Here is a 72,089-nt window from a genome sequence, read left to right as displayed (position 1 = left end):
GGTGATGCCATGCCATATTGTGAGTGTAAAAGCATGAAGGGTGATGCCGTGCCATATTGTGAGTGTTAATACACGAAGGGTGATGCCGTGCCATGATATGAGAGTTAATGCATGAAGGGTGATGCCGTGTCGTTTCTATTGATTTTATGGTGAGATTGAGAGTAAAAGCACGAAGGGTGATGCCGTGCATTTTTCCTTTACTGTATTCACTATTCCTATTGAGTCATGGTATGTTGACTGCTCCGGTTATCATTTTGCTGTATTTCTGTATCTCGTATTCCCCTCAGCATGTTCCTCTCCCGACATTTCCTGTTTAGTTCTTCATTTCTGTTATTTGTATATACACTATTAAATTGTACAGGTTAATTTGTAGGTGCCTTGCCTTAGCCTCGCCACTACTTCGTCGAGGTTAGGCTCGACACTTACCAGTATATGGGGTCGGTTATACTGATACTGCACTATGCAATTTCTGTGCAGATTTTTGATACCAGCTCGGGTTGATCGAGATTGTTTCTATTGGTTCGCTGTCCGGAGACTCAAAGTAGATCCGTCGGCGTTCACAGACCTTGAAGTCCCCGTCTATCTTTTCTGTCCTACCGTTTCTTTCATTCAGACAGTTGTATTTCTTTCAGACTATTATTTGTAGAAAATTCTAGAATGCTCGTGAATTATGACTCCAGATCGAGGTGGTAGTAATTAATGCAGTTTTATAATATTCCGCACTTATCATATATCATCTTAGTTAATTATTGTTATTTACTGAATGTAAATAAGGAATTGGTTTAATGATTTTCTAACGTTGGCTTGCCTAGCAAGTGAAATGTTAGGCACCATCACGGTCCCGTCGGTGAAAGATTCCGGGTCGTGACAATTGTGCTTCAACATACACTTATATGGCAGTTTGATTTTCAATACTATAATAACATTTTTTACTTTGTCTTCTAATTTTTTTCAATCTCTAACGCTCTTTTTATGGAATAAATTGATGTACCCTAAGATTTTTCTTAACTTGAAAAATAATTTAACTCATATGATAAATTTAAAAAATATTTAAATTGGATTCTCTTGCTAAATAATTAATTGAAAGATTTAATTATTTGATCTTAACACAAAAGATAATTTATTTTATGTTGATTCAGATTCTTAATATTAGTTCATCTCTTATTTTGAAGATTTAATCTTAATTATAATTTTATCCACCACAAATTTTCTTTTCAAAGAGTAAAAAGATCGATATGACATTCCACTTTTAGATCTTTATGTTTGCAGAATCATTAGTGGTATTGACTCTTACCAACTATTTTTATTTCTATTTCTCACACATTTATATTTTTAAATATATTCTTAGTTTTTATTTAATAATTGGGTATATTTTTCAATATTACACAAAAATTTGATTAAAAAATATATTATTTAAGTAGGAAAATAGTTCAAATATTAATATAAAAATATATTATGGGGATATTTTTTCTCAATTTCAACGCTTTATGCAATCCATTGAATATTACTTTTATTTTCTCTTAGTATTGAATATTATGGAGTGGTAATATACTGTCAATATGGAGGATTCTTATGAAATTAATTTTATTAAACCTTCTTACATATTTTTAATAACAATTTAATAGATAAATTTTACTAATTTTAAAATATTAAATATTAAAAAATTAACATAGAAGGTCTTGTAGTCCAAAAGATTATTTTATTTTAGTTATGTTCTTTCCTATGAGTTCTTCTCTTTAATATTTAGGACTATTTTGGACTATCAATATTGTATTCGTGCTTTTATAATAACTAGTCCTTGAGCACGCGTGTTGCGGATCTATCCCATATAATTAGTACATAACTGGAAAAAATTGTATCGTTTTGTACATGGATGGTAAAATACTTTGTATCATGATTGCATTTATAAGAAAAGAATTGCACTTAGAAATCATAAAAATTGGAATATTTAAGCTAAAAAAAATAGAAGGAGAAGATAAAATGTAGAACCGTAAATGTTAGCTTAAAAAGATTATTATACACATATGAAGTTAAAGAGCTTATCTTTGTAAAGTGAAGAATTTAGATAAATGTACCTTAATAAATTCTTTGATAATACCAAGTCAAATTTAATGTTACAAAATTAACTTTTATTATTAATATTGAAGGTATTATTAATATAACTTTTAAGGGCATAAAAGTCTAATAATATTGTAGGGTCATTTTGGTCTTTCAAATTCAACTTTTATTCTTCATGCTTATAATATAGTATGATATATGCTCTCCTTTTTCTAAATGAATTTGGACAATATAATACATTCTCGAATTAAATTAGTAATAGCACATTATAATACGTTTTCAAATTAAATTAGTAATAAAATTTTTTAAGAAGTATATCCTAAAAGTATTAGGATTACATGACTAAAAAAATGTCTCTATCCCAAAAGTAATTATACTAATAGGAAACCTAACGTGTTTCTAAAGGTATTAGGTTTACATGCTAATATGTAGTATTATATGTCTATGTTCTAAATTAATTATACTAATAGGATTCCTAAAGGTAATCATGTAGGATTCCTAACTTGTAGTATTATGTCCTAAAACTAATAGGATTACAAATGTTTAGAATTTCAGTTATGTCCTTTTATTATGAGTTATTATGCTTAATATTATAAGGTTATTTTTGTAAACTAACATTATATTCATGCTTTTATAATAATACTAGTTTCTATGAACATGTGTTGCACGATAACAATTTCACGTTGATTTTTGAGCGCTAAAATTTTTACATTCATACTTTTCATGTAAATTCTCAATTAATTATTTATATATATTAAGGAACCAAAAATTAAATTTACCTTATATATATATATATATATAAGGTAAATGTAACAACTTCAAATGTTATTACACTTACATTATACTTGAATTTAAAATAATTCGACATCACGTCTAAACCTGCAAATGATATATGTATTAATAGTATAGACATAAAAAATATAATCATATCTTACCTTATACTTCTTTATATACGATATTTTTGGGTTTGTTCCCTTATGATACTTTGGCTGCTTGTTATGATTGGAACTCTTATTGTCGATATTGATATTCCATTAACATATAATAGTCAATGTAATAAAATATGTTGCATCAAATATAGTCCAACACTTGAAAATATTTGACTATGTATTATTTTCGGACAAATTTAAGAGGATATCATTCATTTTCTGTGGTAAAAGTTGAATTTTATATAAGGTTCCCCGTAAGTATTTCATCCCAAATAACTAATTCTGCTTCCTAATATTTAGCACCACCACTCTATTGTATTGTTGGCATCTTTTTTGTCCTTTTGATATAAAAAAGAGTTGTTACAAATAGTATTATAGAAAGAATAAAATGAACATAATCTGCTCATAATAGTCTAGAAGTAATATTCCTACATAACATATAAAAAGATCAATTTCAGAACGTGTGCATGCGATATACATTGAAAGAAACCAACGAATCTTTGAACAAAAGAGCAGAAGCTGGATAGTATTGCCCGAGAAATTGCCTATATTTATAATCTTAGAGCTCCACATGGAGTTAGGAACATAGTACAACAACTTATGTTTTAGCAATAGTTTTCTTTTAGGGATGCTATTTGAGTAGCTGAGATGTATTTGGATAAAAGTTGTGATCGCTTAGCTACGGTTATGTATTTCTTCATGGTGATTAATAAAATAAATTTAATTACCAAAAACAAGTCAATTTTCTTTTTTTAATGCAAAAAGACTATTATAAGACAAAATTAAAGCAATATGAAAATAGAGCAATTGAATTTCTAAAATATTTATTTCATATTTTCTCAGAAATAGTTCACAAAGTTTTAAATGACGTCCTAAAGCTGTACAATCAAATTTTGATTTGTAAAATATATTTCTTACATCAAAATTTGGTTTTGAATCATTTGCAATGTATTATAACTGTTTGATTCTTTTGACTTTCTTTCACCCCAATATTAATTTTATATATTATCATTCATTTGTTCACAACACTAATCGCAATAAATGAACAATAATGCCAAAAATTGAATTAAACATAGTTATATTCCTGCGGTATTTGATCTCAGTTTTCATAATTTAATTTTATTGAAGTAAAATATTGTCATTTTAAATTTTAAAAATAAATAAACAAATAACGATTAAGTCAAGCGTATTAGGTTTTGTGCTTATTATGGTTAGATTATAAATTGAGTAATAAGTATAGTTTGGAGAAATTTTTTGTCTTATTTTATTTTGGTTTGAACGGGTTGATTTCTTAGAATTCAAAGGTAATTGGTATTTGGTAGTAGAAATCAAATTCTGATTAGGATAGGTATAAAGCAGTCTCTTATCCAATTATGGAATTGTTTCTTTGAAGGAAAATTTTATATTTTAGAATAGATTGAGTCCCAACCGAAAAAGGTGACTTAGTCCTAACCCAAAATTATATTTATACCCATCATTAAATTGCTACAAAACGGAAATATTAACTTTAAAGGGCAAAAAGGTCGATCAATTTGTCGGGGATATTTTCATCTCTCAACATTTAGCTTCCTAACATTCGTGCTTTTATAATAATATAGATAGATATATATATATAAATGTATAGTTAATGTATAATCTATGTGCGGTTACGAAAAGTAAACATTGAATCTAGTCGGCTATTCTAATATTTGAGGATAACAAATTTTAATTTCTTTCCCTTCAGGTTTAGTCTAAAGAAAAAAAATTATGACATGATCACATATTCACATTACAAGCCAAAGTTTTCCAAATAAAAGGGCTCACAGGAAGTTTTTGTTGATTACACTGGATATATAAGATACATTTATTAGTATATTATTTGATAGTTTGTTATTGTTTGAGAATGGTATAGACCATATATAACATAATCTAAAGTTTCCTGAACTTTTCCTGTAAGAGGAAATGACTAGTATATTATCACATTCCTAGTGAAAAGATAGCATGTACAGTAAGTTCATGAAATGACTAGGAATTGGATTACTATTTTTTTTGTTTATTAAATGACTTGGTAACTTTTTGCATAGTACTAATGATATGCCGTCGTAGAAGAAAGGTAAAAAAGAAAGAAAGAAAGAAAGAAAATCATTAAAAGCATATGTAGTCATCGATTCTACTACAAGAGTCAATACGTCACATTTTCTGGTTCTTTAATCCAAAGAAGACATCCGTGCCTAAATATTTTTCTATAACTGCACTTTAATTGTGAAAATAGCCAAATATGGTAAATATGTTTCTCTTCCTCCAAGAGATAAGGAAATCAAATATGGTAAGAAAATCAGGACAAACACCTAACAATATATATATAAAAGAGAAATTTCTAATATTATATATACATTATAATTTTCCGACAAAAAAAGTGCCCCCACATGCGACCCTGGTCACTAGACGCTCTCATCTTTTATCCTCCCCTCGCTCAATATTCATGGATTCCCCCCCTCCCCCAACCAAGAAGTTTAATTTGAACCACGTTATAGTACTCTTACATATTTTCTCTTAGATTACGATTTTGGTAAATAAATAACACAAAGTTAGAGTTTCTTATTATTGTTGTAAGAAGTTAGGTTGGTTAATTAGTTAGTGGAGCTGTATAATTACATCATGTACATCATTTTCAGTTAATGCAATAGTGAAATTCCCAAATCTGCTCTTCTGCTTCACTCTTCTTCTCCATTTCCATGGCTAATTCTAACATGGTATCAGAGCCATGAGAGAGTGGATTGCTTGAGCTTCGGTTGATTTCACTTGCTCAGCTAGAAAATTCGTAAGTATCTATCTCTCGATTAATCTCTATATTTCTCTATTTTTTTTCTGAGCTTATTCGATTGATCTTCAATGGAGGAAGAAAAAAATGATCACATTCATCCCTTGTATTTGCAACCTTCTGACACATCGGGTCTGGTGTTGATTCCAATTCAACTCACCGATTCTAAGAATTATGGTCTATGGAGCAGATCGATGTGAATCGCACTGAGAAAGTTAGGGTTTGTAATAAGAACTTGCATGAAGGCATCGTTCAAGGAGGCACTTCATGAGGAGTGGAAAACGTGCAATGCAATTGTTCATTCCTAGATTATGAACTCATTTTCGAAGGAATTGATCAGTGGAATCGTTTATGCATCTGATGCTCGTGCTGTATGGGGGGATCTTAAGGAGCGATTTGACAAAGTAAATTGAATGAGGATTTTTCAATCATATCGTAAAATTTTAAAATTATCACAAGGAGGTGATTATGTTGCTGTGTATTTTACCAAACTGATAGAATTGTGGGCAAAGTATGATGTTTTGGTTTTTCCAAATTGTGGTTGTCCTAAGTCAAAGGAGCATGTCGTGCAACTTCAGCAGTAGAGGATGATGCGGTTTTTGAATGGACTTAATGACACTTATGATCAAGTACGCATGCATATCCTGATGAAGACAAATGAGCGAATACTTAATCATGCCTATGCCATGATCACACAGGATGAAAGCCAACAAGCCATCAACAACAATAACACTGGGATGAACAAAGTTGATCCTTTGGCATTACAAATTGGGAGAGGTCAACCATATCGTTGGAAGAAACAACCTATGTAGTATGAGCATTGCCACATGAGAGGACACACTAAGGAGAATTGTTATGAGTTAATTGGTTATCCAGATGACTACAAGAACAAAAGAGGTGGATACCAAACAACAAACAATCAGTCAAGAGGTATTCTTACATAAACTAACAATGTTGCAGGACCTACTAATATGAACAGCATACCAGGAACCTCACAAACCAGGAATATAGACTATTCTTTTTTTACAGAAGCACAATGTTAACAGATTCTGAATTTGCTCAGTAAAGATTAACCTAACGAGACACTAACTCAAGCACATATGATAGGTATCAATGTCTCCCTTTCATCAAATTCGACCATACACGTAAGTCATAATACATAACGTGAATTCATTCAAGACCCTGAATAACTGAATGGATTGCTAAAGCTCAAAACGATCGATCATGTTATTACAGAGTGTGTGCAAGCTGCAGTTTACATAATGAACAGATTGCCTTCTAGAATTCTGAATGGGAAAAGCCCTTTTGAATTGATGTATGATAGGAAACCATCACTGGCTCACTTGAAGGTATTTGGTTGTTTATGCTATGCCACAAATGTGTTGAAGGATGATACATTTGCTGCTAGAGCAAGACATGCAGTGCTTATTGGTTACTCTACAATTCAGAAAGGCTCATGTTATATGATTTATCTACTAACACCTTTTTTTGTTAGCAGGGATGTTGTATTTAGGGAATATGACTTACCCTTTGCCAAGCCACATCAGACATAGTGGATTATTCTATGAATTTTCTGTACCTTCATCATAACTTTCCATATTCAGTAACAATAGAAAGAGTGGAAAGATCAGTTACTTCATCCGTTGATGAGATTGCTGATCAGATGAAAGATCCTATAGCAGACTCCTCTGCTGATCCAGTAGCTGCATCAGTTGATCCCTGTACTGATCCAGAGGAAGTGGGATCTTCATGTCCTCATACGCCTAACAACCATTCCAACAACCTTCCACTATAAGAGTTCAATTTTACTATAGCAACTAGACAGTCTATTAGAACCAAACATCCCCCATATGGTTGCAAGATTATGTGACCAATGGTCCAAAATCTTCACATTGTGTCTATCCTATCTCTCACTTCCTATCATATGATCAGGTGTCACCGAAATGCAAGAACTATATCTTAACACTTTCAGCCCTAAGAGAGCCTCACACCTTCAAAGAGGCGGTGAAAGACCCCAATTGGATTTAGGCCATGAAGCAGGAGATTCTTGCTCTGGAAGAAAATAAAACATGGGAGGTTGTTGACTTGCCTCTAAGAAAGAACTGTATAAGCTCTGAGTGGGTATACAAGATCAAATATAAGGCTAATGGTGAGATATAGAGGTTTAATTCTAGATTGGTAGCTAAGGGGTACAACCAACAATAAGGATTGGAATATAATGAAACATTTTTACCAGTTGCTAAAATAGAAACAATCAGGTAAGCTATTGCACTTGTAGCCTCTAAGGACTAGGAATTGCACCAGATGGATGTCTTTAATGCATTCTTGCAGGGTGATTTCTCAGAAGAGGTATACATGGATTTGCCACAGGGATTTATGAGACAGGGGGAGCAGAGGAAGGTCTGCAGGCTGTTGAAATCTTTGTATGGACTCAAGCAGGGCTCTAGGTAGTGGAACTTAAAACTTACTCAAGCCTTGCTAAATGGAGGCTTCAATCAGAGTAGGTTTGATTATTCCTTGTTTACTAAGAAGGTTAGACATGACATTGTTGTGATACTGATATGTGTAGGTGATTTGCTACTTACTGCAGTAACATAGAGTTAATCAATGAGGCCAAATATTCATTGCATTAACAGTTTAAAGTCAAGGATTTGGGTGAGTTAAGATACTTCCTTGGCATTGAGATGTTGAGGTCTAAACATGAGATCTTACTCAATCAAAGGAAATACACTCTAGAACTTATCTCAGAACTAGGCCTCAGTGGAGCCAAACCACCAATAACTCCTCTAGAAATCAATCAAAAATTGACCATAGTTGAGTTTGATAAGGTGACAGGTTATTCACCTACTGTAGACCCTTTGGTGGACATTACCGGCTATCAAAAGCTCATTGGCAAGTTTTAGTACCTAATAGTTACTAGGACTGACATATGTTATGTTGTTCAGAGCCTGTCACGACCCAATTTCCCCTCCGTGTGACGTCGTGACGGCACCTAGTCTCTACAACTAGGTAAGCCTAACATTTCTGCGAAATAGTGAAATAAAAATATAAATTTAACCAACTATTCAAAAATACACAACAAATCCCAAAACCCGGAACATCGTGAATCAAAAACTACAGAAGAAAAAATTTAGTGTCTCTATACATTAGAATCTAACAAGAAAAATATAGAAGATAATGGACATAAGAAAAAGTAGAAGGGGACTCTGAGGTCTGCGTACGCGGCAGATATACCTTGAAGTCTCCAAAGTTATCCCGGCTCACTGATAGTGCGGCTGATAAGGTGCTCCTAGATCTGCACACGAAAAACATGTGCAGAGAGTAGCATGAGTATACTACAATCGGTACCCAGTAAGTGCCAAGCCTAACCTCGGTCGAGTAGTGACGAGGTCAGGTCAGGGTTCTACTGGTAAATATATAATAAAAATAATATAGAGTGTAATACCGCACTAAAATAAAGGCTGAAATTTAACAACAATGAAATCATAGAAGGTAACAACTCAGTACACAGAAACACAACAGGGGATCTCCTGAGATACCGTCTCATAGTCCCAAATATAAATGTGTAGGGGGATCTCCCGGAATACCGTTCTGTAGTCCCAAAGTAAATATACAAGACAGGAGGATCTCCCGGAATACAGTTCTGTAGTCCCAAAGTAAATATGCAGTACAGGGGGATCTCCCGAAATACCGTTCTGTAGTGCCAAAGTAAATATGCAGTACATGGGGATCTCCCGGAATACCGTTTCGTAGTCCCAAAATAAATATGCAGTACAAGGGGATCTTCTAGAATACCATTCCGTAGTCCCAAAGTAAATATGCAGCGCGAACGATAGAAATACAACTACATCACGAAATTCTTACGATTTAGACTAAGTACCAGTCAGGGAAGAAGCAGGAAATTCACTAAGCATGCTGCACAGAATTTACATAAATAATTAAGACACGTAGACATGTTGTATTAGACTAAACATGATAGCTACACATATTAGAATAACTCAATTAAGAATGAAAATAGATTAGTACTCATTAAAATGGTATAACTCAAAATAACAGGAAAACATGTTGCTGCTCAGTAAGAAAATCGGGTTTTATCACAACTAGCCCGTGTACGTACTCGTCACCTCACGTACACGGCGCTCACATATCACAATAGTTCCAAATCTTAAGGGGATTTCCCCCACACAAAGTTAGGCAAGCCACTTACTTCGAACCAAGCTCAATCAATCGGTCACAATGCCTTTCCCACGAATATTCGGCTCCGAATGACCCAAATCTAGTCAAAAGCAATTACATATCATAAATACAACAACATATGCTCATTTAATTAACGAAATCAACAATTTAACGAAAATTCCGAAATTAACTCAAAAATCGCCAGTGGGGCCCACGTCTCGGAATCAGGTAAAAGTTATAAAATACGAAAGTTCGTTCACTCACGAGTCTAACCATATCAAATTTACAAAAATCCGATACCAAATGGTCCTCCAAATCCACAAATCAAACTTCTAAATCCCTAACCTCCAATTCCCAATTTCCACCTTAAATACATACTAACTAGGTGGAAAAATAAATGGAGAAGCAAGATTATTGATCAAAAATAAGTATACGGGACTTACCTCAAGAAACCCCTAAAAAATGCTCTCAAGAAATCGCCAAACCCGAGCTCAAAATATTGAAAATGAGCAAAAATCGTGAACACTTGCATTTAAGTGTTCTGTCCAGAAATCTCGCACCTGCGGTCCATAGTCGCACCTACGGATTTTCCATTGCAGGTGCGGAAATGACTTAAGGAGATTGGGTCCGCATATGCGAGTAATGGGCCGCACCTGCGCGCCCGCTCCTGCGGAATTTTTCTGCTTCTGCAATCCCTCACGCCCTGGGCCCTTCTGCTTCTGCTCTCAATCTTCCACATTTGCGGATGCGCAAATGCGGTTATACCCCCGTACCTGCGTCCTATGGACTCTTCCTTCCAAACCGCACCTGCGTCCCTTGGCTTGCTTCTGTGGGCTCGCACATGCGATCAGTGTTGCGCAGGTGCGATTACACCAGGTGCAGCAGCTTCAGCTATTCTTCCAAAACCAAATTTGATCCGTTAACCATCCGAAACACACCCGAGACCCCCGGGACCTCAACCCAACACACCAACAAGTCCTAAAACTCCATAAAAACTTAGTTGAGTCCTCAAATCACATCAAATAATGCTAAAATTACGAATCACTCTCCAATTCAAACTTAAAAAATTTGAAACTTTAAAATTCTACAACCGATGCCTAAACTTATCAAACCACATCCGATTGACCCCAAATTTTGCACACAAGTCATATTCAACATTACGGACCTACTCCAACTTCCGGAATCAAAATCCGACCCTGATATCAAAAATTTCACAACCGGTCCAAAACTCCAAAACACAATCCGGACATGCCCCTAAGTCCAAAATAACCTAACGGAGCTAACAAAACCGACGGAACTCCATTTCGGAGTCGTTTTCATACAGTTCTGACTACGGTTAAAATTCTAAGACTTAAGCTCCCGTTTTAGGGACTAAGTGTCCCAAAAACACTCTAAAAACTAAAACGAACCCTCCCGGCAAGTCATAATAGCAAAAAATAGATATGGGAGAAGCAGTAAATAGGGGATTGGGGCTATTACTCTCAAAACGACCGGCCGGGTCGTTACATCCTTCCCCTCTAAAAATAATCGTTCATCCTCGAACGAGCTTAAAAACATACCTGAAGTGGTGAAAAGGTGAGGGTAACGGCTGCGTATAATATGCTCGGTCTCCCAAGTCGCCTCCTCGACCGGTTGTCCCATCCAATGAACCTTCACGGAAGCAATGTTCTTTGATCTTAGCTTTCTGACATGCCTATCTAAAATAACCACTGGCTCCTCAACATAAGATAGATCCTTGTCCAACTGGACTAAGCTGAAATCCAACACATGAGACGGATCGCCGTGTTACTTCCGGAGCATAAAAATGTGGAATACCGGATGAACTCCTGCTAGACTGGGAGGCAAGGCAAGCTCATAAGCAACCTCCCCAACTCAACGCAACACCTCAAATAGACCAATGAACCTTGGGCTCAGCTTGCCCTTTTTTCCAAACCTCATAACGCCCTTCATAGGCGAAAACCGGAGCAAGACTCTCTCTCCAACCATGAATGCCACATCACGAACCTTCCGGTCCGCATAACTATTCTGTCTGGACTGGGATGTGCGAAGTCTATCCTGAATCACCTTTACTTTTTCCAAGGCATCCTAAACCAAGTCCGTACCTAGTAATCTGGCCTCGCCAGGCTCGAACAAACCCACTGGGGACCGACACCGCCTACCATGCAGAGCCTCATACGGTGCCATCTGAATGCTGGACTGATAACTGTTGTTGTAAGCAAACTCCGCAAGTGGAAAGAACTGGTCCCAAGCACCCCCAAAATCTACCACACACGCATGGAGCATATCCTCTAATATCTGAATATTGCGCTCGAACTGCCCGTCCGTTTGAGGGTGAAATATTGTGCTCAACTCAACCCGAGTACCCAACTCATGCTGTACATCTCTCCAGAACCGTGATGTAAACTGCGTACCCCGGTCAGAGATAATAGATACCGATACACCATGAAGCCTGACGATCTCATGAATGTAGGTTTGAGCTAGCTGCTCGGAAGAATAGGTAGTCATCACAGGAATGAAATGAGTCGACTTGGTCAGCCTATCCACAATCACCCAAACTGCATGAGCCATATACTCTACTATATTCTTCTTCATTCTTCTCTACCAGTAATGTTATTTCAAGTCTTGATACATCTTTGCGACACCCGGATGAATAGAGTACCGCGAACTATGAACCTCATGGAGAATCAACTCATGCAAACCATCTACATTGGGCACACATAGCCTGTCCTGCATCCTCAATGCACCATCATCTCCAGTAGTGACCTCCTTAGCATCATTGTGTTGGACCGTGTCCTTAAGGACAAGCAGATGGAGGTCATCATCTGACACTCCCTGATACGATCATAAAGAGAAGACCAAGAGATCACACAAGCCAATACTCGACTCGGCTCAGAAATATCCAATCTCACAAACTGGCTGGCTAAGGCCTGAACATCCAATGCCAATGGCCTCTCTGTTGTTGGTAGATATGCTAAACTCCCCAAACTCTCTGCCCGGCGGCTCAAAGCATCGGCCACCACATTGGCCTTCCTAAGGTAGTATAAAATAGTGATACCATAATCATTAAGCAGCTCCAACCACCTTCGCTGACGTAAGTTAAGATCTTTCTGCTTAAACAGATGATGCAAACTCTGATGATCGGTGTAAATCTCACAAGGAACACCGTACAAATAATGCCGCCATATCTTCAAGGCATGAACAATATCTGCTAACTCAAGGTCATGGACAGGATAGTTCTTTTCGTGCACCTTCAGCTATCTGGATGCGTAGGCAATCACCCTACCGTTCTGCATCAACACCGCGCCGAGACCAATCCGCGATGCATCACAATATACTGTATAAGACCCAAACTTGTAGGTAATACCAATACTAGAGTTGTAGTTAAAGCTGTCTTGAGCTTCTGAAAGCTCTCCTCACATTCCTCTGTCCACCTGAACGGAGCACCCTTCTGGGTCATCTTGGTCATAGGTGCTGCAATAGACGAGAAACCCTCTACAAATCGACGGTAATACCCCGCCAAACCAAGAAAACTCTGGATCTATGTAGTTGAGGACGTTTTGGGCAAATTCTGCACTGCTTCAATCTTCCTCGAATCCATATGGATCCTTTCACTCGATACTATATGACCCAAGAATGCCACTGAGTCTAGCCAAAACTCACACTTTGAAAATTTTGCATATAACTTCTTTTCTCTCAGGGTCTGAAGTGCAGTCCTCAGGTGCTTCTCATGATCCTCCCCGGGAGTATACCAGAATGCCGTCAATAAACACAATGACGAATGAGTCAAGATAGGTCCGGAACACACTGTGCATAAAGTGCATAAAAGCTATCGGGGCATTGGTCAGCCCAAAAGACATCATAAGAAACTCGTAGTGACTATATCTGGTCCTGAAAGCAGTCTTCGGGATATCTGGCTCCCGAATATTCAACTGATGATAACCTGAACGTAAGTCAATCTTGGAAAACACTCTGGCACCTTGTAATTGATCAAATAAGTCATCAATATGAGGCAATGGATACCTGTTCTTCACTGTGACTTTGTTCAACTGGCGGTAATCAATACACATCCGCATAGAACCATCCTTCTTCTTCACAAATAAGACAGAATCACCCCAAGGTGACACACTGGGCCGAATGAAGCCCTTATTAGGCAATTTTTGTTATTGCTCCTTCAACTCTTTTCACTCAGGAGGAGCCATACGATATGGAGGAATAAAGATGGGATGAGTGTACGGCAACAAGTCAATGCCAAAATCAATATCTTTGTCGGGCGGCATGCCCAGGAGATCAGCTAGAAACACATCTGGAAAGTCCCTCACTACTCGAACTAACTCAACTGTAGGGGTATCAATACTGACATCTCTCACATAAGCTAGATACGCATCATACCCCTTCTCAAACATTTGTTGAGCTTTAAGAAAAGAAACAACTCTACTGGGAGTATATTCTAAGGTACCTCTCCACTCTAATTGCGGTAAACCTGGCATAGCCAGCATCACGGTCTTAGCATGACAATCAAGAATAGCATAATGGGACGACAATTAGTCCATGCCCAAAATAATATCAAAGTCCATCATGCTGAGCAATAATAAATTGTCTCTAGTCTCAAAACCACTAAGAGAAATCAAACACGACCGATACACGCGGTCCACAACAAGAGAATCTCCCAAAAGAATAGACACATAAATAGGGGAACTCAAAGAATCCCAAGATACGCCCAAATACGGGGCAAAATAAGAGGACACATAAGAATATGTAGAGCTCATGTCAAATAATACCGGCGCATCTCTATGACAGACCGGAACAATACCTGTAATGATAGAATCAAAAGCAACTGCCTCTGTACAAGCAGGAAGTGCATAATATCTGGCCTGGCCTCCCCCTCTAGGGCGACCTCTAACTCTCCGACCTCCACCTCGAGCTAGCTAAGCAGGTGGGGTGGCAGCTGGTGCTGTAATCATAGCTTGAGGACCCGGTGGAGCACGCTGTGGCTGAGAAGTCTGTGGAGGTGCACCCCTCCTAATCCTGGGGCAATCCCTCACCACATGGCGAGTGTCGCCACACCCAAAACAAGCTCTGGGAGGGCGTGGCTGCTGTGACTGGATCGGGCTAGGTCTGCTGGACTGGCCGCTAGGAACACCCCGTGCAGGAGGCACATTAGATACTGGCAGTGCATAATAAAGCTCCTGGGATCTAGAAGGAGTTGGAACACCGCTGGCGGCTGGTAGAGCTAAATAAATGGGGCGGCTCACATAACCCCTACCATGGCTGAGCTGCTGGGGCACGAGCTCCAGAATAACAACTAGACTCTCGAGACCTCTTGGCCTCCCTCTCCTCTCTATCCCGGGCAAATATGCCCTCAAATCTCCTGACAATACTCACAACCTGCTGATAAGAAATATCCATCTCCAATTCCCTGGCCATACTACTCCGGATGCTGGGATGGAGTCCCTTAATAAATCGTCGAACCCTCTCTCGAACTGTGGTAACTAAGGCCGGTACATGTCGGGCCAAATCATTGAAGCGGACTGCATACTCTGACATAGTCATAGCACCCTGGCGCAACTACTCAAACTTTGTGCGCCATGAGTCCCTGAGGCTCTGAGGGACATATTCTCTCAAAAATATGTTCGAGAACTGAGTCCATATAGGTGAAGCTGCCTCAACCAGATTACTCAACTCATAAGCACGCTACCACTGATAGGCTACTCCTCTAAGCTGGAATGTAGTAAAAGAAACCCCGCACGTCTCCGCTACGCCCATAGTACAGAGAATACGATGGCACTCCTCCAGAAAACCCTGAGCATCATCTGTAGCCAATCCGCTGAAGGTAGGTGGGTGGTACTTCTTGTACCTCTCAAGTCTAAGCTGCTCCACCTTAGAAGTTGCTGCCCTAACCTCGGGCTGAGCTGGAGCTACCGGCTACATTGGTACAACCTCTAAAACCTGGTCGACATGAACCTGCTGCTCTGGAGTACCGGCGACGGGAGTCCGTGCTCCTCCCCTAGCCTGAGATGTGGCAGGAGAGTGTGGAATCAATCCAGCCTGAGCTAAGGTGCTGAACATGCTCAGAAACTAGGCTAGAGTCTCCTAGAGGGCTGGTGCAGAAACAGGTACCTCAGGTGTCTTCCCTCCAGCTGGAGCTACTGGGGGATCCTCTGTAGCAGCTTGTGCGGGTGCTCTCGCTGCACCACGTAGACGTCCTCGGCCTCTACCCTGGCCCCGGCCTCTCGTGGCTCTAGCAGGGGGCGCGAGTGCCTGGTCATCAGATCCGCTTGTACGTGTCCTTACCATCTGCTAGAGAATAGAATACAGAAGTTTAGAATCTTTAAAGTCAACAATTTTCGCACGACAAAGAATCAAAGTAGTGAAAATTTTCTAACAGTTCCATAGCCTCCCGAAGATAAGTACAGACGTTTACGTACCGATCCGCGAGACTCTACTAAATCGATTTGTGACTCACGACACCTATGAACATAGAGCTCGGATACCAACTTGTCACGACCTAATTTTCCCTCCGTGTGACGTTGTGACAACACCTAGTCTCTACAACTAGGTAAGCCTAACATTTTTGCAGAATAGTAAAATAAAAATATAAATTTAACCAACTATTCAAAAATACACAACAAATCCCAAAATTCGGAACATCGTGAATCACAAACTACAGAAGGAAATATCTAGTGCCTCTATACATCAAAATCTAACAAGGAAAATACAAAAGATAATGGACATGAGAAAGAGTAGAAGGGGACTCTGAGGTCTGCGGACGTGGCAGATATACCTTGAAGTCTCCAAAGTTGTCCCGGCTCACTGATAGTGCGGCAGATAAGGTACACCTGGATCTGCACATGAAAAATATATGGAGAGAGTAGCATGAGTACACAATAATCGGTACCCAGTAAGTGCCAATCCTAACCTCGGTCGAGTAGTGACGAGGTTAGGTCAGGGTCCTACTGGTAAATATATAATAAAAACAATATAGAGTGTAATATCGCACTAAAAAAAGGTTGAAATTTAACAACAATGAAATCATAGAAGGTGATAGCTCAGTACACAGAAACACAACAAGGGATCTCCCGAGATACCGTCTCGTAGTCCCAAACGTAAATGTGCAGGGTGATCTCCCGGAATACCGTTCTGTAGTCCCAAAGTAAATATGCAAGACAGGGGGATCTCCCGAAATGCCGTTCTGTAGTCCCAAAGTAAATATGCAGTACAGGAGGATCTCCCGAAATACCGTTCCGTAGTCCCAAAGTAAATATGCAGTACATGGGGATCTCCCGGAATACCGTTTTGTAGTCCCAAAGTAAATATGCAGCGCGAACGATAGAAATACAACTACATCACGAAATTCTTACGATTTAGACTAAGTACCAGTCATGGAAGAAGTAGGAAACTCACTAAGCATGCTGCACAGAATTCACACAAACAATTAAGACACGTAGACATGTTGTATTAGACTAAACATGATAGCTACACATATTGGAATAACTCAATTAAGAATGAAAATAGATTAGTACTCATTAAAATGGTATAACTCAAAATAACAGGAAAACATGTTGCTGCTCAGTAAGAAAATCGGGTTTTACCACAACTAGCCCGTGTTCGTACTCGTCACCTCACGTACACGACGCTCATATATCACAATAGTTCCAAATCTTAAGGGGATTTCCCCCACACAAAGTTAGGCAAGCCACTTACCTCGAACCAAGCTCAATCAATCGGTTACAATGCCTTTCCCACGAATATCCGGCTCTGAATGACCCAAATCTAGACAAAAGCAATTACATATCATAAATACAACAACATAGGCTCATCTAATTAACGAAATCAACACTTTAACAAAAATTCCGAAATAAACTCAAAAATTACCCGTGGGACTCGCATCTCAGAATCGGGTAAAATTCATAAAATACGAAAGCCCGTTCACTCACGAGTCTAACCATATCAAATTTACTAAAATTCGACACCAAATGGTCCTCCAAATCCATAAATCAAACTTCTAAATCCCTAACCTCCAATTCTCAATTTCAACCTTAAATACACACTAACTAGGTGGGAAAATTCATGGGGAAGCAAGATTATTGATAAAAAATAAGCACAAGGGACTTACCTCAAGAAATCTCTCAAAAAATCTCTCACGAAATTGCCAAACCCGAGCTCAAAATGTTGGAAATGAGCAAAAATCACGAACACTTGCAATTAAGTGTTCTGTCCAGAAATCTCGCACCTGCGGTCCATAGTCGCACCTGCGACGCCGCACTTGCGGAATTTCTATTGCAGGTGCGAAAATGACTTAAGGGGATTGGGTCCGCATCTGCGAGCAATGGGTCGCACCTGCGCGCCCGCTCCTGCGGAACTTTTCTGCTTCTGCGATCCCTCACGCCCTAGGTCCTTTCGCTTCTGCGCTCAATCTTCTACATCTGCGGATGCGCAGATGAGGTTATAACCCCCGCACTTGTGATCTCTGGCCTCTTCCTTCCAAACCGCACCTGCGTCCCTTGGCTCGCTTCTGTGGGTTCGGACCTGCGGTTAGTGTTGCGCAAGTGCGATTACACCAGGTACAGCATCTTCAGCTATTCTTCCAAAACCAAATTTGATATGTTAACCATCCGAAACACACCCGAGACCCCCGGGACCTCAACCCAATACACCAACAAGTCCTAAAACGCTGTACATACTTAGTTGAGCCATCAAATCACATCAAACAAAGCTAAAATCATGAATCACCCTCCAATTCAAACTTAAAGAATTTAAAACTTCAAAATTCTACAACCGATGCCGAAACCTATCAAACTACGTCCGATTGATTCCAAAATTTGCACACAAGTCATATTCAATATTATGGACCTACTCCAACTTTCGGAATCGTAATCCGACCCCGATATCAAAAATTCCACTACCGGTCCAAAACTCTAAAAATTTGATTTTTGCCAATTCATGCCTAAATAAGCTACGGACCTCCAAAATACAATTCGGACACGCCCCTAAGTCCAAAATCACCTAACGGAGCTAACAGAACCGACGTAACTCCATTCTGGAGTCGTCTTCATACAGTTCTGACTACGGTCAAAATCCTAAGACTTAAGCTCCCATTTTAGGGACTAAGTGTCCCAAAACACTCTAAAAGCTAAAACGAACCCTTCCGGCAAGTCACAATAGCAGAAAATAGATATGGGAGAAGAAGTACATAGGGTATTGGGGCTATTACTCTCAAAACGACCAGATGAATTGTTACAGAGTCTTAGCCAATTCATACAAGCACCAAAAAGGTCCCATATGGATGCAACGATTAGGGTGGTGAGATATCTCAAGAATGCACCAGGTCTTGGTATTCTCCTGAAGAGGTCTCCTGTGCATTCTCTAGTTGCATTTTGTGACTGAGACTGGGGAGGTTGTCTTAAAACTAGAAGGTCTGTTAGCAGTTATTTGGTCAAGCTTGGAGACTCCTTAATTTCTTACAAGTCTAAGAAGTAGCACACAATCTCCAGAAGCAGTGCAGAAGCTGAGTATAGGAGTATGGCAACTGCTGTTGCTGAGATAACTTGGTTCCCGGGCTTATTTGCAAAACTAGGTGTGTATGTTCTTCAACCTGTCACTCTCTACTGTGATAACAAAGCTATCATGCAAACTGCTGCCAATCCTATCTTCTATGAATGCACCAAACATATTGAAATTGACTACCATTATATTCGAGAAAAGATCACCCAAGGAATTTTGGAAACTAAGTATATGTATACAAAGGACCAGTTGGCTGACTTGCTTACCAAGGGCTTAACTTCTGGGCAACATCATCTTTTATTAGGTAAGCTGGGTGTGCTGAATATACTTCACCCTCCAGCTTGAGGGAGAGTATTAAAGTATAGTATGTTAGTTAGTTGTTAGTATTAGGGGTCAATTTGTAGATAACACAAAGTTAGAGTCTCTTATTATTATTGTACAAAGTTAGGTCGGTTAATTAATTAGTAAAGCTGTATAATTACAGTCTGCACATCATTTTCAATTAATGCAATAGTGAAATTCCAAAATCTTATTCTTCTGCTTCAATCTTCTTCTCCATTTTCATGGCTAATTCTAATTATATGATACGAGTTCAATTAGAATCCACTTAGTAATTTCCTATTTTGATTGCAGATTCTATACCATTGTAATTAGCTTATAGATAGTTGTTAGTTAAGTGTCATGTGCAACACACGTGACCATTAGTGGGACTATAAGGCCGTTAGTAGTCTGTTAGCAAAGCTGTTAAGAAGTTAGTTATAACTAGCTTCTTGAATCTTCCCTTCCCCTCAACTGCTCGATATATAGCAGAAATCCAACTGTATGAGGTCATTGAGAATCATAGCAATAAGAATCAAATATCTCATTCTTCTCTGCTCTTACTTTTTTTTTTCTCGAGCTCAATTGTTCAGGAACAATTCTCCATTTTTTTGTTCCTTAGGTTAAGCTTAGTTTCTTTCTAATTCTGTGTATTTGTATCATTGGTATCAGAGCAGTGTTCCTCTGACCTGCTACCATGGGTGATCACAACACTCGTATGCAAGAATTACGGAGAGAGGTTGACTCATTGAAGAGATCTATGGAAGGTGTGGTTGGTTCCGTCACTGATCTGCAGCAAACAGTGGATGCAAAAGTGGCACAAGCAATCGAAGAAATTAAGAGGTTGATGACAGGGAGTTTGAACCCTCATATGGTTCAAAATCTTCCTATTAATGGCGTAGATCATGAGGGTAACAATGCTGCTCCAATGGAGAATGGCTACAGGGCTAATGGCTTAGCTGGTCACTGCCAAGTGACCACTCAAAATTACCAGGTGAATTTCCAAAGTTTGATGGGTATGGGTTGATGGATTGGCTTTACAACTGTGAGCAATTCTTTGACGTGTATGAAACACCTGAAGATGCCAAGGTAAAGTTGGCTTCCTACAAGCTGGAAGGAAGGGCTTTACAATGGCACCAATCTTACATGAAGCACAGAATCACAAGGGAATGCCCAAGATGGGGGAGTATGTCAGGTGCTTGTACGCAAGGTTTGGGTCAGAATTATTTGATGATCCGATGGGATACTTCAAAGAACTACATCAGGTAACTTCTGTTCAGGATTATGTAGATGCCTTTGATAAATTTCTTACGAGGGTTGAACTCTCTGAATATTATGTTGTGAGCTATTTTGTAAAGGGGCTTAAACTAGAAATTGGATTAACTGTGAAAATGATAGGTCCTAGATCACTAGCTAAGGCTGTAAGTTTAGCAAGGATTCAGGAACAAACCCACTCAAAATTTCCTAAGACCCCAGAACACCACCCATAATAACCCAATTACCAAACCAAACAGTAACCCAAATACTAAACCAAACTTTAAACATGCTAAACTCCTAACACCTGCTGAAATGGATGAAATGAGAAAACAAGGATTATGCTTCAACTGTGATGAGAAATTCACTTATGGTCATGTTTGTAAAAATAGAAGGCAGTTATTTTATATGAAAATAGAAGGAGGATGTGAAGAAATAAAGGAACTAAAGGATGAGGATGTAATGCTAGAGCCTGCTGAGTTCCTAACAATGATTGGTCAATGATTTGAGACTGATGATGAGGGCTCCATCTTGCCCCATGTGTCAATACATGCTATGAATGGTTTGAATGATTTTAGGTGCATGAGGGTCACTGTATCTGTGAAGGGAAGGGCAATTCATGTGCTGATTGACACTGACAGCACCCACAATTTTCTAGATCTTAATACTGCTAAAAGATTAGGGTATTTTCTGACTGCTATAGCACCCTTTGATGTGTCTGTAGCTAATGGGAAGAAGGTGCAGAGTAACTATGTGTGTAAGAAGTTGAATTGGAAAATGCAGGGGGTGACATTTGACTCTGACATGCTGGTATTGCCTATTGGAGGTTGCAACATAGTCTTAGGGATCCAAAGGTTGATCACCTTAGGTGACATCATGTGGAACTTTAAGAAACTTAAGATGGAGTTTAGTGTCTTGGGTCATAAGGTGTCACTGAGAGGAATGCAACCTGCAGCTGTCAAGATTATCCAACAACACAGCATGGAGAAACTTCTAGCTAAGCCAGCTGAACCCTGTATGATATCTGTTGGAGTCTTCAAAAAAGAGCAACAAGGTAGTGTTGAAGCTAGTTTACTGTCAATGGATGGCAACACTAAACAACTAGGAGAGGCACAGGAACAACAGGATATCATGCAACAATATGAAGACTTGTTTGAAGTACCTAAGGAATTACCCCCACCCAGGGAACATGATCACAAAATCATCTTAAAGGAAGGCACTTCACCTATCAATATCAGGCCTTATAGGTACCCTGCAGTACAGAAGGATGAGATAGAAAGAATGGTTGATGAAATGCTGGAATCTGATGTGATAAGATCCAGCACCAGTCCTTATTCTTCACCAATTGTTTTGGTAAAGAAGAAGGATAGATCTTGGAGAATGTGTGTGGACTATAGGGAGCTGAATAACCATACTGTAAAGGATAAGTTTCCTATCCATGTGATTGAGGAGTTATTAGATGAGCTGCATGGTGCCAAATACTTTTCTAAACTGGATCTCAGATCTGGCTACCATCAGATTAGGATGTTTGAACCAAACATTCCAAAAACAGCATTTAGAACTCACCATGGTCACTATGAGTTCACTATCATGCCTTTTGGTTTAATCAATACTCCCTCAACCTTTGATGGACAAGATCTTTCACTCTCATCTAAGAAAGTTCATCTTAGTCTTCTTTGATGATATCCTTGTCTACAGCCCAAACTGGCAGGACCACATCTCTCACCTAAAAGAAACCTTCAGTATCTTGAGATCCCATACCTTATATGTAAAGAAAAGAAAATGTACCTTTGGAGTTAAACAAATTGACTATCTAGGCCATATCATCTCTTAGGAAGGGGTTTCCATGGACACACAAAAGGTAGAATCTGTGGTCAACTGGCCTCAACCAACCACTCCTAAGAGCTTGAGAGGATTCCTAGGACTGGCTGGGTACTATATGAGGTTTATCAGGGGTTTGGTATCATTGCAAGACCATTGAATGACCTGCTAAGGAAAGACAATTTTCAATGGAATGAAACAACTTTACATGCTTTTGAACACCTGAAGAGAGCAATCGCTACAATACCTGTCCTAGCTCTTCCAGACTTTTCTTAAAAATTTGTGGTGGAGACAAATGCTTCAGGTGGAGGAATTGGAGCTGTGTTAGCCCAGTATAACAGACCTATAGCATTCTTTAGCCAAGGCTTATCTGAAAGGAACAAAGCTCTTTCAGTCTATAAAAGAGAATTATTAGCACTGGTTACTGCTTTACAAAAATGGAGGCCATACTTGTTGGGAAGGCAATTCACTATTAAAACTGACCACCATAATTTTAAATATCAGTTGGAACAAAGGATAACTACTCCTAGCCAGAAAAAATGGCTGGTGAAGTTATTGGGGTATGACTATACTATTTCTTACGAGAGAGGTAAGGACAATATAGCCGCAGATGCACTCTCCACAAAAGATGAGCATGTCCAACTTTTCAGCATCTCAAGAATGCAATCTCAATTGTTGAATGCTGTCAGAGAGTGGCCTTACTGGTTGGCACTAGCAAAGTGGTGGTACAACACCACTTTTCATTCTGCCATCAATATGACCCCTTATGAAGCTGTCTATGGTCAAAAGCCACCTCCACTACTGCCCCATATGGCTTTTGATTCTCAGTTGGATTTGGTGGATAGAAGCTTGCAAGCCAGAGAATCAACTCTCAGAAGTCTCAAATTTTACCTTCTAAGAGCTCAAAACATAATGAAAGTTCAAGCTGACAAAGGAAGAACTGACAAGTCTTTTTCTGTAGGAGATTGGGTATACATCAAGTTGCAACCCTACAGACAGTTATCACTCAAGCCCCATAACGTGCAAAAATTATTTGCCAAGTTTTTTTGGTCCTTTCCAGATCATTGCAAGAGTAGGATATGTGGCTTACACTTTGAATCTACCCCCGGATGCTAAAATTCATCCAACTTTCCATGTCTCACAACTCAAGAAAAAATTGGGATCTCACACAGCTTCTGTGACACTGCCAGTGGTGCACTCTGAAGCTGGTCCTACCCTCCTAATGCTTGAATCAATTGTTGACAGAAGATTGGTCAAAAAGAATGGCAAGCCTACAACTCAAGTGTTGATTAAGTGGCTTAATGTTGCTGAGGAAGATTGGACATGGGAAGACTATGAGACCTTTTGCCACCAATTCCCTCAATTCAATCCTTGAGGACAAGGATTGTCTAAAGGGGAGAGTATTGATACGAGTTCAATTAGAATTCACTTAGTGATTTTCTATTTTGATTGCAGATTCTATACCATTATAATTAGCTAATAGATAGTTGTTAGTTAAGTGGCATGTGCAGCACACGTGACCATTAGTGGGACTGTTAGGCCATTAATTATCTGTTAGCAAAGCTGTTAAGAAGTTAGTTATAACTAGCTTCTTGAATCTTCCCTTCCCCTCAACTGCTCGATATACAGCAGAAATCCAACTGTATGAGGTCATTGAGAATCATAGCAATAAGAATCATATCTCTCATTCTTCTCTGCTCTTACTCTTCCTCTTCCTCGAGCTCAACTGTTCAGGAACAATTCTTCATTTTTTTGTTCCTTAGGTTAAGCTTAGTTTCTTTCTAATTCTGTGTGTTTGTATCATTATACATACATACATATATATATATATATATATATATATATATATATATATATATTGTTTGAGATAGAGGAAAGCGAAGTCAAGTATCAACTTACTTGATAACGCAACTCATAACCTAGTTTTCCTTAACGAGCATATTTCGAAGCACGTTTTGAGACAATTAATAAGTCACATGAGTTTGAAGAACTTCTTGTAACATTCTGTTAAAGGTGTGGATACGTTCATAGTGTGATTGTACTTAAATGCGTTTGATGAAATGTCTATGTATGCTTTCAGGTACTCACGACAGGATTCTTATGGAACTTTTAAATTGGTATGAAAAAGTAAGATGGCTCTATTTCAATGTGCATGTTTTAAATTTCTACTTGCATCTTTGACTTATGATATATGTATGAGTTGAAAACGATACTTTTGTAAAAGTGAGAGTAATAAAGGACTTGGTAGCATACATATTTTATAGCCCACTAGAACATTAATGTTTCTGTGTCAAAGATTAGAGTCAGCTCTTTGTTATGCACTTATGCTATGGTTACAATTCTTGGGATTTGATTGAGTTTTTAGACGTTAATTAGTTTAGTTGTATTCCTTGTGTTAGGTTATTTGCTTCCTTAATCTATCTTGAACCTTTGAGCATGTTTCATGAAAATAGAAAGAGTTGAATGATGATTAGTTATTGCGAACAAATTAAGCATAATATAACGCTCGCTAAATGTCAATCACGGCTTCTACTTGGATAGTGACATATATGTTTGTTAACGTAAAGAAAAAGAGAAGAATTCTTTAGCTATCTCTAAATTAAAGAACATTTTGAAAATAAAATTTAAACAGTTGAATCCAAAACAGGACATAAAGATAATGCCCATATTAACATGCTCGAGGGAAACAATCCTGTCCAAGTCTTTGTTCGTCTGCGTATATTGACCTTGTTTTTATAGCGTATAAATTTTTATCTCTTTAATACTATTATTATAGCATAATATATTTTTAAGAGCTTGTAATGAGAAACTTAATTACTACTAACATTTTGATGATATCGCCTAATCTCTGATGAGATGAAAATCAATTCTTGACAAAATATAATTGACTCTTGGCATAATCAAACGTATCAAATATGAAAATATTGAATGGAATTAGTGACTCACAAATTATTTTCATTTCTATATAGCTACAGATGATAAATTTGCTGAAAATATAACTACAAATAATAAATACAATATAAATATTTGATGTGTTGCGTAATTTTTCCTATACCTAATGAATCGGTTGTCAATTAGCTTGTAAATGTTACTTATCACGGTTTCATTGGAAACTTATTCTTTTGTTTTACGTATCTTTATTGCAACGACTCGTTTCAATACTACAGCCATCCTATCTTTGTTCTTGGTTGCTTCTCCAACCTAGTCACTCTGTAAATTGATGCTTGATATCTTATTGCCTGTACTTTTCAATTTCCCATCATTTTATTCAAACTCATCTCCAGTTTAACCTTTTAAGTTTAAAATATGTACTTTTATTATCTCCTGCGTTTTCTTGTTTGGTCACCCTCTAGCTAGGCAGGAGGCATTCATGGTGAAATAATTTTTTAGAAAGAAAATCTCATCTATAAAGAAGTAAAAATAGAAAGTGCATGAAGATATTTTACTTTGTCACTTAGGTAAGATTTCCTCCAATTTACTTTCTTTTGGTAAGTTTTTATATTTGTCAGGTTGATTCTTTAGGTCATTCTAACTCGTTGCTTTTTGCAAGTAATGTGCCATAATAATCCATATTGTCTTTCTCAAGATGACTGACGTATAAATATAAAATGATAATTGAATATGTGAAGTGTAGGACAAAGTGACAGACTATATTAGTCTTGCTGGATTGTATTGTTCTGCTTTGGTGATTAATAAAATTTGATAGTTCGGAAAAAAAGGGTGTAAAATCGAATAGACAAAGACATATATTAGTACTATCTAGGATTAAGATAATTTTGCAAAGCACAAATTTATTTTTATTGAATATTGACTAGTCTACATTTTGAATTTAATTCTCTCACGAAAACTATGGTTCGGTTCTGTTTGGATCGATTTTTCCCTAAAAAGAAACCAAACCAAATAAGTCGGTTTTTCAAATATTGGAACCAAACCAAACCAATTAAGTCGGTTTTTTATCGATTCGATTTTTGTCGGTTTTTTAGTTTTTTCGGTTTTTTGATCGATTTTTTTCTTAATATGATACATACACTACCAAACACATTCCGACGACTACATTTTCAACGTAACACTATCAAACCAATTGCTTAGTGAGAAATCTATCATTTACCAAGATGTGATGAATAATTTAAGTACTCAATTAAAAATCGATTATTTTTAACATGAAATAAATTCTTGTACTTAGCAAAAGAAAACTACCAATCAAACTAGAATGTAAATGCAAAGAATTAGAATATTAAAATAGTAAAAAACTAGATTAAAAATACAAATGATTAATATGTACCATAATATTATAAACTTTATAATATATATATATATATATATATATATATATGTGTGTGTGTGTGTGTCGGTTTGGTTCGATTTTTCGGATTTTTATGAACACCCCTGACTACAAGTACTTCATCTTGAATTTAGCAAGACCACGGTGGCCCTAAAGGCAAATAGCCAAAAGACAAGGGGTTCCTCTCAAAATAAAAAGGAGGGGGGGGGGGGTGTTCCTTGGCATTAACCCCTCACATGTATACAACATATGATTAATACGTCTAGTTGGAAAAAAAAAAAAAGGTTTTAAAAGCCAATATTAGAGCTGTTTGGTTTAAAATTACTCTGATTCATGAAGATCAAATCAAAATAGTTCAAAAATCAACCATCCAATTTGGCATCGAAAATTTCCCAAAAAACTAAAGCTCAGGTCCTTTTTGATTTATAAAACAAAAATTGGATTCCGAAAATTGCATCTCCATGGTTTTTAATGCAAATTAAAGACAACATGAGAAGTTCAAAATAAAATATCCAATTTTTTTCCTTTCAAAAGCACATATTACTACTATTAAACAATTTATCAAACGCATAAGTTTCTCAAAACTAGTTTTTAGAAAAGTAAACTAAAATTAAATCCAAAACGCCATTAGATTTTTACAAAAAGTAAAGAATATTCTTCAAAAAATATTTCAAACGTAAAGCTTTTCCTAAAATTATTTTCAAAAATGAATTTTCTAAAAAACTAAACACCAAAGTACAAAACAACAAATCCAAAAGAAATGTAGCAAAAGAAAAAGACAAAAGCACGGCTTAAAGAAAAGCCTCCCCTCAAATAATGAAGTAGCAAATGTGTGGAGAGCCATTGGATTTTGCAGGCTTAGCATTTTACAAAAGCCATTGGAGAATCCCAATGCTCCACCCCCCCCCCCCCCGCCCCCAAAACCACCATTACATAGTCACATAAGAGTACTTCGCTCTTTTCACTTCATCTCCACCCCACCCACCCACCAAAACCCCCCTCTGTTCTAAAAATCCTGGTTACCATCACTAACCAAAAACAAAAGAAAAACCCTTTCTTATTCATCTTCCTCAACCATTCCTGGATCTGAAAAATATACTATTTTATTACTTCAAGGGTGGGGGTTTATTATTTTCTTTTTGTGTATAAATAAATTATTATTCATTCAGATTTCAGAAGAAACACTTCCCATAAATCTAACCCCTCAAAACCCACCCACCCCTCGCATGAGTAGTAGTGAAGAGATGTCTGAAGATGAGGAGCGTCCACCTTGTCCTTCAGATCTCTCCGGCGGCGCAGCAAAATCCCGCAACTGTTGCGCCGTCACCGGTGGTTCCGTCGCCGGCGGAGGAGGTGGAGGGATTTTTCACTTTTCACCACACCCAGATCAAGTTCTTGAAAATGTGCTAGAAAACGTTCTCTGTTTCCTCACTGATCGCCGAGACCGTAACGCAGCATCCCTCGTCAGCAAATCTTGGTATCGGGCCGAGGCCCTAACCAGATCCGAAGTCTATATCGGCAACTGTTATGCCGTTTCTCCGGGCCGAGTTACGGCCCGTTTCAAAAGGGTGACCTCTGTGGCCATTAAAGGGAAACCTAGGTTTGCTGATTTCAGTTTGCTTCCTCCAGATTGGGGGGCCCACTTTGCTCCTTGGGCTTCTGTTTTGGGTGAAGCTTATCGTGGGCTTGAGAAGTTGTACCTGAAACGCATGTCCATAACTGATGATGATCTGTCTTTGTTGGCCCGTTGTTTCCCCTATTTCAAAGAGCTTGTTCTTGTCTGTTGTGAAGGTTTTGGGACTAGTGGTCTTGCTATTATAGCCCGTGATTGCAGGTTAGTATACTTTTATTGGGATTAGATCTGTTTCTCCGCAAACCCCTTATTTTGGTAAAGTTTAGATTTTTTGTGTAATTGGAAGTTTGCAGTTTACTTAGTGTAGATATATTAATTTTACTTGGAGTTGTGCTTCATGTGAGCTGGTGTTTGAATTAATGATGTTATTGGGTTATTGTTAACTGTTTAGTTTCTGCATTTGGAAGTTAAGGGTATTTCTTGAGGAGACTAGCATTAAAGTTGTGATTTTTGAGTTTGACACTAGTGTTTGTTGTATTTGATTTGTGAGTTTGCAGTTTGTGAAATATAGTGCTAGTAGTATGATTGATTTTGTTATGGATGATAAAAGGTTTTTTACTAACTGCAGGCAAATTAGAGTTCTTGATCTGATAGAGTCTGAGGTGTCGGACGATGAAGTGGACTGGATTTCCTTCTTCCCTGAGAACAAGACGGGTTTGGAGTCTTTGACCTTTGATTGTGTTGAATGCCCTATTGATTTTGAGGCATTGGAGAGGCTAGTAATCAGGTCGCCTAGTTTGAAGAGGCTGAGGTTGAATCGGTTTGTTTCTATTACGCAGCTGTATCGGTTGATGATTCGAGCTCCACAGCTTACCAATTTGGGAACAGGTTCATTTGGCCCCTCGATACTCATTGATGACCAGGACCCTGATTATGCTTCTGCTTTTTCAGCCTGCAAATCCATTGTCTGCCTCTCGGGTTTCAGGGAAATTGCTCCTGAATATCTGCCTGCAATTTATCCAGTTTGTTGCAATCTGACCTCTCTTAATTTCAGCTATGCTGCCAACCTTAATACTGAACAATTCAAATCCGTCATTAGCCGCTGCCATAAGCTCCAAGTATTGTGGGTATGTGGTTTTATTTTTCTATGGTATATGTTCTTCTGACTATTTGTTATATTAAGCTCAATTTTGATCTTTCAGGTATTTGATTCTGTATGTGATGAAGGACTCCAGGCAGTTGCTGCGACATGTAAGGATCTGCGGGAGATTCGGGTTTTCCCTATCGAAGCTCGGGAAGATGCAGACGCCCCTGTTTCTGAAGTAGGTCTCCTTGCAATTTCTGAGGGTTGCAGGAAACTTCAGTCCATCTTATATTTCTGCCAACGAATGACAAATGCAGCTGTTATAGCTATGTCAAAGAACTGCCCGGACCTTGTTGTATTCCGACTATGCATTATGGGTCGACACTTACCTGACCATGTTACTGGCGAACCAATGGATGAAGGCTTTGGTGCTATTGTCAAGAACTGTAAGAAGCTTACGAGACTCGCCGTATCTGGTCTATTGACTGACAAGGCTTTTAGTTATATTGGACAATATGGAAAATTGGTCCGAACCTTGTCCGTTGCTTTTGCTGGGAACAGCGACTTGGCTCTGAAGTATGTGCTTGAGGGCTGCCCTAAGTTGCAGAAGCTAGAGATCAGGGATTGCCCATTTGGAGATTTAGCTTTGCGTTCTGGTTTACACCATTATCACAACATGAGGTTTCTTTGGTTGTCATCTTGTAGAGTAACTCTACAAGGTTGTCAGGAGATTGCTCGCCAAATGCCCCGTCTAGCAGTGGAAGTGATTGGTTGGGAAGATGAGGAAGAGAGTGAGAATGGTGAGTACGTCAATACATTGTACATGTACCGGTCTCTTGATGGACCAAGGGCTGATGCACCACCATTTGTGCAAATACTGTGACGTTTTTAGAAGGAAGATCGGAATTTTATGCAGTTAATTGATTGGGGCCTTTAAGAAATGATTTAACTATTTTCTTGGGAAGAGATGCTCTCCGGAAGTCTGCTGCGACCCACAAGAAGGTGCAAGTCTCCTTCTTGAGCAAACAAATGGTGCACCACTTGCAAAGGAGGTGAGCAATCTATACTATATTCACTGCTGGTCTACATGGATGTCAATGTATATGGTTCAGTACAAAGATTGGTTTTTCCAGCGCAAGAAGACAAATGTTGTATCAGTAATCTTTCTTTTCATTTCCTTTTACTTCATATTCATGGGGCCTTTCAATTTAGCAAGTGGAGTGGTCGCAGAGGCCACAGTAAGGATAGATGTTCCAAATTGCGTGCTGGCGGGATCATATTGCAGCTCAATTAGACTTCTAAATAGCTTTTTGGAGAACGGAGGTGCTTTGGAGAATCGACACACATGGAATACACCTGCATGCTCTGAGTTATTGGATCGTCAAGTAGTATCTTTTCATACAATTGGGCCTCCTTTATTTTTGTTTCATTGTTAGTTTAGACTTCTTGAAGCTTTTTTAGTTGGTGATTAGCCTAATGCTCAGAAGGATACGGCAGTTGGATCTATCCATCTCGCTTTCTAGAAATATTTGTTCTTTCCAGATTGTGTTGTTCTTAGCACCTGACTGTTGAATTTATTATTGTTATTGTTAGAAGAAATGGTGAGAGATGGGTAATAAATGCCAAATATGCATGGACCAGATGCTAGTGTGAGCTTTGTCTTTGCCTTTTCTTTATGTGGAATGATCAGCTTTGATAGTGAGACCCATAAATGATGTATGGAAAGCATTGTGCAAGTACAAAATGCAGGACCCCTCTCCCCCTTCTCCTTCACACACTCACTCTCCCCCCTCATAGTTTGTCACTGTATGTGTGTGTGGGATCCATGTATCAGTCTTATCCTTTCTATCTTTCCAGCTTTTGAATGGCCCTTATTTTTCTCATCTGTTTTCTCTGTAGGAGTCTCTGTAGTGGGAAAGGATAGTACAGCACACACATCCCATATATTCACCTTTTATGATAATTCATTGAACAAAATCTGATTCTTTTGGATAAGAGTCTTGAGGAGCCTGCTATATTATCTGTTTACTGTTGTATGCTGCATTCTTGATTTGTATTGAGTAGAATTCAAAGTGGGACCAAATCACCTATGGATTGGTTTGATGATTTGTCACAACTCCTTTATTTGATTTTCAAGTAGCAACAACTCAAAGGGTTCTATCTGTGTATGTATATATATTTTCCTCTGTATGACTGGTATGTAATAATGAGGAGAAAAATCTGCCTTCTGTGTTGATATTCTGTCAGGTATATGGTAAAAAAGCAAAACCCTATTTTATCAAAGTGGGATCTGAGTATGCAAATTGAATGAGTGATGGTAAGCAAGACTTCCCTTTTCTTTTTTGTCTACTAAACATTTGTAGGATAAGTGGACCTGACCCCATTTTGCTTTTCCTACTTCCCTCTCCTCCCCATTAGCAGTTAGCCACCTCATTCTATCTATCATATATACCTCTACTCTTCACAAAGTCACTTCTTCATATTCTTGATCTTTCACTAAGCAAGATATTTGATAAATAAAAGTACTATAGCTTATTTGCCAATTTGACTGTCAAAATCTTTTTTAAATGAGTAACAGACTATTCACTTTCAACACAAAAAAAAATTCTGTGCCCTTGGGAGGAAAAAAAGTGACACTACAGTGCAAGAAAAATACATGGAAAGTGACCTAACAATAAGGACAGGCTCAAGCATCTTTCAATCTTGGCCACCCTATGCGTTTGAAGACCACTTCTGATGGACACATCTGACATAATTAATGAGTATGGACAACGGACTAAACAAACAAAATACGGAAAAATGACACTGTATAGTCACTATCAAAATAATAATCGAAAAATTATATATTTTTTGTATATATATACATTTTGTATGTTATATAAAAATTATATACTTTTTCGCCTACGAATGTAAATAGTTTATGACGCGAGCTAAAAGTGAAAAAAATTATTTAAACACACATATATGTTTTTAAAAAATTAGAATTTAAAAAAAGAAGAAATAGAAGGCAATCAATCATAAGTTCACCTAGACACTGACTGAGCAAATTAAGTAGACACCTATGTTTTAAAAGGCGTTTTTGGGGCGAGGCGTACCAAAAACTCTCGGGGCGATGGTGTGTGGCGAAAGTCTCAAGAGGCGTACGCCCCCTCGCATACGCAATTCGGGGCGTACGCCCGGGAGTTCGGGGCGCGTTATTTTAGTAAGGAGTAAGCCCCAGAGACTTATTCAAATTAAAACAAAATTTGTTGAATTACTCCTTCATATAATACCCTAATTCTCAAAAGTCAGTTTGGTAATTACTCAAAAGGTTTAAAAAGGAACTCAAAAGTATTATATTTAAAAGTAAAGACCCTTTTTATTGATTTAAGCCATAATTTATGATTTTTTCAATTTTTTATCTTGTCCGCTAGTCTGCTAATATCTCCCAAAAGCAACGAATATTTAATTTTTTTTTACAATTACAAAGAGAACTACATTTTTCTTCATAACAGCAAATTCAAAGTTTAAATTGCAGGTTAATCATCCTTTTTGTTCATCCATATAGAAAACTTTATTCTTTTAAACTCAAATTACTTGTGTTTGTAAGTAACATCTAATAGATTGTTTTGATTAGTTTTTTGTGGGGATGAAGCACATATATATATATAGTTTTCTTCAATTTTTATGCAATTTTACATGTTTATAAATATTAACTGTCATTATATTATTTTATAAAATATTAAAAATTAAATACCTATAAAACTTACGCCCTACTAAGACAAATGTAAAATGCCCCGTCTCACGCCCAAGCGTTTTAAAACACTTAGACACATACATCAAAGTGCTTAAGCTACAAAGTTGAGCTCCTTTAGCAATTTTTGTAGAGAATGGCCAAAATCATCTAAAAAAAGTGGACCCCTACTAAACTGATCATTGAGTTTGGTGGGCCACGTGTACGGTATGGGAGGTGGAATACATTAATGCACCCCCTTTTTCTTATGCATAATGAAGTATTAAATTCAGAAATCATCTTTAATTACTTAATTAATACTTCTAAGCATCACTCATAAGTCACAATCACAAATGAACACTGTTTCATGTTCCAGTTGGCCAATGATCTCGTCAGAACCATAAACGCTTCTTTAAATTGTACTATCCGCTTAGCGGCTTGTACTCCCTCCGTTTCAAATTAGAAGAAATATTTTCCTTTTTAATTTGTTCCAAAATAAATGACACATTTCTAAATTTAAAAATAATTTAAATTTAAACTCTTCATTTTACCTATTTTACCTTTTGATAAGAGTGAATTGCTCTAGTGGTGATCATTCTCCACTTCCAACCAAGAGGTTGTGTGTTCGAGTCACTCCAAGAGGAAGGTGAGGAGTTCTTGGAGGGAGAGAACCGAGGGTTTATCGGAAACAGCCTCTCTACCCCAGGGTAGGGGTAAGGTTTGCATATACACTATCTTTCCCATACCCCACTAGTGGGATTATACTGGATTGTTATTGTTGTTGTTGTACATTTAATTAGAAGCTTTTATAACCACACAAATATCATGGCTTAATAAAGCTTTTACCCTAAGTTTTTAAGACCACTCGTTTTAAAAGTTTTTTTTTTCTTAAACTCTGTGCCGAATCAAAAGCTCATCTAAATTGAAACGTATGGAGTAGTTGAAAGAACTTAGATGCCAACATACAAATATTGAAAACTAACTTATCTTTATACAAATAGCATATCAATTTTATTGTTTACTTTTTCGATTTTATGCGCACGAACATGGATTGAGGGGGTGGGTGGCAGAGGCGGATGCAAGATTTTCGCTAAGGGGGTTCAAAAAAGAAAAAAGTAAAAAAAAATACAGCTAGTGGAATTGAACCAATAATCTTATAAAGGTTTTGAACCCCCTTCACCATAAGCTATGATTCTGGGCTATGTCAAGGGGATTCAGAACATAACACATAGAGATAAAAAAACAGATTTTGCCTTGTATATATAATGTAATTTTTCGACCAAAGAGGTTCGAGTCAACCCCTTCCGTACCCTGTGGGTGGGGTTGGAAAAGTCGGTGAATCCAAAAGAAAGGGTTAGGGGATTATGCACAAGTTTTGTCTGTTAAGCACATTCATGGCTGAACTAAGCACGAGGTCAACCACTAAAGTATATGCTCTTTCCTCTCTTCGTGCTACTCCACTTTCTTACATTTATTTTCCCACTTCAATTTTTCTAATTAATGCATACGTGTGTTCTTCTGTTTGTTTTCCCTTTCTTAAAAATATCCTATCCCATTTTTAACACCCCCCCCCCCTCCCCTTCCAACTGTTGTTGACCACTATTTCAAAATCGATCATTCTTGATTAACTTGGTTGGGTTCCATCAATAACCAACGAAAACAACGTAATTTTCGCGACAAAATTGAAGAGAAATGGAAACTTTTTAAGTATTTTTAACATATACAGATGTCCAGCTTAAAAATGATATGATGAGTATTATTATTCGGACATTTGAATGAAGTTGAAATAATAAAATATAATATAACTAATAGGAAATTAAGGCATATAATTGATTGATTTGATAAAGGCACATGTGGAAGAACAATAGCTTTGTTAGATGCTGTTCAATTGGTAAATGACGTTAAAATCTTGAGTTTGAATTGAGAGACACTAGTGATATATACTACTAATATTTAGGAAAATAATTTTAAAAGTCGAGTTGTGGGTAGTTTTTTTAAAATATTTTGGAGACACTGAGACTTTGTACTTGTTACTTCGGCCTGCCTTCTGATCGGATCATATAATTTTAAAATAATCAGATCAGATTGATGGACAATTCATTTTTTAAAAAAGTTTGTGTCTGCAATAAATATTTTCTTTTTTTTCTTTTTCCTCTTTCTAAAAATAAATTTCTTTGTCCACTATTGAAGACATGAATTATTATTTACTTAGATTTCTTGTCATACTTGCGTGTGATTGTCTGGTGATGGATCATGTGAACGAGTAAGATGTTGTTCTTTTGTTTTAAGAAAAAGAAATATAACAAACACTTTCTTGGAAAATGTTGGCATCAGCTTGAAATTTTGCTATACAAACAAAAGCAGAAACCTAATTTTTGACTTAAGTGATATACTTATTTGAATACCTCTACCCCCTCCACCCCTGGTGAGAGGAGGGGGTGGGGTTATTCTCTCATATTCTAGTCACTTGAATTGGTTTGACAAGCAAAAGGCTCTAACCAAGATGTTACCAAACATCACATGATAAAGAAAAGACTCAGAAGACAAAAGGCCAACTCATAAGTTAAGCATCACTATTGTGTGTATCTGTGTGTGTTTTTGTTTCTTTATACATGTTTTTATTTATCTATTTAAGTATTTATTTAGTTTCCCCTAATGATTTCCTGTGACTTTAGAAAACATGTTTACTTCCGAATACATGAGTCCCTTTGGTGTCTTAAAATGATTAGTTGTGCAAAGAAAGTGGCCTATTATGTCAACAAGTTATTGCTCTAGAAGGCCTATTAGTATGCTCGACCTAACACTTTTTAAGTTTACTACTTTTTTTTAACTTGGGAGATAAGCTTTGGCGTAACCGGTAAAGTTGTTGTCATGTGATCAGAAGGTCACGGGTTTAAGCCGTAGAAATAATCTCTTGCAGAAATGCGGAGTAAGACTACGTACCATAGACAGAGGCGGATGTAGCTTACTAGCTACGGGTTCAACTGAACCCATAATTTTCGACGCAGAGTAAAAATTTGTATGTAAAAATTCATTAAAATTACAAAAATAGTAGATATGAACTCATAACTTTAAAAATATAATGGGTTCAATGTTAAAAATCTTAAAATTGAACCCATAATATTTAAATCCTAGATCCGCCTCTGACCATAGACCCTTACGATTCTATCCTTTCGAACTCGCGCATAACGGGAGCTTAGTGCATACCAGGCTGACCTTTTATTTTTTTTAACTTGACTTGTGACTGGGACATTGTTAACGTAATATCTGTACTTAATCTAGAGCCAGTTCCAGCCGCAGGAATTAGGAAGAGTAATTTGTTTAGCCAAAATTCTAAAATTAGCTTTTTTTGAAAAAAAATATTTTATTTTCAAAAATACTTTTAAAAAAAAAGTATATTTAAGCAACAATTACTTAAAAGAACCAAAATACTATTTTGGTAAGAAACAGCTTTTGATTGCTTTCAAAAATTATTTTGAAATCACTTTTGAGCAACAATTGAAGGGGGTCTTGGCATAACCGGTAAAGTTGCTTTCATGTGACCAAAAGTTCACGGGTTCAAGTCGTGAAAACAGTCTTTTGCAGAAATGCAGGGTAAGGCTACGTACTATAGACCCTTGTGGTCCGGCCCTTCCCCGGACCCTGCATATAGCGGGAGCGTAGTGCACCGGGCTGCCCTTTTACTTTTGAGCAATAATTAATGTTTGGCTAAACTTTTAAAAAGTATTTTTAAGTGTATTGTTCTCAAAAATACTTTTGGGATAATTTTTTTTCTTTCTATTTTTTAGAAACTACTTTTGCTTTTCCTCGAAAATACTTTTTTCCCTTCAAAAAATCTGGACAAACATCTCAACTTTGGAAAAACACTGTTGATAAAAAAAAGACTTTTGGCAAAAAAAAACTTGGTCAAATAGGCTCTTCTCAATTTGTAATTCCATTTGCATTGGACATAGGAGAGACGACCGATTTCCCTTTTTATTTTGACAGCAAATATTTGAGAGGGGAATTATACCACACTTTCCAAGGTCTGAAAGTAAGGAACTTTGAGATGACAAGTCTCAAATAGAACCTGAAAATTTGGCTAGTAGATAATTACCAAAGTTAAATCAACTGAATTGACACAGAACGGTACCATGTTATGTATAGTATAATCAGTCCATAAAGATAAGTGCCACTGGTTGTTCAAAGAAAAAACCTCATGTCACACTACACTTAGTTCATATTATGTTGATTCATGACTACTTAGCTAACTCATTGCAGGTCCAATCAAGTAGTAGTATTTTATTCTGGTCTAGCTATATTCTTAGGTATCAACTATACCACCAAATTCATGTAAGGGCCAGAATTTCATGCTCCTCCTTTATGACAACTGTGAAAGAAATCATGAATTCCTCTAGTTAATGGGTTGCAATTTGTAACTTTTGGTGGGGTAGCTAAGAGGAGCTCGGGTAGACAGAGACAGATCCAGAATTTTAAGAGGATAATTACACTACTGTAAAGAGGTGAATTTAGAATTTATATTTAACGGGTTTAACTTTAGTCTCTTACCATAAATTTACTATACTTCTGAAATTATAGGTTTAAAATTATACTATTCTATTTTAAATTTTAGCAATTTTCACATATATATATGTATTCCGTGCCGAAAACAAGACCGTTTAAAGTGGAATTTGAACTGCCAATTTCACTTGTAGATGTGTACCCAATAATAATAATTGCACTGTAAGAGTCTTTAAGCATGGGTTCACGCACATATATTTAAGTAATTTTGAAGAAATATAACATTGTTTACATGATTTAGGGAGATGAGTATGAGTCGAGTCCAGAACCCATTTGTGGTTTTTTTGGACAAGTGTGACGAAAATGTGTGTTTAAAAAAAGAGTAACATTTTTATATATAGCGCTCTTTTAAAGAGCGCTATGCTTTAATGGAGTTTTGGCCGTTAAAGTATAGCGCTCTTTAAAAGAGCGCTATATATATATATATAGAACGCTCTTTTATATATATATAACGCTCTTTTAAACCGCGCTATACAGGGCTGATAAGACAGCTATACATAGATAAATACCGTGCTGACTTATGTATAGCGCAGTTATATACCGCGCTATACATAGATAAATAAACGGTCCCTTCCTTCTTCCCCACACTCGAACCAGACGCCCCCTCCCCAAATTCAAAAATTTTAACCCCTCCCCCCCCCCCCCTCCCCCCCAAATTTCCTTCTAAAAATATTGTAGTGAACCCCACCCGTCACACAAAAAGATAAGATTGTAGGTCCCACATCCTAGCCAAGCTTTCTATTGTTGTGGTTTCCTCATTTCGGGCTCAAATTTTCAATTCATCGACTTTCCGAAAAACATAAATCGAGGTATTCCGATTTAGTTTATGTCGAAACTCGTATAATAATGCATATTAGTTGTTTTGAATATGTTTCCATGTTGTTTTGTATTTTTTTTGCGATTAAACTAGTATGTTATTTTTATCCGGACTAAGATATTAGTGTTTTGTGTTTGTTTTGTGATTAAAATGTATTTGTTGTTTTTATCTAGTTTAGATTATTTATTTGCTTAAAGACTAGTGCCCTTTTAGCGTAGTAAAATGTAGGGCTTTTTAGCGTATAATCCCTATAGTTTAAGTATCTTTTATACTGATAGATCATACACAAACTCTGTCCAATTAAATATGATAAAAATTAATTATTTAATTTACAAAACAAGCATATAAAATTATAAAAATATTAAAATTAACATACACAAGAATTCAGGATAGCTTGGTGCTACTAGGCCTCAAATATCGAGCCTGGAACCCATAGGTATATACTCTGTCTAATTAAATATGCTAAAAATTAATTATTTAATTTACAAAACAAACATACAAAATTATAAAAATATTAAAATTGACACACATAAGAATTCAAGATAGCTTGCTGCTACTGGGCCTCAAATATCGAGCCTGGAACCCATAGGTATATACTCTGTCCAATTAAATATGATAAAATTAATTATTTAATTTACAAAACAAACATACAAAATTATAAAAATATTAAAATTGACACACATAAGAATTCAGGATAGCTTGGTGCTATTGGGCCTCAAATATCGAGCCTGGAACCCATAGGTATATACTCTGTCCAATTAAATATGATAAAATTTAATTATTTAATTTACAAAACAAACATACAAAATTATGAAAATATTAAAATTGACACATACAAAAATTCAGGATAGCTTGGTGCTACTGGGCCTCAAATATCGAGCCTGAAACCCATAGGTATATACTCTGTCCAATTAAATATAATAAAAATTAATTATTTAATTTACAAAACAAACATACAAAATTACGAAAATAATAAAATTGACACATACAAGAACTCAACATAGCTTGGTCCTACTAGGCATCAAATATCGAGCCTGGAACCTATAGATATATACTCTGTCCAATTAAATATTGTATAATTATAAAAAATAATTATTTAATTTACAGATCAAACATACAATTAATGTTGTTTAATTTACAGTAGACGCCATGGACGTGCCACCTATGCATCTCGGACCTGTCTCCAATGAGCTATTAGTGTTACAGGGCGATCATAGGTCCGCCTACGTATGGGAGGGAGAGTTACTGGCCCATACTCTCCGCGCCAGGAGAGTGGACGACATGTGAAATTTTATGAAGGACAGAGATCTCCATCCCCGTGTAGTCTAGCGCCTACGGGATACGGGCTTCTACATGATTTTGGAGATCGGGCGGCTGCAGCTCAACTGATTTTTGATCACGGCCCTGATAAAGCGATGACGACCGGAGACGCACACTTTTCACCTGCCCATTGGCGAGGACACCATCACGCTACAGGACGTGGAGGTTTTATATGGGATGCTTGTTGATGGACTGCCTGTTGCACTGCCTCAGGCCATGAGAGAGATGACGTGTGGGCAATATTTGGACATGCTGCAGTAGCTCACTGGTTTCAGGCCACAGGATGAGACTTCACACTCAGGGGCCAGTCGTATGAGTTTGACAGCTATTCGACAGCATTTGGAGATATTGCACCCGGACATCACCGGGGAGACAGATGATCTACATATTCACCGGTATACGAGGGTGCTGCTGCTCCTTCTATTTGGGGGGGTCTTGTTCCCGAACACTTCGGGGAACCTAGTCAGCTTGAGATTTCTTTATCATCTTCAGCTGCTAGATGATTTACCCTAGTACAACTGGGGTGCTGCTGTTCTCGCCTACTTGTAAAGGCATCTGTGCCGGGCGAGAATGGGCACCCAACATGACGTATGTGGATTTTTGCCACTTCTACAGGTGACAACATATTCGAATACTCTGTTCATTCCTTCCAATTCTATCTAGTCAAACAATTTCTTAAACTTTACGTCAACTTTGTATGTTAGGTTTGGGCCTGGGAGCGGTTCCTGCAGTTGCAGCCACCTCTACCACCATTACCTCCGGATGTACCACCTCTGTTTCTCCCTCTAGATAAGAGGTGGGTTCTCCGGCGTGGATATGTACGAGATTACGAGGCTTGGCATAATCTCCCCCTTTGCAGGGATGTGTTGGATATGCTGGAGGGCGCACAGATAAATATGTACCTAAACTTACTTGGTATACTTTATATTTTATACGTTATGCAGGCTATTGGCCTACATATAGTCTCCCAAATGGGACTGCAGATGCAGCAGCATGCCGGCGAGGGAGCGGCCGCTTTGCATGATTACGGACGGCGGGTTACAGAGGTGGTTGCCCGGATACTGCAGCGAGCTCGAGAGGATCAGCACTTGGGACACGACCCTGCTTATGTGGCGCCAGAGCAGTACCAGCGAGGTAGGGGTGTCGCACGAGGGAGGCGTGCCCCATGAGGCAGGGGTTTCCCTCGAGGTAGGGGTGCCCCACCAGGCAGGGCTGCCCCACGAGGCAAGGCTGCCCCACGAGGTAGGGCTGCCGCACGGGGTCGTGGTGGGCGGCGAAGAGGTGGTCCCCAGCAAGGGGGCGTTGACGCCCCTATTGATGATGTTGGTGCTAATCTGCCGGGTGACCTACATGAGCCGGACGAGTATCCCACCAGCATGCCGTCATACAGCCTTGGGATGCAGCTCACTCCAGGGATTTCGCAGGTGACCCCGTCAGGTCCGTTATTGATCACGGGCACAGACCTTACCGGAGAGGATTGTGAAGCATACTTCCCAGGTTCATCGACCGCTGCTAAGGATCGACCCGAGATTTGGATAGTGAGTGCCGGTTGAGTTATGGCTCATCATCACTGGCGCAGGTATGTTTTTATTAGTATTAAATTTAAATTTGTTTTTTCTTTTCTCATTTATTTTCCATAACTTTATTAATTTTCTTATTAAGGTTTCATCCCCGCCCATCACGGAGGCCCATTTGTGCGATGCTGACATGGCTGCGACGGAAGATTATATTCAGGATCCCGACAAGATTATGGTAAGATAATTTAAATTGTTGTGACTTAATATATACTTTCCTATACTGAGCTGACTTATTCTTCTGTAGGTTTCTACTGGACCGACGACCTCTTCTACCGATCCTGCCAGCACCACTGATGATCATAGTGCAGCGCATCCTGCTATAAAGAGGCGCCGTGATGAGGATGATCCTGATAGCAAAGCTGGGCGGGATGGGATGCGCCTCAGGCCAACGGCTGCATTGAAGCACACAGGTTGTGGGACAAATTGATTTTTTTTTTTGTATTTTATGTAAATAATAACAACAATTTTTTTATGTTTACATAATATGCGCATTATGTTTTTATTTTCCCGTTCCTTCTTTATTTTAATACTACAACACAAACACAAAACATAACAACTTAACATAATTTAAATTCAGTACAACTAATGAAAACACATGACACGAAAAACATAAAGATAGAGTAGTACACTCAATACATACATGTCATTGTTTAGTCATTGCCGCCCATTATTCTCTGCTCCAACCACTTAAATTTCTCTTCCATCTTATTTTTTTCTAATTCTACCTCTTTCAGTTTCTCCTTCAACTCCGCAATTTCTCGTTTATATTTTTTTTTCTTCATATTTACATTGTTTTAAGGTCAAATCATGAAGATACTGCAAAGATCATTTGTAGCATTCCTGCTTATAGGGTTCATCAATCCATACCTCAAAATTGTAAAAAGGTTTATCGGGAACCCTATAAAACTTGTCCACACACATCCAGTAGTAGCGTCCAACTTCACCATCATCCCAACAGTCATTCACCAAATATTTTTTGCCGCACTGGCACCTTGGTACATAAAGGCGTTCAGACATTTGTTAAAGCGTTAAAAAAAATCTTGCTTTTATGGAAAATTTTGCTATTGGTTATTGTTAAGCGCAGAAAATAACTAGAATGCTCCCGTTATTTATAGGCAAGGCAACACACATAACATAGTATTTAACCGCGCTATATATATTCACATAACGTAGCATTTAGCTGCGCTATACTTTGCGTGTTAAAGATGATTACGGATACAAAATAGTTTTTTCTCAGACGGGCAGCTTTTCAATTCGACAAGACAATACACATAACGTAGTATTTAATCGCGATATATATATTCACATAATGTAGTATTTAACTGCGCTATAAATATTTACATAATATAGTATTTAACCGCGCTATGCTTTGCGTTTTAAAGCTGATTACGGATACAAAACAACATTTTCTCAGACGGGTAGCTTTTCAGTTCAACAAGACAATACACATAATAGTATTTAACCGCGCTATATATATTCACTTAACGTAGTATTTAACCGCGCTATGTGTATTTACATATTTATCAGAAATCTACCTTTAATTCAACTATTTTTGAACTATATTTATCAACTATATTTATCAAATATATTCACATATTTTTCCGTTTTTTAATCCTATACTATTTTTGACTACATGAATGGGAGGGAGAAATGTATTAATTTACTCAACTGAAAAATATTAAATATTAATAAGATTTAACAACAATGGAAACATAATTTTATTTGATACATCTTGCAACATAAACAAAATATCTACTTATTACAACATAAACTCATTGAAAGTTACAAACATTAGAAGAACACCCACCACGAGCTTGATTACCACCGCCACTCAAACCAGCCGAAGGACATTTTCGACGGTTGTGTCCTGTTTGCGAGCATATACCATATTTGCGCGCATAAACGGTATCGCTAACATCCATTTCGTTCCGTATACGCGTTCTCTTCTGCACATGTATTCGACGCAAATAGTCCTTGTTACACACTATTTTAAATGGTTCCGGCGGCCAATAATGCTCAGCACCCACTGGTTGCAACTGCCCACTATAGGTGTTTAAGTAAGCAACAACACTATATTGTTTATCAGCGTAGTTGGTTGGCCCTAAACCTGTATGTTGAAAGCACCTGATAGCATGTGAGCACGACATGTGGTAGATGGACCATTTTTCATAAGAGCATAACCTTCTAGATTCATTTATGGTATGTACATTATTCCCTCGATTTTGATGGATAGCGGTGCAAACTTCAAAAATATTTCTGTCGTGATCATACTGCAAAAATGAATGCCAATGTGCTCGCCGCCTGTATTTCTCAAATCTCTTCATCGGTAATGGCATAAATTCAATACCCCTTTCCATTAATGACATTGCAGTTGTAGTCCTTTCAACAAACCTCTCCGCCATCTGCTTGAACGACATCCGTACCATGGCAGTAACATGCAATCCTCTTGCCGACTTCAATAACCCGTTGAAAGACTCTGACACATTTGTAGTCAGAATTCCCCATCTTCTTCCACCATCCGCATGCAAAATCCACTTCTGAAGCTCATGTCGCATCAACCAATGATAGGCTCTCTCGTCTTCTTGCCTGATAGATTCCATGTGCCTCCGGAATTTATGCTCTTGGTGGTCTGTTGCTGCCATCCACATCAAATCATGCAGATCCTTTTTGGGATGTGCCTTCTGGAAATTGGCCTTAAAGTGCCCCACACAGTAACAGTGGTAGGCATAAGGTTCTTGCCATGCAGGCAAGTTCTCTACATAACTTAAGATACCACCATGCCGATCAGATATTAGACAAATGCCAGAACACTGTTTGACAACGTGCTCTTTCAAATGGTTCAAAAACAGCGTCCACGTCTCTTGGCTTTCATTGGCACAAATAGCAAACGCTAGAGGAAATATTTGTCCATTAGCATCTACTGCAACGCCTATCAACAACTTGATATCATACTTTCCATAGACATGAGTGTCGTTTATGGATATTACCGGCCGGCAATGCGAAAAACCATCAATTGCTGGTTTAAATGCCCAGAACACGTAATTGAATATATATTCTGATTTTCCTGGACTACGCTTAAGCTTTCATTCAACAACCGTCCTGGGGCTAAAGTGTTGCAGTGCGGCCATGTACTTGGGTAGAGCTGCAAATGACTTATCCCAGTTACCATAAACAATTTCAAACGCACATTTGCGTCCGAGAAATGCCTTTCTTTTGGTAATGGTATGACCATATTCCTGGTGGACTGATGTAATGGACTCTTTGATTTTATACCTTATGGATGTTTCAAGGTGTGGAATAAGGACAAGAGAAATCAAGTAAATATTCAAGTTGTAGTGATTCCCATTAAATGTGTCCATTTCACATCTGTGAGTGAGAATATATTTACCCACTTTTCACAGACCTGTGTTCTTCTTGCTCGCACACAGCATCCAATGACAACCCGTAAACTATCTACGAAAAATAACCTTGTATACATTCTGACTTGACTCCCATACCGTCATCTCATGACACTCTTTTACACTGTATATTTTTGCCGCCCTGCTTAGGCGCATTTTATCAGAAAAAGCATGCCCTTTGCCAGCACCGTTGGTCTAGAATCATCCCACATTGCTGTCCAAATTTCATCAAAATCCCTTGTGAGAGCATCCATATCCGGCATACTTGGCAAGTTATCAAGGTAGGGAATCTTCCTTGAATGAAACGACACTTGGGACTCGTACACTCTTGGTCTAACGGGGGGTGGAGCATACTCCATCGTCAAATCAGGTCCTTCATTCTCTTCCTCCTCGTCACCATCCTCACGAGGGAAGGGTGTGTCGTCTCCGGAATCATCGGCATTGTTGTCATAATCACTGTTCTCTTCCTCACTCTATGCATCTGCCAGATCCCGATTTAATATATCGTCTTCGGGCAATTGAGTGAGGACAGGTGGTTCAACTTGCTCGTTTTCACTGCACAAACAACAAAATAATAAGCTACTAAAATTAATAAATACTTTCCATATAACTGTATCACTTCACTTACAAGTCGTAACGTGTTGACATTCCTTGATAGACATTATCATGTTGGTGATGACTCCCGGATGGACCACCATGATCCAACTAGAACTACACATATTCCAACTGGGCGTGGGTTCATAACTTGTAAAAGTCATATCTGGCTGGTACCCCCTGTGAAATATATGAGTGTTAATACAAATTCAATACAACAAAAATATACATCGTAACACTAAGAAAATTTGAAGTTTACCACTCGTCTTGTAGATTATGTAAAGTAGGAGAGAAATTATTTCCTCGCTCCTCATTCGCCCGTGGTGATAAGTTTAAATCAGGGCAAACTCTTTCATCCGGAACCTGTCCGGCAAAAACTGCTCCAGAATAACCACCCGATGACTGAGGGTTATCCCTACTATGCGCAACCTCATTATTGCGAACGTCTTCGACCTTAACGTACATTTCTAACATTTTTATCACATGAAATTCCCGATATTCATCCGGAGTCCTCAAAAAATCCCTCAAAGTTTCATCATCGTCGATGTTAAACTCAGCGTAACAAGCAACCCCTTGCGGAGTGACGGAATACGGATATCTTTCGGTTACTTTAAGGTTCACCGAACATTTCCTCACACTCATTTTATTACATAACAATGATACCAATCTATCGTACTCCATTGTAAGTGGCAACTTAACATGACACTGTGGAGATAAACTATAGCTCACAGAGTTATTCACCACCACAATCTCACCCCCCCCCAATATAATGAAACCCTTACTTTTCACTCTTTAGACATTATGAAAAAATGCTTGAGAATTTAACAAGAAGAAAAATTTGAACAAGAGTTAGGAATATTTTTGAATGAATTTTTGTAAAATCCTAATGCCTTTAAATAAGGCAATGCCGCTGAATATTTTTAGGTATAGCGCTCTTTAGTTAAACGCATGAGACTTATTGGTGGGCCCAAAAAATAGGTATAGCGCGGTTATATACCACGCTATGTATATAGTGCGGTTTAAAAGAGCGTTATATATATATATATATATATATATATATATATATATATATATATATATATAGCGCTCTTTAAAGAGCGCTATACTTTAACGGCCAAAACTCCGTTAAAGCATAGCGCTCTTTAAAAGAGCGCTATATATAAAAATGTTACTCTTTTTTTTAAACACATATTTGTCACACTTGTCCAAAAGAATCACAAATAGGTTCTGGACTCGTATGAGTCCATGTGAACTCATATCCCTCAACTTGAATACGCCTCTGGGTGTAGGCTTCCTCAAATGCAGTTTTGTGGGTTCAACTGATAATTAATTGCTTTCCGCTCAAACTGTATTTATTTAAACAAAAAAGAGATTAAAATATATACACATATAATAAAACCATACTCATTTTACACTCATTCGACTCGTGGATTTACCTTTCGGTTTCCTCATACATGGAACTCCTAATTTACTCCCTGGTGACAATGTGTAGATAGGTTGGATTAGATCGATCTGCATTAAAAGTTGGTATTTTCTAATGTTTGTTTTTAATCTTTATGGAGTCGTCTTTTTCATTCAGCTTGTTCACTACTCTACGAATGGTTCAAGATTCAGTGATGTTGAAATAACGTTGGTCAATGCAAGGGATGGTGTCCTAGAACATCAGTCCAATTCTCTTTCCTATAAAGAAAAAGATGAAAAAAGAAGAAAAAGTTTAATCCAACAGCTTCACCCACTACTCAAATGATAAACACAAAGCACAGCCTCTAAAAATTCATTGATGATATAAAGCTTTGAGCAAGATGATGCATTGATTTTGAGTGAGAACAGGAGGGAATCTGCTAATCATTTCAACTTTAGAACTCAAAAAGAAAGTAAAGAGAAACTCCTCCCTCCCCCCCAACCTTCCTTTTATCACTTGTCATTTTCTGATGGATAATGTATGGTGCAGAGTCAGAGGCGCTAGCAGAATTTAAGGTCTATGGGCTCGGGAGTTTAGTCCGTTTAAGTTACTGGATTCTAAATTAATAATTTATACATATTCAATGAAGTTTTTAGAACACAAGATTTAGACAAAGGTTATTGGATTCGACTGAACCCTTACCCCGCATGCTAGCTCTGACCCTGGGTGCAATAGCTTTGACTTTCAAGTCCAATACAAGAAAATACCCTGAAAAATCTTCAGATATCTCTTTTTTCTTTTTTACTTTAAAAGTTTAAATACTTCTTGTGATTGAAAATGAAAAACCTATTCTCTAGAAAGAAAGTGGTCTGGCCACTCTCCATCAGGATGGCCTTTCAGAGAAAGGAAAGAAAAGCATCAAAGTTTTGAGCTTCAAGTGGTCAAAAAAGCATTGAAAAGAAATTCCTCAAGTATTTTCATTGTGGTCCCAGTTTGGCCAGGATCAGCCTCAAAAACTTTTAAGTTTCAACTGACTGCAATTTGTACAAATATATAACAGTAATCAACAAGAATCTATAAAAGAAACACACCCAGAATTCTTAGGCTAGGTTCTACCTAGTTGAAATGATGTTTAGCATAGCCAGAATCTTGATCAAAATATATGCAAGGCTTTGCTTTCAAGTTTTCTATGTGTACCATATTCTTGAATAAAAATGTCTAATCATCAAGTCAAACTTTAGTTAGTGCACATCTCTAGAAACTAGAATATAGAGTCATTACTTAGAAATGGAACAAACTTGTCATATCCCTCCTTAGCCATTCATCCGCTCAAACCAACCAAAGAAGAAATGATTCAAGTACAACACAAGCAAACATAATAGCAAGTTTATAGCATCCACATGGGGCAATAACTAAAAGAATTGAATCAAGAAAGAATGAGAAAATTCATCATATTCCAACCCCCTAACCATGTCCAAGCAACATTATTCAAATCTTCATTTTGCTTTTCGACTTAGTCTATAAAAACATGATAGTATGAGAACTATCATTCAGGTTGGTTAAACTAAGCATCAGAGTTAATGACAACAGGCTGATGTTGGAGACTCCAAAGCATACTACATAATCAGGTTACTTACAAGGAGAAATAGTCGTGAAGCATTTGAATATTTTCTTGACAAATGGTCTGCATATTCAGATACTTACATGACTTGAATTTCAAACAGCGAAAAAAGGACTTATCTAACTCAAATTATGAAGTGAATAGAACAAAATATTTACCCTACGAATTCCAGGTCGTCTTCTCTCCGCTGAGATGTCTAGTGTCTTCCACATACAGGATGATGAGATACTATGTAACCTGAGGAAAGATTGCCTGCAACTCCCCCCTTCAAATACATCAGACAACATAAATCTTGAGCGCCACTCTGCTGAATTTAGCATCTATATTCTTGTTCTTTTGTTGTACACGAGATTTAACTCATAAAATGGAGATGCAAGTAAAACATTAGGATGACTGTGTTGTTTCAATCACCATACACAAATTAACAAATAGATAAATAAATAAAAGATTTAAAAATCACCATTCTTTGAGCATGCACTATTTCAGGAACATCGATTTTAGTTAACAGGTGACATATATTCACAAAGGTTGTCGCCGTCTTTTGAGAATTTAGGACCAGATGCTCTGCTACAATCAGTATTAATGAACTTCTGTCCTTAAGTACATACGCCAATGTAGACACATAATTATATCAATGTATGTTCAATAAGCACAAATGAGATTTTGAAAAACAACACAACTTTACCAATCACAATAATGTACATGTCTTTACAAATAGTAGAAGTCCAAGTCATAAAAGAAAAGGATAGTCGACATTACATATTCATTACCGAATGCCGACAATACCAGTCAGGAAGTTAATTGATTCATTCTCCCACTTACAATGTGGCAGTCTCCTCAAGAAATGACATAATCTATAAAACGTGTAGAATTTAATAGGACAGGCACCCATCAGTAGGCACACATAGAAACCAAATCTTCAACAAGGCTGAGAGTTCCACCTTGTGGGGATTCTCAACTATAGCAATTATTTCAAAATTTCATGACGCTTTTTTAGAAAGAAAGAACTGTATAAAGCCAGCGGTAGATGTTCATAAAATAAATAAAACTAGTTTCCAAAGCTGAGATGTTAAAGTGGATGTTCATACATAGAACATAAATAAATAAAACTAGTTTCCAAAGCTGAGATGTCAATGAGATGACCTGAAATAATCCAACAATGAATGGATCATCTTAGCAACCAACTTAATTTGGATCCTCTCCTAAATAAATTTAACATAAAAGAATTTAATGAAGATGTTAATTTTAAGCATGTATATAGTGTAGTATTGTCCCACATTGGTAGAGGAGTAGTATGTCCTTGTATAGTATAGCTATAAATAAGGACCTCTTGTGTAGTATTATTCATTCATTCAATATATCAATAACATATTTTCTCCCGTGCCTTCTCACATGGTATCACAGCAATTGTGAGAGACTTATCGCTGTGCATAAATTCCAGCGATTCCGGGAAAGAGAAATCAGTATTTTTTAAGGTTGTTTTCTATCTGCTTCATTTCTGTCAGTGTTGTGCAAAATCCAACACTACCACAAGAGTCGTCACTGTCCGGCGACCAAACTCCAGTGAACAACTCCGGCAGAAGCAGCCTCACGCGCCTCCACGCGCCACCAGAAGCTCACGCGCGTGAGCTCACGCGCCGGCGCGTACGACCACTTCCGGCCATTTTTTGAAAATCTTCCTTCAGAACAGTTGGGTCGCCTGGTAATTCCGATCCTACCCCTACTGTTTTCATTTCATTCCGACAACTTTGAGTTTTTTCCGGTAGCTACAGTACTATTCCGGCAGCTACAGTATTTCAGTATTCTGTTTCTGTGTTTCCGTACACTGTTTCAGTGGATTATAGTTGATTCTTTCTCCTATTTGGTAATAATTTACAACAATGTCTTTGGGATTTGATGCTTTTGGGTCTAGAAACATGAGTTCTGGAAACTCTAGTGCTATTATTACCTCGGAACCTTTAATGGGAAGTTCAAACTACTTAGCTTGGGCTTCATCTGTCGAGTTATGGTGTAGAGGTCAAGGTGTTCAAGATCATCTAATCAAACAGTCTAGCGATGGAGATGAAAAGGCAATAGCACTTTGGGCAAAAATCGATGCTCAGTTATGTAGCATCTTGTGGCGATCTATTGATTCCAAGTTGATGCCCTTGTTTCGTCCATTCCAGACATGTTATTTGGTTTGGGCAAAGGCACGCACCTTATACACTAATGACATATCTCGCTTCTATGATGTGATATCACGGATGACAAACTTAAAGAAGCAGGAATTGGATATGTCTACTTACTTGGGTCAAGTACAGGCAGTCATGGAGGAATTTGAGAAGTTGATGCCAGTTTCGGCTAGTGTGGAAAAACAACAAGAGCAGCGACAGAAGATGTTTCTCGTTCTTACCCTCGCTGGACTTCCTAATGATCTTGATTCAGTACGCGACCAGATTTTGGCTAGTCCGTCTGTCCCGACAGTTGATGAATTATTCTCTCGATTACTCCGCCTTGCTGCAGCACCAAGTCCACCAGTGAGCTCATCACAGATACTTGATTCCTCTGTTCTTGCATCCCAGACAATGGATGTTCGGGCATCTCAAACTATGGAGCATAGACGAGGAGGAGGTCGTTTTGGAAGATCTAGACCCAAGTGTTCTTATTGTCACAAACTTGGACACACTCGTGAAATGTGTTATTCCTTACATGGTCGTCCACCCAAAAATGCTTACATTGCTCAGACCGAGACTCCAGGTAACCAAGGATTTTCTTTATCTAAAGAAGAATATAATGAGCTCCTTCAGTATCGAGCAAGTAAGCAGACATCTCCACAAGTAGCCTCAGTTGCTCAGACTGATACTTCTGGTAATTCTTTTGCTTGTGTTTCCCAGTCTAGCACTCTTGGCCCATGGGTCATGGACTCCGGCGCTTCTGATCACATCTCTGGTAATATATCACTTTTGTCAAATATTGTATATTCACAGTCTCTTCCCACTGTTACTTTAGCCAATGGATGTCAAACTAAGGCAAAAGGAGTTGGACAAGCTAATCCCTTGTCTTCTATCACCCTAGATTCCGTTCTTTATGTCCCTGGCTATCCTTTTAGTCTTGCATCTGTTAGTCGTTTGACTCGTGCCCTCCATTGTGGTATATACTTTATTGACGATTCTTTTATTATGCAGGACCGCAGTACGGGACAGACAATTGGTACAGGACGTGAATCAGAAGGCCTTTACTACCTTAACTCACTCAGTCCTTCCACAACATGTCTAGTTACAGATCCTCCAGATCTAATCCACAGACGTTTAGGACATCCGAGTTTATCCAAACTTCAGAAGATGGTGCCTAGTTTATCTAGTTTGTCTACATTAGATTGTGAGTCGTGTCAACTTGGGAAACATACCCGAGCCTCCTTTTCGCGTAGTGTTGAGAGTCATGCAGAGTCTGTCTTCTCCTTAGTTCATTCTGATATATGGGGTCCTAGTAGAGTCAGTTCATCCTTGGGATTTCGTTACTTTGTCAGTTTCATTGATGATTATTCAAGATGTACTTGGCTTTTCTTAATGAAAGATCGTTCTGAGTTATTTTCTATATTCCAGAGTTTCTGTGCTGAAATCAAAAACTAATTTGGTGTTTCTATTCGCATTTTTCGCAGTGATAATGCCTTAGAATATTTATCTTCTCAATTTCAGCAATTTATGACTTCTCAGGGAATTATTCATCAGACATCTTGTCCTTATACCCCTCAGCAAAATGGGGTTGCTGAGAGAAAGAATAGGCACCTTATTGAGACTGCTCGCACACTTCTAATTGAATCTCGTGTTCCGTTGCGTTTTTGGGGCGATGCAGTTCTCACAGCTTGTTATTTGATTAATCGGATGCCTTCATCTCCCATCAAGAATCAGATTCCGCATTCAGTATTGTTTCCCCAGTCACCCTTATACTCTCTTCCACCTCGTGTTTTTGGGAGCACGTGTTTTGTTCATAACTTAGCCCCTGGGAAAGATAAGTTAGCTCCCCGTGCTCTCAAGTGTGTCTTCCTTGGTTATTCTCGTGTTCAGAAGGGATATCGTTGTTATTCTCCAGATCTTCGTAAGTACCTTATGTCAGCTGACGTCACATTTTTTGAGTCTAAACCTTTCTTTACCTCTGCTGACCACCATGATATATCTGAGGTCTTACCTATACCGACCTTTGAGGAGTTTACTATAGCTCCTCCTCCACTTTCGACTACAGAGTTTTCATCCATACCAACCGTTGAGGAGTCTAGTGTTGTTCCCCTAGTTCCCCGGCCACAGGAACACCACTCTTGACTTATCATCGTCGTTTGCGTCCTCCATCAGGCCCAACTGGTTCTCGTCCTGCACCTGACCCTGCTCCTGCTGCGGATCCTGCTCCTAGTACACCGATTGCACTTCGGAAAGGTATAAGGACCACACTTAACCCTAATCCTCATTATGTCGGTTTGAACTATCATCGTCTGTCATCTCCCCATTATGCTTTTATATCTTCTTTGTCCTCAGTTTCCATCCCTAAGTCTACAGGTGAAGCGTTGTCTCATCCAGGATGGCGCCAGGCTATGAGTGACGAGATGTCTGCTTTACATACAAGTGGTACTTGGGAGCTTGTTCCTCTTCCCTCAGGTAAATCTACTGTTGGTTGTCGTTGGGTTTATGCAGTCAAAGTTGGTCCCGATGGACAGATTGATCGACTTAAGGCCCGTCTTCTTACCAAAGGATATACTCAGATATTTGGGCTCGATTACAGTGATACCTTCTCTCCCGTGGTTAAAGTGGCTTCAGTTCGCCTTTTTCTATCCATGGCTGCGGTTCGTCATTGGCCCCTCTATCAGCTGGACCAGTGTTTTTGAGAGCGAGAAGCGCAAAAAAGCGACAGGGGCTCGCCTCGCTTCAAAAACGAAGCGCAAAGCGAAGCGCACGCTTCATTGAAGAGAAGCGCAATTCTTAAAAAACATAATGTAAACCTTGCAAAGACACAATATAAATAATCAAAGAGTTCAATTTATATATAAGAAAAAAACATAATCAAATAAACTGAAAATAATATATATATATATATATATATATATATATATATATATATATATATATATATATAAAATACTAAATAAAAAGAATAAAAGGAAAAATAAATCGTGCCTGCCCTAGCTGTGAGCAGACGCCTGGACGGGAACAAGAAGAAAGAAGAAAGAAAAAAAGGAGAAGGAGAAGAAGAAGAAAAGAAGAAAAATTACCCGGAGTATTGGAGGAGGTCTCTGGCGACTTGAACCCTAGCAGTACTCAACAACAATTGATTTTGGGAAGAAGAGAGAAATGGTCTTCACTTTGGTCTTAGGGATATGTTTTGTATAATAAAAAAACAGACCCAAACATTTTCTTTTTAAAAAACTGACCTCTTTGAACAGAAGCGAGCGATTCTGCGCTTCTCGCTTCAAGGTCGCTTCGCGCTTTTTCGACTGAAGCGAGCGCTTCGTGTGGTCGAGTCGCCTCAGGCATGGAAAAGCGAGCAGCCATCGCTTTGCGTCGCTTCTCGCTTAAAGCGATCGCTTCGTCGCTTTTTAAAACACTGAGCTGGACATTAAAAATGCCTTTCTTCACGGTGATCTTGAGGATGAGGTTTATATGGAGCAACCACCTGGTTTTGTTGCTCAGGGGGAGTCTCGTGGCCTTGTATGTCGCTTGCGTCGGTCACTTTATGGTCTAAAGCAGTCTCCTCGAGCCTGGTTTGGTAAGTTCAGCACGGTTATCCAGGAGTTTGGCATGATTCGTAGTGAAGCTGATCACTCTGTGTTTTATCGGCACTCTGCTTCAAGTCTCTGTATTTATCTGGTAGTCTATGTTGATGATATTGTTATTACTGGCAATGATCAGGATGGTATTACCAACCTGAAACAGCATCTCTTCCAGCACTTCCAAACTAAGGATCTAGGCAGATTGAAGTACTTTCTGGGTATTGAGGTTGCCCAGTCTAGCTCAGGTATTGTTATTTCTCAAAGAAAATATGCTTTAGACATTCTTGAGGAGACGGGGATGATAGGTTGCAGACCTGTTGACACTCCGATGGATCCGAATTCTAAACTTATGCCAGGACAGGGGGAGCCGCTTAGCGATCCTGCAAGCTATAGGCGGCTGGTTGGAAAATTAAATTACCTCACAGTGACTAGACCCGACATTTCCTATCCTGTGAGTGTGGTAAGTCAGTTTATGAATTCTCCCTGTGATAGTCATTGGGATGCAGTTGTCCGCATTATTCGATATATAAAATCGGCTCCAGGCAAAGGGTTACTCTTTGAGGATCGAGGTCATGAGCAGATCATTGGATACTCAGATGCTGATTGGGCAGGATCACCTTCTGATAGACGTTCTACGTCTGGATATTGTGTTTTAGTAGGAGGAAATTTGGTGTCCTGGAAGAGCAAGAAACAGAATGTAGTTGCTCGGTCTAGTGCAGAAGCAGAATATCGAGCAATGGCTATGGCAACATGTGAGCTAGTCTGGACCAAACAATTGCTCAAGGAGTTGAAATTTGGTGAAATCAGTCGGATGGAACTTGTGTGCGATAATCAAGCTGCCCTTCATATTGCATCAAATCCGGTGTTCCATGAGAGAACTAAACACATTGAGATTGATTGTCACTTCGTCAGAGAAAAGATACTTTCAGGAGAGATTGCTACAAAGTTTGTGAGGTCAAATGATCAACTTGCAGATATCTTCACCAAGTCTCTCACTGGTCCTCGTATTAGTTATATATGTAACAAGCTCGGTACATATGATTTGTATGCACCGGCTTGAGGGGAGTGTTAATTTACAGCATGTATATAGTGTAGTATAGTCCCACATTGGTAGAGGAGTAGTATGTCCTTGTATAGTATAGCTATAAATAAGGACCTCTTGTGTAGTATTATTCATTCATTCAATATATCAATAACATATTTTCTCCCGTGCCTTCTCACAGAAGATATTGCTCAACTTAATCACCTTTGTTTGATCGATGTCCCGGTGCATTTAGAAATTCCAGATATGAGTGACTTTTTTCTTTGACTATTTTTCAGATTTTGCACATTTATGTAAAGCTTATGCTTAGTGAATTCAGGTTGATACCCTACTTCGTCTTTGTTTCTCCAAGATTTTCATTTGTTCAAAAAAATCTGTTTGATTCAACAAATAATGCCTACGCACCAAAAGCTGAACTTTTCACAAATATTAAGAAAATGATAAGCATGAGAAAGGAATGTACATGATAATCGAAATGCAGTATAACTTTTTCTAAACTTAATCACCTAATTTGTTTAAGAGAAACACGAAATATATATTAATCCCGCTTCGGCAATTACCTTTGATTAAATTGAAAGAAAAAACTTAACTCAAATTAGCCTTTGTCAGGAAGACACGTTTAACAACACCGTGGCAGGTGTGGTAAATAATTAGAGTGCGGTGTACTGTTGCTACACCATACAAACAATATGGAGGTGAAACTTGAGTAATAAGATCAGCCAAGTGCAATAACCCAGGGAAAATTGAAGTTAGGCAATAACTTGAGGAGCTTATCAACACCAACAAATCGTACCAACTCAACATAATCTTGTAGTTAAAAATTATTTCTAGTTCCCTTTCTAACTGGATTCATATCATAAAGAGTAAATATTTAAAGGATGGACAACTGTACATACTTGTTATGTGCTCGACTTGTATTTTTCAAAATCGTGAATTTTCAAATGTGCTGAGATTCCTGAAGCGCACTTTTAAAGCTACATCTGTATTAAGAGGCAAATATGCTTAACTGGACCAAAGAGATGTTGGCACGCCACTTGAGGTGCAAATAGAATTCAACCACCAAGCCCTGAGATGTTTTATATCTGCACTAATACTTGACCAAGAAAGAGGTCATACTATTGTAAAAGACCAGAAGAGGAGGAATTAGAGCATGCATGAATGGATGACTAAGAAGACAAGTTGCATTTGGGAAAAAACTCACTCTACTTATATAAATTTAGGAGTACACATATAGCCACATTTTGCGTAAAATTTTGATAAAATTACCAATGAAATGATACGTATATGTTCCTGAGATCAACAAACTGAGACATATGAAACCACAAACCTCGTAGGAAGAATTCCGGAGCCAAGTGGACATGGGTTGGACCAACAGCTGAACTTGGTTGATTTTTGCAATCTAGAAAAGCAATGGATACTTTAGAAAGTGAAATATAGGTATGGAAGAGTTTTTTTCCTAGACCAAATAGGCCCAGATTACCAGCCACTTCGATTGTAATAACTGGAAATCAGACAGTTTAGCATTTGTCACGGTGTTGGTTAACATTTTCGAATGTACACACACAAATTTGCCTATCAAGCACAATAGGAGTCAAAACCTTTCCCGCTGTCGGTTCAGAATAACATGCATCACATGGATAAAATTAAACACATGGATAGATTAAGGACAAAGAACAAATGCCATAGAATTATAGTTCAATATAGTTGACTCAATAGATTGGATTGCTGGATGTGGTGCTGTATTAACTGTAACAAAAAATTAACTGATGGAAGCCTTGTCTGTAGGAACTTAATGCAGCAGAAACTGTTGAAATTGAAACTGGAATATTAGAATCATATCCAGAAAACGAGAACATGGATATACAAGAAAACATGCACACACTTTATCAATTGCCAATTACGTAAGTCGTCACAACTTTAGGGTATATTGATTTGGCAAGGAATTCTGTGTTGCATCGACTGAACTACTCGTTTGTCCAAATACTCAACTGCTAGCCTTGCCCCCCTTTAAAAAGATGTTTGTACATATAATTTGTCTTTTGTTTCTAGGTTCCAGTTAGTATAGATGGTCCATCTATACTAACTGGAACCTCATGGGTGTACCAAAAATTTACAAGAAACAAAAGACAAATGATATATAGAGAACCATGTTTTTGTACAGGTTCTCTACTTTTTGTATAACACTTCCTTACCTAGAGATTTCCAACTACATTGATACAATTATTATCTTAAAGCTATTTAAACAACATACTGCTAGTTTTGAAATTACATGCTTGCAATGAGACCTACTAGACAATATGAACTACAATTCGATACGCCATGGCCTTGAAGCTAAGCCAAAGCAAGAATTATTTATACTGCCCGACAAATTGGGAACTAGTGGCAGAAGACATCGCAACAAGAATCAAGTAGCAAGATAAACATCTGATCCATCAAAGAGAAAGTAGCCTGTATATTACTGCTTTACTGGGAATTTAAACAGTAATTTCATAGTAATCCTCATCTTCACCTCCATCTGAAGCATTTAATCTTGTATCATAGGATTACAAAGCTTATTCTTTGCAAAATGTTGAACTCACAATTCAATGGTCCTAGAGTCTACATTCACATATCCACGAAAAGCATAAGAGACACAAGAATCAGCTGCTTCCTACTAAGCTTTTCTTTTTATGTTTTTCTTCTAAAGCTGCACTCGAAGCTCTTTGACTATTTCAAAGAGCATAAGTGAAATTGAGGATTATGAAAGAAAATATCAAAGAGAAGAAAACATCAGCTGCTGTTACTAAAACTTAAGCCTCGACTATTTCAGCACGCGTCTTTCAAGCAAATAACAATTTGCTAACATACGGTGAATTAAGGGGTAAGTTACACGAATATGAGTTTTGCCAAAAGGACTTGAAAAGGTTTGAATCTGACCTTAACCTCGTGGCTTGAGGGCTCCTTAAGAGACATGCTGATGATAAGCTCAAAATCTTCCTTAAACCAAGTAGTAACCAATGTAAACACATGTCATGGACATGCAAGGTTGGGGTGGGGTAGGGTTTAATGATAGAGATTCCAAAAAAGAAACTGTAGGGGAGCAAATCGAAATGCGACAGCTACACTCTATGTCAGGCTTGAATGGGAGCCAATTAGATAATAGATTTTTGTTTGGCGAGACCATTTTCAGTTAACACAGGAAATTGCAAGATAGAACAGAAGAAGCGTCGCGCATGTGTTGCAGAAGCCAACGGGCATAGGCTTGCAAATAAGGTTAAAATTATGTAATGATTGCTAGCTTAAAAGTAATATATAATCATGCAAATACAGGCAGCTAGTGACAACTTGCAGGGCTTCAGCAATGTAATAGTTCTAATAAATAAGGAGGAGTTTCAGAAGATCATTCGTCTAGGACCTTTATTGATGGCTAAGCGAGGTAACAACAACAATTACGCCTCACTCGCACACTAGCTTAGGTCGGCTATATGAATCCTCTATACCCGTTGCAGTCTACCACTCAATTATTTGTCTTTTAGGACAAAATAGAGATTCTCTAAATCTTACACCTATCCCCACACTGTTATACAATCTCTAAACAAACTTAAAAGACTTCAATCAAATATTGGATCTAATACATGTGATTGATAGTCTACCTCAATCGTCACGATGTCACACCTAAGCTTAGAGCCCGTTTGGCCATGAATTTTTTTTCACTTTTTTCGAAAAAAATTTACTTTTTTTTAAATCAGTGTTTGGCTATAAAATTTTTATGAAAATTAATTTTGGAATTTTTCGAAAATTTGAAAAACTCCAAAAAACTGTTTTTCAAAATTTTCAGTCAGATCACTCATAAAAATTCAAAAACAACCCAAAATTATATTTATGTCCAAACACAACTCTAATTTTCAAATACCATTTTCACTTAGAAAAGTTTTTTCCCTTTTTTCCGGAATTTTACAATTCTTATGTCCAAACGCTCACTTTGTCCAATTAAAAATATCTATTACGCATTAGCCTTAAGGTCTAGACGAAGTCTTTTAATTTATAACTTTCCTCTTCAAAACTCAATGTCCATTGTCCACCAGAACCAAATTTGAACAATACCAGAGCACATGATCTATACAGAAGACTCTAAGTCCTCTTAACAAGCAAAGCCACTCCTCTCCCAAACCACACGAACACACATACATATATACACACAGAAACAGGCACAACCCCCTATTTGTTCATTTCACCTAAGTTGCTAACGCTTGTGGAATAGAATGCCATAAGAAAACGCTTGAAATAAAGGAAATTAGAAAGTACCTTGAGCCATAGTGCCACAGGCCACAGCCCAGCGGCATTGGAACCGGTTGGCCAAGCGCGAGCTTGCAGTGGCGAAAGTGAAGGAGCTGCTGCTTTTTCTAATTTTTCTTTTTAAAATAAACGTATTTTTTACTTTTGACTGAATTGCAAAAGAGTACTTATAATTATTTGACCCACCCCAAACTCATTTCACCGTCCAACCCGTTCAAGTTTTAATAGATTTGGGCTAAAACGATTTTGAAAACAGATTTTTACCAAGCTATATTACTTTAGAAACTTATTTACCCACAATACAGAAGTTTTAACTTAATTTCAATTTGATATACAATTTACCAAATATATATATTTTAGTGATAATTTAATATCCCTAAATTATATGGCTTTAATTAGCTTTCCAACGTACCCAATCCCAACGTCTCTCAACTAATACACAAATAACGTATCCCATCCCCCACCCCAATGTAACCAATAGCCCAAAATCTCTTTTGCAGAATTTATTTCAAGTTTCACATTTCTCTGCTTCTACGAAAGCACTGAGATTTTGGTTGGAAATTGTCTAATTTGTCTTTTATTTAATGTGTTTGCTTGTTAACGAAAGTTCCCTTTTAACAATTATAAAGTTAGAACGTAATTGTTATTGAGAAACTCTATTGACAACCATTAAAAAATAAGTTTTGAATTTGAAAATCGAATTTTGAAAAATTATTATTTGTTTGGATTGGGTGTTGTTACAAATGATTGGGAATATCTTTTGAAGTTTATATCTCAATTTTTAGAGAATTTGGTTATGATTCGAGGTGGTTTTGGTTGGAATTTCAGATTGAAACTCGAAAGAGAAAACATAAAAAATTATATATATTTTGTATTTCGGGTGTAGAAACGGCATACAAAATATATACAACTAACATAATTGTATATAAATTGTATGTAAATTGTAGTATTTTACTGGATTCTATACGAAAAAATTGTATTTAAGTTGTAGATAAATTATACGTATATTGTAGATTTTGACCGAATTTGTATATATTTTGTAAAAAACTTTAGTTACATTCCGTAAATAGGAAATCTTAGACAAAATTGGGTAAATAAGATTAAAATCTTGTATATATACGAAAAAGTCTCGAAAAGAGAATAAGTTGTTTTGGGCTAACCCAAGTTAACCCATCAAAAATCATCAGCCCAAATGGATCCATGATGATGTCCAAGCTTGACTCATGGATATGCTCAATCTTAGAGTTCTATCTGGACCCATGTTTGGAAAAATATTTTCTAACTTTCTCATATTTGGTTGGATTAAATGTTTGAAAAATATTTTTATGAATTCATTTTTCTCCAATTGGAAGAAAATGTTTTCCCTATCAAGAGAAGGGAAAACATTTTCCAAAACTGTTTTTCAACCTTCTCCATCTCCACCAATCCCTACCACCCCTACCCCACCCCCACCCCCACCCCCATACCCCACTCTCACCCACCCACCACCCGACCACACCCCTATACCCGACCCCTACCCTAAATATATAAAAATATTATTTATAGTACTTTCTTTTCATGATGTAGAAAAAGTATTTTCTTTCATTTCAACAAAATAAGTATTTTCTTTTCATGACGTAGAAAAAATATTTTTTTTATTTTAATAAAATAAGTACTTTCTTTTCATGATGTCGAATGATTTATTTAACTAAATGTTGTTGACAAAAATAATCACCAAATATGAAAAAATGTGGTAAATGCCTTGTAGTCATTTGAACTTGCGCCGATTTTTCATCCCGGAAAATAAACTTAGGAATGTCCCATTTTAACACCTCAACCTTATAGAATGAGTATTAATAAATACCATTGACCATTGGCCAATGACCAACCTTATGTGTTAGTGGTATAACTGACGTGGCAAAAGTGCGTGCCTATCACCGTAAAAAAATGTGTGTATGTAATGGTTATGATTTAAAAGATACTTACTAAATAAAATAAAAAATTTAAGTTTTTAATTAAAAGCAAAAAAGTTAAAAAGATTAAATTAAAAAAAATCTTTAATTCCTTACCCCACTTGTGGAATTTTACTGGGTTGTTATTGTTGTTGTAAAAAAGGCTTTAATTCCATTCTTTAATTTTTCAGATTCCCCTCCATAGTCCATCCCCCCTCCCCACCCCCCTTTCTTCTCCACTCCCCCGTTTCTTTCACAGTATTCCCAGATTCCCCTCCCCCCCCCCCCTCCACACTTTCTCCCCCTTTTCTTTCACAATATTTTCCAGCACAACTTTTTCGTGACCTCCTCTCTCCCACTTTGCTCATTCTTCTTTTATTGATTGTTTTGTCTCGAATTTCATAGAAATCAATTGGAGAACCTTGCAGAATTCATTTTGGTTCCCTATTTAGAGGGGTTTAGTCTGAAAAAACATTTTAGCTGCTGTGTTTGTTGGACTTCGGGCAGAAGTAATCGGGCTTTTGGAAGGTGTTCAAAGAAAAATCTTGATATTATTTAGGCAAAAGAAAATGGTTGTGGATATTTTATAGAGAGTTTTAATTCTGTCCAGAAATTCACAAACAACAGAAGTTGAAATAATAGCTCTAATTTTTAGCAGCAGTGGCAACTTCATAGAGAGCTGCGGAAGGGGTGATGGAAGCCCGCAGTTTTTTTGTAGTTTGGGGTGTGGGGAGGGGGGAGAGGAAGGGGTTGAATTTGGACGCTGATGTGGATAACACATCAGCGCAATTGAGCAACACGCATTGAGAAAGTGTTTATTAATACTTATTATATTGAGTTGAGGTGTTAAAATGAGACTTTCCTAAGTTTATTTATCGGGATGAAAAACCGATACAAGTTTAAGTGGCTACGAGGTCTTTTTGCCAAAAAATATTAAAATAAAAAAGAAACACATAATCACAACGGAAAAAACAACATATTTTGCTACTTTTTAAATGTTTTGATCTTTGTTAGTATTATAAGATGAATAACTATCAAAAAAATTCTAAATCTAAATTGAGGAAAGAAATCATTTGGCATGAATTGATATTTATCCCAAAACATAAAATAATTTTTAGGCCAAATACATACATAGCTCCTTAAACTTGGTACCAATTTCCACCTAAACACTCTAACTAAGATTTATTCCAATTAGACACTCAAACTCCAACAAAATTGTGCATATTAAACACATAGCGATGATGTGGCATACTGTGTGACGTACACTTTTCTTGGGCGCGTAAAATGATAAAAGAATCATGTTTTTTGCTCCATCCGCTTCACGCATCATCAGCAAAAATCTCACAACCAAAAAAAATCACCACCCACTATTATTTCCATAAAGACACATCACCAGAATAGCACATTCATCTACTTCATTCTTTCATTTCTTTGGTTAGAGAAGCCCAGCTAAACTCATTAAAAAATTTGTCAAATCCAATCATGAACATTGAAGGTAGTAGGGTGGCTGTGGGGCTGTGATTGCAGTGGAGTTGGGTGCCAAAAGTGGTGGTCGATTGCGATACATATTATACATGTATATATAAATCATTATCAATAAAAAAAGAAAAGAAAATAGAACAAGAAGTACAACTGAAAACTTTTACCTCTTCTTTATTTCATTTGGGTAAAGAACACATCAACTTCGGATAAATTCAAATAATATTTAACTCACAATATCCGGAAGTAGTGCTTTGACTTCCTGTTAGAGCCATTTTCCAATAGTTTCTCCACCTCCTCGTGGACAACATCGTTGATGGCGGGACTGAACTTACGTCTGACCTGCCTTACTAGAGGGTAGAACGAGCCGATATTTAATTTGTGTGTGGCGATCTACTTGGGGATGCCCGTCATATCTGCATGGCTAAAGGCAAACAAATCTGCATTTTCTATTAAGAATTGATTAAATTTACCTGGTTCTCGGAGTTTGCAGCCGATGTAGGCCTTTTTGCTACAGTGCTGGGTCTAATTGAACGGGGTCGAGGTCCTCTACAGTCAAATATGCGGCTTCGACCATTTCAGAATCCATGATGACATCCCTGGGCTCTTCTTGTGTCGACCTCGACCTTGTTGATTACTATGCCTCATTTTCCTTTTCTTTTTTTCTGTTGGGTTATCGTACTGTCTAAAGCGATGCAGTAACATTCCCGGGATGTGCTATGTTCTCCCCGTATGCTGAATATCCCCCAAGGTGTTGAGAATTTGATTACTTGGTATAAGCTGGAGAGATGTATCCATGGTCGTCATACTATGGCATAGTATGCGGTGGCCTAGTCTATGATGTGGAAGGTCGTCTCCAGCGTTATGTTGTCGGCCAAGATGGGGAGTGTAATTTCTCTCGATGTCCGTTCAACTACATTATTAAAATCGATTAGTGTGATGCAGTATGGCACTACCTTGTCCTCGAGTCTCATCTGGGCAAGGACTCGGGGATGGATAATGCACGCTCCACTTCCATCGTCTACCATGATACGTTTGACATCATTATCTAAATTACACAAAGTAATGACGAGAGCATCATTATGAGGGAAACTCAAACCGTCGGCATCTGACTCGTCGAAGATGATACTTTCTTCGAGTCTGTCATACTGTTCGCGGATGATAGATTGTTTGAGTTTGTGGGTGCTAGTGAGTTTAATGTCGTTGATGGAGGCATCATCGCTGTCGCCGATAATCATGCTGATAGTACGAGCTAGTGATGGCGGCTTCGACGGGCCTTGATGTTCACATCCTCTGGCAAAGTTATTTCTCCCCTTGTCGCTCAGCAGCTCTTTGGGGTGTCCATTCCGTAACATGTTTACAACTTCTTGCATGAGGGCGATGCAATCTTCTATTTTGTGTCCGCGCTCCTGGTGGAACTTGCATAGGGCGTCGGATTTTCTGAAGCTTGGATCAGACCTCATCTTTGGCAGCCACTTCACCTTCATTCTGAGTTTCTCCAGGCCATAGACTATATCTGTAGGTGACACACAAAAACTGTGAGCAGATAATAAGAGGGGCATAACTCTCTCGTTCCGGTGAGTCTCCGTTCTTAACTTGGATGGGCCTTCTTCATGGCGGAGAGAAAGTGGGGCGGGGGCCCTAACGTATGGCTGGTGTCGTTCCTTGTTGGGTCATGAGACTGGGTGATCTCTCCTGACGTTATCTCTTCGTTCCTTCCTGGACTCGACTTGTACCGAGATGAGCCGATGGGTTGGTCCGTTGAGGTCGTCCTCATATGCTCAGACTTCATCACAGTAAGCATTATGGATCTCGTCCCAGGTGGTTGGAGGGTATTTCATCAATCGGCTCAACAATTTTCTAGTTGCTCTCGATCTATCTCTACTTAATCCGTTTAGAAAAGTAGCGACTGCCATCCCCTCAGACACGTTTGGTAGGGTCATCCTTACCCTATTGAATCGGGCGAGGAAGTCCCTCAGTCCTTTTCCTAAGGACTGCTTGATGGAGAATATGTCGTTTACTCTTGTCTCGGCTTTCCTGGCTCCGGCATGCGCCGTTACAAACTTATCGTCCATTTTCTCAAAAGTTTCCATGGAGCGGGCTGATAGCTATGAGTACAATGTTAATGCCCCTCCCGTAAGAGTTTAGCCAAATTACTTCAGTAAAATAGAAGAAACTTGTTCCTTGGTGAGATCGTTACCTTTCACGGCGGTGACATAATGAGTCATGTGGTCTTCGGGATCAGTTGTTCTGTTGTATATTTTGAGATATGGCGGCATTTTGAAATTCTTTGGTATGGCATGCGAGGCTGGTTCTTCATTGTACGACTGCTCTACGAACCTGTCGGCGTCCCTTTTTGGCAATGGCTTAGGGGCGCCCGGTATCTTGTCGACTCATTTTTAGTGTTCTTTCATTTGATCTCTGAGTGCTTTATTTTCATTCTCCATTTCTTCCATCCTCTTTAGAACATCGGGGAAGGCATTGTCACCTACATGGTTAGTAACATCGTGAGTTATACCTGGTGTTGGAGGGTCTGGTTGGTCGCCCTGTTCGTCTGCTCGTTGTACTGTACATGTTCTTGCAGTTTCTGTAGTCGTGCATGGAGTGTGATTGTTGATCATTCATACTAGCCAATGGCGAAGCTAGGAATTTGTTCAAAGGTATTCAAATTTGAAAGAAGTGAAAAAAAATCCTGACAAAGAGTGTTCAATATGTGTTATATACCTCTAAAACGTAATATTTTATTTATATACAATGCAATATTTTGACAAAGGGTGGTCAACTGACCACCCTTGTAACCATATGGCTTTGCCACTGTTACTAGCGTATCGATCAGCCATGCTTTGAGGAGCTTTTTCCCGGCCGGAGGCATCCCTTCTTCTGTAGATGTGGAGGCCCTCTTTCCATTTGGTTTTGTTATACTACAATGGGGGGAGGCGACCTCTTGCGCCTAGGGAAGGCAGTGGGCGTCACGTCCTCGTCTAACGTTTCACAGATCTCGTTGATAGCGTTCATGAGATTTCTAGGGAATCCCCTGTTACTTTTGTCCTTTCTCCTTGGTTACCTGCCATGTAGGTTTTTGTACGTGCAAAGAAAGAGAAAGATCTTGGGGTTTGTGAGGTTAGTGACTCACATTCGCTGTAGATCTAAGGAAACTAAAAAATTAACTAAGAAATTCCCATAGCCGGCGCCAAACTGTTTGACCAAAAATATAGATCTTGGTTCAACCAATTAGATTTAAATAAAGAAGAGTTAATCTTAGCTAAAAATAATATCCTAAAGATAAAGCTATCGGTGTTGTGACAAATAAGTAGTATATTTGTCCGAATGGCAACAAATATATGCAATAGCAATAGTATTCAATGATCCAAAGTATGTATATTTAGCTTAAAGTATGTATATTTATATATAAGCCAACTAGTATATTTAGCTTAAAGTATGTATATTTATATGCATATCGCCTCGCATTTTACTCATATTTCATAGATTTCGGATGTGAAATATAATGATTTGTTCTAATTCGTGGTATTTTTATATGTAAGAATCATCCGGAGGCAATATGGGACGAATGTGCGAAATTTGAGGCAAAAAGGAGCAAAATGGGAAAATTGCCACAGAGTAGCGCCCAGGCTAGCGTGGGACGCTACCTGTGGTGCAAAAGTCAGAATGTTAAAAAGTCCAGCGCCAGGGCTAGAGTCCTACGTTACCCTGGGCGCTGGTGACGGGAAAATTCTCCTAGTTCGCCCGGGACAAGGTTATTTCGGCCTAAGACCCCCCATTCTAACGCTTATAAAAGCAAGAATAAGCCTATTTTGAGAGGGGAGACACCACTTTGAAGGAAGAATACACATGAGGAACATCCGGGAGCGAGGATATCTCAGTTTTTTTCATTTTTTCTTAGTATTCTCAATTATTCAACACTTGTGAATTTATTTTGATATTATCATGAGTAGCTAAAACTCCTAGTTCTGGGGTTGTGATTTAGCCATGAATATTATTGTTTAAAGTTGACTTAACCTTAATTATAATTTACTAATATATGATTGTTTCTTCAATTATGTGGTTAATTGCGTAATTGTCTAGTCAACAATTAAGTTATATTTACTATCTATGCTATGTTTGGGAAAGCTACGTCTAGATTAGAGAATAATTGAAGAGGGCATGATCTTAACTCTAAGGGGGGGGGGGGATTTATGATTAGGATAGGAATATACCTAGTTACCATGATTAATTAAATACCGTAACCTTAATGCGTTCTTAATAGATTGATTCCATAGGAATATAGGCATTAATCTATTTTAAATAGGCTAGTAATTCGGGAGAATACTACGAGAGAAATTATTCGATTAATTAACAACCATGAGTGAAGTGTATACAAGGGAGAGTTAATTAGAACACAATAGGATTGGTGAATCGATCACAACCCTGGAATATTCGCCTCTACTGAATACACACCAACTATTTTGATGCTTGATTACTTAGTTACTTGTTAGAATTATTGCTTAGTATAATCACACTTTTGAACTCTGATTGACTCGACTGAATAACAATCTTGGTGAATTTAGTGGGTAGTTAAAATAAGTCCATGTGGGTTCGATACTCGACTTATCATTTTATTACTTGTACGACCACGTATACTTGCGTGTGCGTTTGGGAGCAACAATTTTTTGGCGCTGTTGCCGGGGACTTAAATATTGACTAATTTCTAGATTTTATTTTAGTTGATTATTTCGTCAAGTCAAACGTTTCTTATTTGTTTCTCTTCTCTCAGGAACTTTGATTGAATGCGAAGGGTCAGAAGCCATGATAAACTTCAAGGCTTTGACCCCGAACCTGAGAGAACATTTCACAGGAGATTGAGAGAAGCAAGGGACACAGATAATCTTCAGGCACTTGTTCAATTGCCTGTGAACATGGCAGAGGAGCAACATATGGTTGTGCAGGATGTGGCGATGCCCAGCATTGCTAATGTCACCTCTAACATCGTGAGGCCCAGAATCACTGGCACTTTAAGCTAAAACAGAGCATAATCCAATTACTACATGCGAATGGGTAGTTTATGGGTCTTTCACACGAGGTTCCACAACAACACATCCTGAACTTCTTGGAGATTAGTGATACTTATATCACTAATGGAGTCACTCTAGACTATGTGAGGTTCACATTATTCCCATTTTCTCTGTTGGGCGAAGTAAAGCGATGGTTGAAGGCGAAACCAGCTAATTTTATTACATCATGGAATGATCTGGCAAGGAAATTTTTGGCACGGTTCTTTCCTTCAGGCAAAACTGCAAAGATCAGAAGTGAGATTGTCGCCTTCAAACAGAAATTAGGGGAGTCTCTATATTCAGCTTGGGAGAGATTCAAGGGGCTGCTCAGAGATTGTCCTCAACACAACTAGACAAATGAAGTGTTAGCTCACACTTTGATAGAAAAACTACATCCAGAGACAAAGATTGTGGTGGATGCTGCAGCGGGAGGTCAAGTGTTAGAGAAAAGCTTTGATGAGATATATGCATTATTGAACAAATTCTCCAAAAGCAATCGTGATTAGCAAGGAGAGATAGGCAGATACACAGTGCAGAAATCTGCGGGGGTCCTCGAGTTAGATATTTTCTCTGCATTATCAGCGTAGGTATCCACATTGGCCAACCAAGTCAATAAGATGACATTGGTTATTAACAAGCAACAAGCTCAGCCAGTGCAACAAGTTCAGATATTTGTGAAGTATGTGCAGAGGGTCACACGAGCGACTTATATCCAGCTAATCTAGAGTCTGTCTGTTTTGTAGGTAATACAAACAGGGGTCAGACAAACAAGTATGGAATACTCATAATCCTAACTGAAGGAACCACCCAAACTTCTCTTGGGGTGGAAACCAATGTGCTAAGAATCAGTACAGGCCACAAGCTCCTCAACATCAATATAGACCACTACAGGCTAAACAACCTACAAACTTGACGAATCAGATTGAGGAGATGCTAAAGAAATTGATGGTTGACTAGCAGGCCCAAGCAGTAGTGATGAGAAATTTGGAAAGACAAATGAGGCAACTTGCCAATGCCCAAAACACTCGACCAGTTGGAGCTCTTCCACACGACACTGAGGCTAATCCTAAGGCATCTATTAATGTCGTGTCATTGATGAATGAGAGACAGTTAGAATAAGTCCCATAGAAAAAGAGAAAGTAAGTGACCTTTAATAAGAAACCGGCCACTATAGAAGCAGAATTAGAAAAAGCAAAGGAGTCAGCCAGCCGAAGAGGCGGTGGCTAAGCAACCCCCACCATTAGTTGCGAAGCCACCACATCCGTTCCCTCATAGATTGCACAAAGTAAAGGATAATGCCGCTTATAAAAAGTTTCTTAATATTTTGAAGCAGGTACAAATCAATATTCCACTGGTAGACGTCCTGCAAGTAGTGCCCAAATATGCCAAATACATCAAAGACGTAGTGGAAAATAAGAGGAGGTTGGCAGAGTTCGAGACTGTGGCACCCATAAAGAACGTAGCTCAAGAATTCCAAGCAAGCTACCTCAGAAATTGAAGGATACGGGTAGTTTCACTATCCAAATCTCGATTGGTAAGCACGCAGTCGGGCGAGCTTTGTGTGATCTTGGAGCGAGCATCAATTTGACGCCGCTATCTATTTTCAGACAGTTGGGGTTGGGTGAGTCGCGCCCAACCATGATGATTTTACAGTTGGCTGATCGCTCCGTTGCTCATCCTGAAGGAGTGATTAAGGATGTGTTAGTTCAAGTGCGTTCTTTCATATTCCCAGCTGATTTCATTATCTTGGACTATGAGCCTGATCATGAAGTCTCATTTATTTTGGGATATCCATTCTTAGCCACGGGCCAAGCTATTATTGATGTACGTGAAAGACAGATGACAATGAGAGTGGGTGATCGAGTGGAGGTATTTAATGTGTATAAAGCACTCAGATTGCCAGTCCACTTTGAAGAGCTATCCATGATTTTTGTGGTGGAAAGCGAGGTGACTTCATTGATGCCTTATATGAGCCTCATAGATCCTTTTGAACGAGTCTTGATGGGGATGAAGAAGACAGTGAAAATGATATGATGGAAAAAATTGAGCTAAGTCCTTAACATATCTTGCAAATATGTCCATGTGCTTGGGAGATTTGAGGAGTTGGACAAACTTGTTGCTCTGACCCCTCCTAAACCATCTATTGAAGAAGCTCCAAAGCTAGAGCTCAAGCCTCTTCCAGTGTTTTACGGTGGTGGTGATGATTGAAGAAATTGTTGATTCCGGATTAGAAGAGGCAGGGGAAAGAAATAAGAAGAGTGGGCGAAATTTCCATTGAAGGAGCTCGGTTCAAAATTTCCAGAAAGAAGAAGAGTCGGTTTGCTGGGTTTATTGCTCCAAATTGAGTGATAAGATTTGAATGCATTGGAATCAATTGTGTAATTATGGCCAATATTTTGGCTAATGGAGTCCATCTCATATAAGTATAAGCATCTTTGCAAAGTGTAGACTTTGTTGGCAATATTCTTTGGGACCCAAAAATATTGAATTATGTGGTGGACATCATTTGCACAAGTTGTATCTCTTCTTTTATACCTAAGAGGCCAAGACTTTTTTGCCTATAAAAGGGAAGGCAATTAGTTCATTTTAGATATACCAACAAGACTTGAGTCTTCATTTCTTGTTTCTTCCTTTCTTCCTTTATTAAGAGTATTTTGTATGAGAGTTAAGTGTTGGGAAGCACTTGTGTGAACCCTTTTTTTGGAGTGATCTTGTGAGGTTATTCTCTTAGGGTATTTGGGATTAATTAGAGTATTTACTCTAATTTTATACTCTCTTTTGTACTCTTATTGTTATAGTAAATTGCTCCTCTCCGCTTGTGGACGTATGTCACTTTGACCGAATCACGTTAAAATTTGTATCTTCTTTATCTACTTTAATTATCGTTGTTATCAATTTCTATTGTCTTTGTTATTGTCATTATACCGTTATTTGGCTAAATTTCGCACTACCCGGGTTTCCGATCCTAACAAATTGGTATCAGAGCCGGATCTAACCGGGTTAGTTTCAATAGCCAAAATAACTCTAACAAAGACCTATGTTGAGAAATTTGACCGAAGTGCAAACTTCGGAATATGGCAATTAAAGATAAAAGTTATCCTAATTCAGGATGGCTTAGACTTGGCGTTGCAAGGAAAGGAGAAGAAACCGGATAAAATAACGGACGAGGAGTTTGCCATCATAGATAAAAAGGCAAAAACAGGTATCATTTTAAATCTTTCAAATGAGGTTTTACGTAAAGTTTCTGTAGAAACCACAACTAAAGGCATGCGGGAAAAATTAAAAACATTATATATGAAGAGGACGGTGGAAAATAGACTTTACCTGAAGCAGAAGTTTTATACAATTCGTATGGGTGAAGGTACCTCTATTCTCTCTCATCTTGACACCTTTGATTCCATTCTTATGGATTTGAGTAATATAGATACTGAAATTAAAGATGGGGATCAAGCCGTGTTACTGCTTTGTTCTCTACCCCCATCTTTTAAGCATATAAGAGATACTATGCTTTATGCAAAGGATAATATCTCTTATAAGGATATTAAATATATCTTAAAATCAAAAGAACATATAGATAATGATATTACTGGGGAGGCTAATGGAACTCAAGCGGAAGTTGGCTTGTTTGTTAGGGAAAAATCCGACTCCATATCCAGATACAATAATTTAGAGTGTCGCTATTGTCATAAGAAAGGTCACACTATCTCCGAATGCTATAAGCTGAAAAGTAAAGAAAAGTATAAGGAAAGGAAAAATGAGCACAAAAATACTGACATTGCCGAA

General features: G+C 38.1%; 5 protein-coding genes and 1 non-coding gene across 25 annotated transcripts; 3 read left to right on the top strand and 3 right to left on the bottom strand.

The window, feature by feature from the left end:
• Positions 1 to 22,882: 22,882 nt before the first annotated feature.
• Positions 22,883 to 24,232, top strand: LOC138910288 (uncharacterized). The gene is made up of 3 exons (XM_070201517.1): positions 22,883 to 22,991; positions 23,162 to 23,826; positions 23,918 to 24,232. Exons 1-3 carry the CDS (start codon positions 22,883 to 22,885, stop codon positions 24,230 to 24,232), a joined length of 1,089 nt encoding a protein of 362 aa, XP_070057618.1.
• Positions 24,233 to 28,046: 3,814 nt separating this feature from the next.
• LOC104093611 (transport inhibitor response 1-like protein) lies at positions 28,047 to 31,436 on the top strand. The gene is made up of 3 exons (XM_009599381.4): positions 28,047 to 28,973; positions 29,341 to 29,839; positions 29,915 to 31,436. The coding sequence occupies exons 1-3, from the start codon at positions 28,366 to 28,368 to the stop codon at positions 30,677 to 30,679; spliced, it is 1,872 nt and encodes a 623-aa protein (XP_009597676.1). The 5' UTR covers positions 28,047 to 28,365; the 3' UTR covers positions 30,680 to 31,436.
• Positions 31,437 to 47,117: 15,681 nt separating this feature from the next.
• LOC104103614 (uncharacterized) lies at positions 47,118 to 60,045 on the bottom strand. Of its 20 annotated transcripts, none has more exons than XM_070200107.1 (6): positions 59,858 to 60,043; positions 58,490 to 58,549; positions 56,901 to 56,972; positions 56,581 to 56,666; positions 48,956 to 49,062; positions 47,118 to 47,454 (listed from the first exon to the last, which is right to left on the bottom strand). In XM_070200107.1, the coding sequence occupies exons 1-6, from the start codon at positions 59,893 to 59,895 to the stop codon at positions 47,437 to 47,439; spliced, it is 381 nt and encodes a 126-aa protein (XP_070056208.1). In that variant the 5' UTR covers positions 59,896 to 60,043; the 3' UTR covers positions 47,118 to 47,436. The 20 variants fall into 20 exon arrangements, 4 of the variants coding, with proteins under 4 accessions (XP_070056208.1, XP_070056207.1, XP_070056210.1 ...); XR_011415565.1 differs by lacking the exon at positions 47,118 to 47,454 and adding an exon at positions 48,774 to 48,860 and having other exon boundaries at positions 56,581 to 56,655; positions 59,858 to 60,040; XR_011415573.1 differs by lacking the exons at positions 47,118 to 47,454; positions 56,581 to 56,666 and adding exons at positions 49,258 to 49,940; positions 56,470 to 56,553 and having other exon boundaries at positions 48,774 to 49,062; positions 58,490 to 58,545; positions 59,858 to 60,029.
• LOC138909062 (uncharacterized mitochondrial protein AtMg00810-like) lies at positions 54,422 to 55,739 on the top strand. Its single transcript, XM_070200105.1, has one exon. The coding sequence runs from the start codon at positions 54,422 to 54,424 to the stop codon at positions 55,589 to 55,591; it is 1,170 nt and encodes a 389-aa protein (XP_070056206.1). The 3' UTR covers positions 55,592 to 55,739.
• Positions 60,046 to 64,088: 4,043 nt separating the features above from the next.
• LOC104097592 (uncharacterized) lies at positions 64,089 to 65,879 on the bottom strand. The gene is made up of 2 exons (XM_070201516.1): positions 65,777 to 65,879; positions 64,089 to 64,774 (listed from the first exon to the last, which is right to left on the bottom strand). Exons 1-2 carry the CDS (start codon positions 65,877 to 65,879, stop codon positions 64,089 to 64,091), a joined length of 789 nt encoding a protein of 262 aa, XP_070057617.1.
• A 2,672-nt stretch (positions 65,880 to 68,551) lies between these two features.
• Positions 68,552 to 68,658, bottom strand: LOC117277066 (small nucleolar RNA R71). The gene has a single exon (XR_004507343.1). It is a non-coding gene; the product is annotated as a small nucleolar RNA R71 (small nucleolar RNA).
• Positions 68,659 to 72,089: the final 3,431 nt, after the last annotated feature.

The sequence above is a fragment of the Nicotiana tomentosiformis genome, chromosome 4 (assembly GCF_000390325.3).
Source record: "Nicotiana tomentosiformis chromosome 4, ASM39032v3, whole genome shotgun sequence".
Lineage (NCBI taxonomy): Eukaryota > Viridiplantae > Streptophyta > Magnoliopsida > Solanales > Solanaceae > Nicotiana > Nicotiana tomentosiformis.
Note: the sequence above shows the minus strand (reverse complement) of the source record. Positions and strands in the feature narration are given on the sequence as shown.

Coding starts and splice junctions, on each gene's coding strand:
- LOC104097592 (XM_070201516.1), bottom strand. CDS start 65,879: ATGATCAACAATCACACTCCATGCACGACTACAGAAACTGCAAGAACA. Junction 64,775..65,776: donor ACCAGACCCTCCAACACCAG/GTATAACTCACG, acceptor TGTCACCTACAG/ATATAGTCTATGGCCTGGAG.
- LOC104103614 (XM_070200106.1), bottom strand. CDS start 59,895: ATGCCGCTGGGCTGTGGCCTGTGGCACTATGGCTCAAG. Junction 56,667..56,900: donor TCCGGAATTCTTCCTACGAG/GTTTGTGGTTTC, acceptor TTCTTGGTCAAG/TATTAGTGCAGATATAAAAC. Junction 48,861..48,955: donor GACGACCTGGAATTCGTAGG/GTAAATATTTTG, acceptor CTGAATATGCAG/ACCATTTGTCAAGAAAATAT.
- LOC138909062 (XM_070200105.1), top strand. CDS start 54,422: ATGGAGCAACCACCTGGTTTTGTTGCTCAGGGGGAGTCTCGTGGCCTT.
- LOC138910288 (XM_070201517.1), top strand. CDS start 22,883: ATGGACACACAAAAGGTAGAATCTGTGGTCAACTGGCCTCAACCAACC. Junction 22,992..23,161: donor CTATATGAGGTTTATCAGGG/GTTTGGTATCAT, acceptor CAAATGCTTCAG/GTGGAGGAATTGGAGCTGTG. Junction 23,827..23,917: donor CTTTTTCTGTAGGAGATTGG/GTATACATCAAG, acceptor GGTCCTTTCCAG/ATCATTGCAAGAGTAGGATA.
- LOC104093611 (XM_009599381.4), top strand. CDS start 28,366: ATGAGTAGTAGTGAAGAGATGTCTGAAGATGAGGAGCGTCCACCTTGT. Junction 28,974..29,340: donor ATTATAGCCCGTGATTGCAG/GTTAGTATACTT, acceptor TACTAACTGCAG/GCAAATTAGAGTTCTTGATC. Junction 29,840..29,914: donor ATAAGCTCCAAGTATTGTGG/GTATGTGGTTTT, acceptor TTGATCTTTCAG/GTATTTGATTCTGTATGTGA.